This window comes from Agelaius phoeniceus, chromosome 4 (genome assembly GCF_051311805.1).
Source record: "Agelaius phoeniceus isolate bAgePho1 chromosome 4, bAgePho1.hap1, whole genome shotgun sequence".
NCBI classification, from domain to species: Eukaryota; Metazoa; Chordata; class Aves; order Passeriformes; family Icteridae; genus Agelaius; species Agelaius phoeniceus.
In genome coordinates, this window is record NC_135268.1 from 50,016,768 (window position 1) to 50,087,336 (window position 70,569).

The 70,569-nt window shown below is 46.1% G+C and overlaps 3 protein-coding genes and 1 long non-coding RNA gene across 4 annotated transcripts in view; all 4 read left to right on the forward strand.

Annotated features, from left to right (window-relative positions):
• The first annotated feature begins 4,251 nt into the window (after positions 1-4,251).
• On the forward strand, positions 4,252-31,356 carry LOC143693976 (uncharacterized). The gene is made up of 5 exons (XR_013182131.1): positions 4,252-4,370; positions 6,591-6,652; positions 8,798-8,887; positions 29,243-29,499; positions 30,480-31,356. It is a non-coding gene; the product is annotated as an uncharacterized LOC143693976 (long non-coding RNA).
• A 20,815-nt stretch (positions 31,357-52,171) lies between these two features.
• LOC143693863 (uncharacterized) lies at positions 52,172-55,396 on the forward strand. The gene is made up of 6 exons (XM_077176620.1): positions 52,172-52,417; positions 53,437-53,613; positions 53,906-54,166; positions 54,402-54,504; positions 54,764-54,820; positions 55,030-55,396. The coding sequence occupies exons 1-6, from the start codon at positions 52,172-52,174 to the stop codon at positions 55,248-55,250; spliced, it is 1,065 nt and encodes a 354-aa protein (XP_077032735.1). The 3' UTR covers positions 55,251-55,396.
• Positions 55,397-59,556: 4,160 nt separating this feature from the next.
• Positions 59,557-63,059, forward strand: LOC143693864 (uncharacterized). The gene is made up of 6 exons (XM_077176621.1): positions 59,557-59,802; positions 60,822-60,998; positions 61,291-61,551; positions 61,787-61,889; positions 62,149-62,205; positions 62,415-63,059. The coding sequence occupies exons 1-6, from the start codon at positions 59,557-59,559 to the stop codon at positions 62,633-62,635; spliced, it is 1,065 nt and encodes a 354-aa protein (XP_077032736.1). The 3' UTR covers positions 62,636-63,059.
• Positions 63,060-66,609: 3,550 nt separating this feature from the next.
• LOC143693865 (uncharacterized) overlaps positions 66,610-70,569 on the forward strand; it is a 7,302-nt gene continuing 3,342 nt past the window's right edge. The window contains exons 1-7 of the mRNA XM_077176622.1: positions 66,610-66,732; positions 66,938-67,213; positions 68,234-68,410; positions 68,703-68,963; positions 69,199-69,301; positions 69,561-69,617; positions 69,827-70,569. The exon at positions 69,827-70,569 is cut by the window's right edge and continues 3,342 nt beyond it. Coding sequence (XP_077032737.1) covers positions 66,610-66,732; positions 66,938-67,213; positions 68,234-68,410; positions 68,703-68,963; positions 69,199-69,301; positions 69,561-69,617; positions 69,827-70,047 — 1,218 coding nt within the window. The 3' untranslated portion in view covers positions 70,048-70,569. The remainder of the gene's footprint in view (positions 66,733-66,937; positions 67,214-68,233; positions 68,411-68,702; positions 68,964-69,198; positions 69,302-69,560; positions 69,618-69,826) is intronic.

Below are 70,569 nucleotides of genomic sequence, written 5' to 3' on the forward strand. Positions count from 1 at the left end.
TGTGCTTTGTCAAAGGTCTGTTCATATGAATTGGGTTCTTTTCCATGGATATCCAATTGCAAGATTAACACCTTAAAATTGAGCCCTTAAGTTTACCCTTCTGCCCTTTAAGTTCAAGTGCTAGCAGCACAGAGCAATATTCTGATGCAGCTGGTAGCCAGGGAATCTTATCTCATGGAAGAGGGTAGATGGAAGAGCACCATGTTCCTCAGAAAGAGTGGTTAAACAATTCTAAAAATGAACATAAAAGCTCGTCTACCTGGAAGAATGGAGACCCAGACATTTCCAGAGGTTCAAGGCAGAGTGTCTCCATCTTAATGCCACACAGCTGAATTCTGCAAATCCATTCATCAGGCAGAAGTACTGGGGTAGGTGGCTGGAGGTGCAATTTTCTGCTCTTTGTAACAGATGTTCCACCCAAAGTTTCTCAAAGGAAAGCCTGAAAAGATGCTGGCCAGACTCTGTAGAAGGCACTTGTCTGAAACAAGTCGCTGACCCATCACTGCCATTAATTGTTTCAACATTTAATGTTGCAAGTCTATTTATGTTACCCAAGTGCAGTGCTGCATGGTAGAAAAGGTGCATTCTCCTCTTTGGAGAATAACCCAATCTGTACCTTCTGTGCTGTGCTGTTCTGTATGCAAGTCAGGTGGGGAAATGAGCTACTTTTTTTGAAAGTTTTTTGAAAGAGAGAACCATTTCTGGAAGGAGGGATATTTTCTGTCAGTGGCAGAGTGTATTTTCTCTAAGCCATCACAGCAAATTCCTATTTTCTTTCTCCTTTGACAGGCTCTATCTCCTGCACTGCACAGCATTGCTAAAATCATTGCTCCCACCTGGGATTCTCAGTTTATTGGACACCACTGGAGGAGAGAGAGCAACTACTGCTGCTCTTCCCATCATAGGAGAAAGCACTTTATAGCCTTTACCTCCTCTCAGTCTCTCTCTTTACCTCTTATAAGGCTGAATGAATCCAACTGCATAGTCTGCAGATTCAGCATGGAATTTGGGTTATTTGTTTACTGGTTTGTGGGGTTTTTTTCCCTCTGTAAGCTTTCTTCTAGAGACACCAGCTGCAAATCTGGGCTGGAAGCCAACTTTGTCTCTCCTTGAATAAAAATAAGACAGAGCTAGTGGGAAGTGCAGAGAGGACAGCGGAAGATCACACAGCAACCTATATCAACCATGCAATGAACCCCTAAGATGCAGCAATGCTGCCCCAGAGGAGGAGCCTTAACAACATGCAAGCAGACACAGAAACCTGCAGATGCACAGCCCCTTGCCAAGCAGAGGCCAGGTGATGATGGCAATAAACTGATCTCAGCTTTTCCTGAACTTACAGGAGCAGAGCTGCAGGATGGGAGGGCTTACAGCCCCTGCACCAGCTGGGCCCAGGCTCTCCCTGCCTGCCACAATGCCTGCATGAGACAGGCTGAGGAGGATCTGGAGGCAGCAGAAGCAGGCACAGTGTGCTCAGAGATCATGATTTTCCTAGGCTGAGGTGGAGATCATCAGCATATTCACTGTGGGGAGGCCAGGACCACCTCTGTGCCATTTGTGAGAGGCTGCAAAAAGGAGCTTAGACTGGAGTCAAGGCCATGAAAAAAAGCAGTGGCTGCTCAGTGAGGTGATGATGAGGGTGGAATGGGAAGTAGTGATTTCATCTCTTACAAGCTGTGGAGGATAGAAATATTCCTTCCAAAGGAAATAAAGTTGAAGAGTAGGGAAAGGAAGAGAGAGGCGTTTCTGAGTTCTGCCAGCCTTGTCTGGTCCAGAAAATTTTCTCTCTTCTTAATCCATCTTTTCACAGAACTGATAACTGCTTCCCAGCACAGACCTTGCCTTTCTCCTCCCTTCCCAGAGGCTCATAGCACTTTCTTCACCAGCTACCTTTTGACCAGTTGCATTGCAATTGGACACGGATTCATGATGGAAAACAGCTGCTCATCTCTAGCATCACTAACTGAGCTACCCTAGGCAGCATAATAGCTGTGTCATTCACCTCATTAAAAAGAAAAATAAAAATGTAGGCTTTCAGGGAGATGCTGAGCAGCAAAGCAGTTCCAGGATGTGACAGATGTGACTGCCCAGATGTTCTGCTGGATGAGCTGGGCATGGCTCCTGTCTACAAGACCTGGGGTGTGACTGTTTGGTGGGTACTGAGGTTGCAGCATTTGGGTAGGTAGGTGAAGATGGATGGACAGATACCTGAAGGTGAGTTACAGTTTGACAGACATTTAGGATTTGTGGATTGTAAGCAAAGCTGCCAGTCTGCCTCTTTATAAATCCCCCTCTGTGGACTGATGTCCTGGCCTCTATCCATCTCCATCCCCAGGGAGGTGCACACTGCTCAGGGCCAGGGCTGTCCCTGTGCCCTGGCTGCTCTTCTGGGATGGGGGACAAGTCCTGGCTGCCCATTCCTGCACTGCTCTCCCCCAGAGAGCCACCATGGTGCTTAACAGTGGATATGCATACAGCAGCTATTCAACTAGATATGTTCTTAGGAAGAGAAATAAGAATGGAATACTAAAGTAGTAAAAAAATATAAAGGAATATTCACAAAAATGCAGGAGCAAAAATGATGTCTCTATCATTACAGTTGTGGTTGATTAAAAGTAATCTCATTCCTGCAAGTTTTCTATATTTTTCAGGTCAAGGAACAGAAGCTGTGCAAATTTCTGCCTTGGACAGTTCTGCTTACTGCTCATTTCTACTTCCTTGCATTTGAAGCAGCTCATAATAATTTTGTTTGGGACAAATAGGTTATGTTCTTCAGCAAATACAGGACAGCAATGAAGCTCCAACTCTGTGTATTGGAAGGAATCGCCCACAAAATATAGCCCTTCTTCCAGGATACAATAGTCCAGAGGATGATAAAATGTCAGCATGCTTCTGGAAATACCTGTTTGTCAGAGAAAGAAAAAAAACCAAAACCATTTCCCTGCCCCTCTCCCCTTCAATTTATGTAACTGCTGAGATTGATTTTAAAAGCAGTGGAGCTGGTAGAAGAAAAAATACAGGCCTTAAAAAGTCTTATCAACAGGGAGAGCATTAGGCATGTCCCTAGGGTTATTGACAAAAAACCTTATTCTTATTGTAATAACTGAACAGTTTAGCAAACGAAATATAGTGTATGTACATGTAATGAGTTCTAAATCCTAGAAGCAGCATTTGTCATTCACTGCCTGTTTGCTTTTCTACTCACAAAATCTCATATCTTTGCACATTTGGACGCTGTCAGAACAGCTGTCCATTCTATCAGTAGAGACAGGTTTTTAAAACTGGAGACAAAGCATCTACACCCCTATTTGGCCTCTTTAACTGTCATTCCTTGTGAAGAGCCTTACTGCAAATGAGAATCTGGCACCTTTCTCTTCATAAACACTGACATTTATTAGCAGGTTAAGACAGGAGAAGAGGAGTCCTTTTGATGAGTAGCATAGAAGATAATTAATTAGAGTTGTAATTTGGCAGAAAAGTGTTAATTTAAACTTCAGAAGAATTATAAAACTTAATGAATTGACCGGGAATGTGCTGAAATTCCTGGCAACTTCCTAATTGCCCTAAATTAAATGACCTAAAATCACGATCATACATTAAAAAATTGAATTTGTTGACCTGACCTGTGAGCAGGCAGTAAATAACAAATTGGAAGAACTGATAATAGATGTGTGTTCTGAAAGAATATGCCTATCTATAGAAAATACAAATAATTTATTTGATAATTCCTAGCCAATGAAGATCACCATTTTAAACCTGTTTCCATTCATTTCTAGGAAGAACCAGGGACTTCAGCAGGAGAGCTTCAAATAAGATTTTGAATGAAGGAGTTCCCAATATAAGCATATAAATCAGGAAATGCCAAATGGGCAGCTTTCTTTTGGCTGCTCTGCTTTCCTGCCTCACTTAACTCCTTTCTGTTTTGTGCTGTGCATGCAGGCCTGGCATGAAGTGTGTTGGCTGTCACAGGTTCTGGAAGACCTGGAGTGATGAACATGCTCCATATTGAGTGTTTCTGATCTTCAGATTTTAATATGTTTTCTAGATAGTTTTTTAGAGTTCCCTAAACTTACACCACATCTATAAAAGCAGGGACATTCAGTTTAATGGACTCTGAAGCTGGTATAGCTGAACCTGAGAGCACACACAGAAGTCTTATGCAAGGTTCTTATAACCAAAGAAATTTTCCAAATCAAAAATAGCTTATTAAAACAGAACCACAAACAGAAAAAAAAAAAAAAAAAAAGAAGAAAAAAAAAAAAAAGAAGGATGTTTTGCCACTCAGCTTTGAGGAGCCCAACTTCTTATTGCTATAAATGCTGATGGAGACCACTGGGCAGCAGAAGGGAATTTGGGCCAGTCTCCAGTCTGTAAGTACTGTGGCAGGCTTAATCATTCCATATGTTTGCTTATTTTATCATTTCCTCACCCACATATGGCTAAAACATAATGTTCAGGCTTCACAGGAGGCAAAAAGAGCTGCATTCATAGCATCCTTGTGGCTGACATTCATACTGAATATAATGCAAGAGGTTGATTTAAACACTGCCACGCTCCCTCCCCGCTCCCCACAAACACAAGGTGTCCTGTAGTTAGTCATGAACTGTTCTGGGGAGGTTCTCAACCTTTTCTATGTTGAGGATATCTGAAACTTTAGAGGATATGCTGAAACAATTTTCATTAATGTCTGAAACATTGTGTCTGTTTCCTGACACTGATCGAAAGTCAGCTGACTGCTCCCCAAATGCCAGCATTTTTCATTTTCATTGCCATTCTCACTCTGCTGAAATCGTGACATGTGTTCACCACAGCAGTGAGTGCTGCCAAATGGCATAAGATCACTGGCACTACAGGATTAAAACTGTATGAAAATCTAAGGGATTGGAAAAGCTGCTTAGAGGCTCAGGTGGCTTTATTTGGTAAAAGCTAAGGCAAACAGATCCTGCAATAATGCTTGGCAGGGACTTGGGCATCCTAGGGCAGAAATGCTGCAAACACTGAGTCTGTGCTGAAGTTTTGGGCAAGTTGCAGTGTTTGTCAGGATCAGAAAGTCATCTGCCTAATTAAGGATTGATTCTAAACTTTTACTTCCCCTTCATTATTATGTACTGCAAGAGCATACTACAAACATTAGCATCCCGTTATTGGTTCATAATGTTGTGCCATTACTCTGTCCCAGCTGAAATTACCACTGTAATGGCTGTTGGCTTCCAATAACCTACCCCAATGTGACAACCCACAAGGGAGACACAGTTTATGTGAGGTACCACTAAAAATGTCCCGTAATATGCATAAAAGACCAAATTGCACATAAAAGATTGAACAGCATCTGAGTGCAGAGCTTTCCTGCTCTCTGCAACAGATGTTTTCTTTCATGCTGCCCAGAAAGGATATATCTTGGGGATTGTTTTAACACAAATATATATAATTTTCTCAATAAACATTTGTTAGTGCCACTTGTGGTCTCTACTTTCACATTGACTTCTCTTTAGTTTACACTGGGATGTGAATACATGGAAAAATGTAGGATTTGCCCTTTAGAGTGCAAAGATATGCAGGTATCATCCTTTATGGAGCTGTTTCCCACTCTCCTGTCACATGGCTTTGAGCAGTGTGATGTCAGTTACCTCTATGCCATTAAATTCAGTTCCTGTTGCCTGCAGTGTCTTCTCTGTCTGACACCAAAATGTTGGAGATCCTTCCTGTCCAGTGCTCACATCAGTCCTTACAACAGTTATGCTCTGCTAAATAAACACCACACACACTCCATTTCCCAAACATCTCCTCTAAGGGTATCATTATTTACTTGGAACTTTGCCTTTTTTTCTGTTTTAATTATAATTCTCTGTTCCTTTTTTTCTCTATTTGCAGTTGCCATCATGCTTTAACTAAACTTTGATTGAATAATCCTAAAAATATATCCTGAAGGGTCAGCCCTATTTTAAAACCAAAAGATAACATATCGCTCTAACACGGATATGCAATTTAGACTAACACTTCTTTTCACACTGTTTATTTATTCATATATAGAATATAGGCAAGTAGCCAGTCTATCAGGGGAAAACTTCCATTTATTTTGTCTTTTACCCCTCTCCCTCTGTGATCTGCATCTCACAGTCAATAACACTTTCACTCCCACATCATATGTCCTGTCAGCTTTCTTTCCTATGATTTTAAATTAAAAGGCAGACTTCTTTTTTAAATCCATGCATGATTTTTCGTATTTGTTGATGGAAAGCCCTATAGCATTTTTTATTTTACTTTTAAGAAAACTTCATCTCTCTCATTAAAAATTCACTTCTTTGCCATCCATCACTTTAAAAACTTGCCTACTTCATAGTATTAGGTAATATTTTTTCCATTAAGAGCAGTAACCTGCAGGCAGAAGTTCTCTGCTTTTTCTTGCTTATTCCTATATGAGGAAAGATTGAACAGTATGCTACCAAAAAGTTCTGATATGGACTGGGGACCATTCCCAACAATACCCATATGATAAAGCTCTAATCTTTGATAAAAGTCAGACTGTGGACATATGAATGAAGGAGTATAAAGAGGCTACTAATGCAAATTGTGTTCTTAATTTCTTAAAGGAGGACTAAGAGTTTTCCTATGAATGCATCCTGACACACTGAAGTTGGCAAGCACTTTAACAGTGAGTCTTCTTGAGTTTTAATTACCATGGGGACTAGCAGATGGACAGATATCTAATACATTTGTGTGGAAGTTATTGTGTTCCCCTTCTTTAGCAATAATATCTGAATTTGTTGATGCTCTTACTTGCCAGCTTTAACATTATCAGAATTCCATGTCCTAATTTCTTTGGCAGGTTTCTAATAATGTGATATGAAACATGGCTATGAAGTAAAGATTTTTTGTTATTGCATTCAGGAAATGGTGAGAAAAGGAAGATGCCAAGTTTCACAAAGTATTTAAAAGGTTTTAATTTTTTCATACATAGGGCAAATGGGCTCTGACTGGAATAGCAATTTGTGTTTCAATGAACAATCAGCTAGCTTGTGCCATATTAAAATCAAAAGAAAATAAATGGAATATGAATGTGGCTGAAACACAAGCCATTTACTGTAGCAAAATCATTATTGTCTTGTAGGAACTTTGGTCTAAAATGATATTAAATTAGAATTAAATGATATTTCTTATGAGATTGAACGCATTTATGTTAGAAATAACTTTCAAAAGGTCTCTGGAAGGAAGCAAAATGGTTGAGGGAATATATTTCTCTTTTCTTGCTTTTTGATTAACAGTCATTAATAACATAGAATCAATCTGATTAATGAGGCATTGTCTTTGCAAATTTGTTTTCTGTCCTTTAAGGAAAAGACTGAGGAAGAGCTGGGAGAAAGGTTATTAAGACAGCACAAGCTTCAGTAATGAGACTAGGCAAACTCTATGTCACTTCTGATAGAACAAATGAACAAGAGACATAAAAACTCTTTGCAAAGACAATTTACCAAAAAAGGCTGTAGACTACAATTTCAGACTAGGACCTTTAGGAATGAAATCTGACCGAAGGTATCCTGTGACTCAGAGATACCAAGATTAATGATCTGTCCCTTTCAAATTACAAATTTAGCCAAATACTTTCTAAGTTATTTTTTTTTTCTTTTAGCTGGTTGAAATTAGTGGGGATAAGCACAGTAACCTTAGAATATTTTCTATCAGATCTTTGCCTTCTAATAAGACTGTGCCAACTTAGATAGCAAGTACTGGTAAAACAACAATAGCTTTAAATGGGAATGACCTACCTTCTTCTTCTTTGAAAATGACTTGCAACACAAAGCTAACTGAGTTTCTCTCTTTATTACATCTCTTTACTAAGGCTGATAGAAACCAGCATCTTGATTTGAAATGACACTATTTGAGCTCTCATTTTTCTACGGGACTCAGAATTCTCTGAAATCAAAATTAATCAAAATAATCTAATGATGAGATTCCAATGATTAGGAATCAGAGGATCTGCTTGGTGTTGGTAGCTCTAATTATCTGGAAAATTAGCTGGGTCTTCACAGCTAAGACTGCAACCAGGGCCCCCTTAGCTCTACAGATCTCCATTTACTCATGATTTGCAAAGTCATTTACTGAAACTGGGCACTTTCAAAAATGGAGGTCTCTTTGTTTTCAACTCTTTGAAATACTTTATCCTCTGTCCAACCCTCCTTTTCCTTTCCTAGGACCAATATTATTTCATAAGAAGCATCCTATTGTAATTTGCTATTTCTGAGAGATGCACAAGAATACATACATTTCACCTCAGCTGGCTCTACTGAATTTTATCTAAAATTGTTCACCTGCCATGATATAAGAAAAACTTGACTTAAAGTGCCCTACTTCACATGATGAACGTCTGTTCTATTGTCAGCTATTTCCTGCATCAGATACTCAAAAACATTTAGATTCAAAACAGTAATTTTTTTTTGGTGGTAAATACTGGCAAAAGCTATGAAGTGGGGTTTTTTGATATTGGAAAAGAATTAAACTGAAAGAAAAAATATAATGATTTTAAGATGCAGTAAAATAAATTCTACTGACTAAACAATGCAGCTCAAACAAGCAGGAATTCTGTAGGGAAAAAAAATTACAGACCTAGGTGTTGTGTGTTTTGCCTTAAGAGTTTCTTTCCCAACCTTCCATAAACCATTTGCCTGGGATGTCAGGAAGTTGCTTAGATTGCATTACTGAACAATTAAAACTCAAGTATTTCTGCAAGGCTTGAAAACCCCATGTGTTCTTTCTATTCTTTTTTTTTTTTTGAGTTGCTTTGTTGTCTTTTTTTTCCTAGGGAGCCACCTTATATAAGACTACAATAAAATACTTACTCATCTGGAGCCTACAGTGCATCAGGAAAATTCATCTTAAGAAAGTACTGCAGGTAAAAGCCTCTCTTTTCTTAACTTGAAAGAGAGTTAAGAGAGCATTACAAAAAAAAAAAAAAAGGAGGAAAAGAAAATAAACACATGAAATGTGTCATTCTTAATGCTTTGAACTTTTTCTGATGTAAACTTACATGTTTTTGAGCCAAAGCTAGAAACTGCTTATGTTCCTGGTTTTATGAAGTCAACCTATAATGGTTTCAGCATACATATGTGAGAAAAATGACCTGATCATAAGCCAACAGCAAAAAATTTCAGTTTCATGATCTGTCAGTGGAAAAAAAATCTTCACCTATTCAACTTTAAAACCAGAGAAAATAATTCAAAATAGCACATTTTAGGTAATGCTGTTAAGGTAAAGAAAAATAGCATGAAGACAATAAAATTAAAGTCTATAAAACAAGATGCAACTTCTTTGCTTAAAGGCTGATCTTATTCTAGATTATCTTGTCTTTAATACTCTATTGTATTATTTTATTATTATTCTTTAATTGTTCTGTATAGAGCTCTCAGTTTGAACAGCTGGTGAATTGTAGAATATTAATTTTTTTCAAGTACATTTTTTCTAATATGGACATTTTATCTTAACATAAAAGGATTTGTTTGTGAAATACCTTTTGTGAAGCATTTAGTTGCATATTTTGCTGGTTTTAATTCTTTGGTCTATCTAATACAGTACCTAACTCTTACCTAAAGAAGAGGAAAGAAATTGAGAAATGCAACAATAATATTGGAAAAAACTAGAGATGGTGGTTTGTGGAAAAAACTTGTCCTTCTTATGCAATCAATTCACTTGACACTTCTGGGTGTAAAAAGTATAAGGTAAATAAAAAATGACAAACTAAAATAAAATAAAAAATAATAAACCCCAAATATTATAAAAATGCAAGCTTAAATTTCTGTTCCAGAAGCCTGTTAAAAACATATCACAGAACTCACCTATTACATTATTTATGAAAGTTACCATACTGGAAGAAAGTTATTGAAAGTTTAACATGAATCAGTTCAAAGCTAGCAATTTTCAGTTACACCTGACATTTTAAAAACTATATATAAACACCTTTGCTAGTCTTATCTGTATACATACTATTTTGTCTTAGGATTGGTGTCACATCCAGGTATTGAAATATTTTTTTTTAAATCTGCATTTTTAGTAAATATACATTATGCCTAGAGTTTTGAAATTTTGAAAATTTCCTCCTGGGCAAGACTCACCACTACATAGATTTTTGAAAGGTGAAACATATAGTTTTGTGAATCTGGGGACTTTTTTCCTCATTTCTGTTACTAGCTTGAACAAATGTAGCAATCTGGGACTCAAGAGCTGAACAAACAAAAGAACACTCCCTGACCACTCTCGCTACAACAGATTTATTTAAAAAACAGCAGCCTAGCATTTGTGAGCAATGAGATACACGGCTACTGGGAATGCCCTCATTTTTGGAATGGCTCTGACATTATAACAACTGTAATCTGGTGTGAACCAGAACCATTAAAATGTCAAGGAACGAACTGTCTTTGGAGGGCTGTGAGGGTAGATTTATTTTATTGGTTTTCCACACAACAGATCAGAGGAAACAAAAATCCAGCAGCTCTAGGAAGATTCATGGGACAAACAAGACTCAGTGTGTTGCAGAATTCCTAATATTATAAAAAAATTTAAAACCATCCTATAAAGAGTACTTTTTGGTACATCTTGTAAATCCTCAATATCCACAGTACATGGCTTAATATTTTTAGTTAAAATGTGCAGAAATACACACACTCATGTATATGTTGAGCATGATAGGCCCTTTTTTGTATCCAGGATTTCTATGCATGTCTTTGCCTCCTGTCAAATGGGAAGGTTGCAATTCCTCTCCTGAGCCCTGAGGACTTTGGATAACAGGAAGGGAGAGGCATCTAAACACCTTAGGTAGGAGGTAATCTCAGGTTTATGAGATTATAAGGGGTCTCTTGACAGTTTTGTTACAATAGTCAAGAGTCTCTGAGGGCCCAATACAAAATCATTGGCATCTGGAATGAGGAAAGGGAGAAAGAAGATGCCTGTAAAAAAGGGGGGCATGCTGTGACCATAAAAAACCAGAAGACCATGCTGTGTGGAAAGAGCCAAGCTGTGAAGCAAGTCCAGAGAAGGGCTACCAAGATGCTTAGATGGATGGAGTTCCTCTCCTGTCAGGAAAGGTTGAGAGAATTGGGATGGTTCTTCCTGGAGAAGAGAAGCATCCAGGATGACTCTGCTGTAGCCTTGCCTACAAGAAAGACGGACAGGATCTATTTTCAGGGGCATGTAGTGACAGGACAGGGGGAATGGGTTCAAACTGAAAAACAATGGACTCACATTAGGTGTTAGGAAAATATTCTTTGCTGTGAGTGCAGCAAGGCACCAGAACAGGTTGCCCATAGAAGCTGTGGATGCCCCATCCCTGGAAATGTTCAAGGCCAGGTTGGAAGAGGCTCTGAGCTACCCATTCGAGTGCAAGGTGACCCTGCTTACCACAGGTTGGTTGGATATTTAAAGTCCTTCCAGGCCTAACCATTCTATGATTCTATGTGAAGCAGAGATTTGACTACTGGAGCCAGCATGCAGTTGGAGGACATTATCAGCACTAAGTGGATGAAGGCATTTATCCAGGCAAGTTAGCAGGGCAGGAAAGAGGCTTACTGAGTCTGGGGCAAAATTCACATGCACTAGAGGGGCTGGAATTCTTTGACAGCAGAACTGAGATCTGTGCACAGATCTTTCTCTGTCTAAAATCTGAGCAAGATTGATTCAGCATCTCATTTCTAATAAATTCAAAGAATTGGAATCATGAGGAGTATTGCCGTATATTCTGGTGGACCACTTGCACAGCTGGTACAGTATTTTACTCAAAATGTCTGTGTGCAAACCAGTTTATGTAATCTGCCCAGGAGACAGATGAAGGCAGAATTAGGTAGGTGATATAAGGTGTGGATGAAAGTGTGACAAACTAAGATTTTAGATGTGCAACATTGAGTTAGTGAAAAAAGGAAACAAATCTATGCAAGGCATAGAATTTTGTAAATCCACTAGACTACACTGGGGGAAGGGGTACTTCAGTAATAGGGGGTTACTTTTTTTTTGGTCTTTTTTTCAAGTGTTGAGAAGTCTGTTTTACTTCATTACTTGCTTTGAAATTTGTATTTATAGCAAGCCTTTTCCATCCAGTTTTTTGGGGGTTTTTTTGGTTTATTTATTTTTTCTTTTTTCAGTCTATAATTTTAATTTGACATACAATAATATAAAATACAACATAAATTATTGAAAAAGGTGCAAAGGGATAAACTACAACAAGCTAGCCATCCAAAATACACAGAAGGTAAGGGTAGCTTCAGCACTTCTCTAAAAGCACTGGGGTGTATTCACTCTAATGAGTCTTCCAGTATCAGTGACAATTCTGCATCTCAACTAGGGAGTAAAATCACTTAGTGTTCATCTTTCTTCTCAGCAAGTTTCACATAAACAAACAAGAAATTGAATCCATAGTAAATCTTATATAGAATCTGCACCTTTATTAAGCAAGCTGCAAAGGAAAGTAATTTAACTTAAGATAGGTTTAAGAAAAGTAATTAAATTGAAGATGTGGCTTCTAATTAAGATGTATAGTATATTAGTGACTTAATTTCTCAGGTTATTAATTGCTATAAAATAAATATCTATATGATTCAACCTTTCAAACTTCTGGCTTTAATGGCAATTCAAAGCCCTTGACATTTCTATAATGTGCTCAATGCTACAGAGGATCAAGTTCCTAAAAGAAAAGGAGGCATATTTTCCATTTTACTTAAGGTCAAGGTAATGAACATCCAACTTCTCAGAGACATGTCAAATGTACGTATGGATGCATAAAACCATAATGTGATCTTCCACTACAATTAAACCAATGATGCAGAAAAAAACCCTTGTAGATTCCTACTGTCTTGGATTGAGTTTTGTGTCCATTAGTCTATCTAAGTAATTCTGCAGGAATTAGAATGCTCATTTTGATGACTGAGAATTTCTGAATCAGGTCATGCTCCATGTGACTGTTTTACATCTTAGTATTAATCTAATCTTGGTGAGCCCAACCCCTTTTTATATATCAATGTAATTGTGAACAGCTTCAATGATGTTGACAGTTACACCTTTAAAAAGTTTGCATAAAAGATACTGGATTCTGAACTATTTATCTTTATGCTGTATGACTTTCTCTCTGAATTTCTTGTGGCCAAAACTTTCCTCTGAAAATTAATGTACATTTTCAAATTCCTTCCATTGGATCAGGATTGGACCATTGAAAAACTGTGTTAGTACACTCCCCAATGATGTTCATACTCCAGTAAACTCCATTAGTAGAACTAATTTTATTCTAAACACTTCCAACACAGCATTTAGGTAGGAAAGAAGTGCCATCAATCACTTGGCGTTATCCCACAGACAACACTACATGCATCAGCGATGTGCTCAGGAGGCAAGAAGACCCAGATGAATTGTTAGATTGTCAGGTTTTTTTCACTTTATAAACTAAAGTGTTGCAGAGTTATAAAACACTATGTAGCTATCTTCTCTACTGTTAAACTCAGGTATATAAAATGACCTTTGAGGAAAACAGAAAGACTAAACAACAAAGGAAAAAATTACATAATTGTACAGGAAAATGTATTAAACCAGCCTTACAAGAAAAATAATTTGGTATGATTGACTTATGATTAATAGCCAGGCACTAAACTTTATGTCTTCTGTCTATGAACTGAAGTTAGTAAAAAATTTTGCTTGTATAAAATAGAAAGAAATCTATTTACTTAATTGCATAATTTGGGTCTTTAGTAGCAGAAATGGAGTGACTCAAGGTTCTAAAAGAAACATGCTAAAGAGAATGTAATTAATAATGCCTCTTAATATATTGACTTTCTTGAGAAGGGCGAGGAGCCTTGGCTGCCTAATTTTCTGAATTCATAAGACATATCTAACAATCAAGAACCATCTTTAAAATATCTGAAAATCATTGGAAAACAATTATTTTCTGAATTATTCTCAGCAACCAGAATGGCCATTGGCCATTCAATCACCATCTGTCAAGTAGTACAGATTATGTGAATTTCTGAAGAAATAGCTGAAAATGGAAATCATGCAAAATAGTGTATAATAAACATAACAAAATTTATTGAATGAAAACAACACTTAAGAAATTTTAAAAGTTCACTTTGGCATGTTAATAATTTTCTGCCTAAATTCTAAAATAATTAAAATCATATCTCTTTTATTTTCACATTATTTATCTTGACATAGTGTGTTGACTGTGCTGTTTATTAATGTAATGCCATGAAATGTAATATTATTAGATATTAAAGCTGGAAGAGATGGGCACATCTTTTTTTGTAACCATTGCCATAGAATTTTATCAAGCAGTTCTTGCATACAGCTCAAGAAGCTACATATTATTATCTACAGAAAGACTTAATACTGATTTAAGAACTCAAAGTAATGATAAAGCCATGTTATTCTTTGCAACAATTTTATTAGTAAGGGTAGGAAAAAGCATTTTTCTTTTTTTTTTTCATGAAAGAGAAAAAATTCTTATTAATATGTATGCAGCTTAGGGCTAGTTAAGCCATTCTTATAAGCTGAGATATTTAAAGACTAGAGATGATCATTATTGTTGAACTTGTTGAACAGAATGTAGTAATTTTCATTTTCTTTTATAACATCAAGTCTAAATAGGTCTGCATTCTATATTACTTTGCATTACTCTGGAAATTATTCTCATTTGTACCCAATGAACTCTATAAGGTAACATGGACAGAATTTCATTCTGTTCAGTTTGCATTCATATCATAAAAGATAATCAACCCACCAGAATCAGTTCACCTACATTTTTCCTTCAGAGAATTAGGTTTTGATGAGGCAGGTGTAAGTAAAAGAAAATTAAGGTCTTTCACTTCAGTCTTTTAAAATACTTTTTCCAACTAGTTTTTGTTATATTCAGCCACAGTCGATGTGAATTTTCTTCAGCAGCTCTGAAGAAACCAACAGAATTGTCTTTATAACTCCCCTAAAATTATTCTTTTCATGCAATAAAAATAGCATCCCACTTCCTTTCTTCTCTTCAGGCCTTGTTTATTTACAACTTAAATGTCAGTAATTGCAATAACTTAACCTTTGCAGGGTTATAATGGACTTGAAATTAAACAGAGAGATTTTAATTGGCCTCTGAGTGTAGCAGTGCTGGGCCCTGCTCAGCTGAGCTGCTGCGGAGCGTGTGTAGGAGAAAGGCATTCACTCCATCTGGGTGTTTGCAACAACTTCTGGGGGCTGTGCCTCTGCAATAAATACATTATTGATCAAACACTTGGTATAAATAGGAGCAGCCAGTTCTGCTACCAGCACCAGCCCTCAGATCTCTGAAAGCTAAGATGCAATTAATGTATTCGTATAGAAAACATAAACTGAGAGTAGGAAACTGCTGAGAAACAACAGTGTAAGGAAAAAATAAAAATCACCAAGATAAAACCCATTAAGAATTACAGTATTTATTAGATTAGACAGCTTTCGTGACCTTTGTGCTTCTCCCCAACATGCCCTTCTTCTGTCAACATTCTAAACCTCGTTACAATTTTGCCAAAACAAGTCAGTTCTCAGTTTGATCAGAGAAAGAAAATCATATGATTCCACTAAATCTTCTGACAGTTCTGCTGTCAGGGCTGTCAGGCTGGGTTATGTACTTCACACTAAATGAAGCAGAATACAGTAGTATAGAATGGCCTGCAAGGGTCTCTTCACAACAAGTATTTATTTATTTTTGCTTTAAGTATACATTTGTGTTGTCAGATGATGCAAAGTTATTGCTGTTTCTTATTATTTATAGCTGGTATTATTGCTATCATGCCTCGGAGTAGCCATGGACTATGATCCAATTGTTCTTTCTGCCACACATGTTTAGAGAGCCATCAGAGGTGGGACAGTGTGGTATTTTCTGGGGTCCCCTGTGGCAGGAAGGAATGAATCTGACTCCATGTTCTTAGAAGGCTGATAATATAATATAATATAATATAATATAATATAATATAATATAATATCATATCATATCATATCATATCATATTACATTATATTATAGAATGCTATACTAAAACTACACTAAAGAATAGAGAAAGGGTACAGACAAAAGGCTACAAAGATAATAATGAAAAACTCGTTACTCCTTCCAGAGTCCCGACACAGCCTGACTGTGAGCGGTCATTAAGTTAAAACAATTCACATGAAACCCATCAAACAACCACCTATTGGATAAACAATGTTGAAACCACATTACAAAGCAGCAAAACACAGGAGAAGCAAATGAGATAATATTGTTTTCCTTTTTCTCTGAGGCTTCTCAGCTTCCCATGAGAAGAATCCTTCGCATGGGGGTTTTCAGAAAATATGATGGTGACAGGACAGCAGCAAGCTTTACTTGCCCTCTCACACTCACTGTCATGGGTGCCAGGAGCAGTGAAACCCCCACAGCATGCTCTATGGCTGCCTCAGTCCATTCCCTGTGGGATCTTAGGATCTTACTCCTTTTTGGTCTTTTGCTGCTCCCACTGCAGTCTGTGGTACAATAGTGATGGAGGTGGGGGCCAGGACAGGCAGCTTGATGATTGCACAGCAACATGGCAGAGAAGATACAGGACAAAGGGAAAGTGAGATAGGCAGGCAGGAGAAAGCAGTGAGTCCCAGTGTGACATGCACAGTGGTCATAGGACACCAGCTGCCTATCTAGTTATGCTTTAATTTGAGCTTTCGTGGGAAAATGAGTAGATTTTGCAAAGGAATTAAGCTTATAGTGTTCTGAAGATGGAGAAAACCAAATTTTACTCACTAAATGAAGATACCAAATTGGGTCAGTAAAAGGGAAAATCTTTTGAGAAGACCAGAAGAAAATCCAGAGAGGTGAGAAGCTACAAATGATTTATCCAAAGAAATGGTCCAGGAATATGGGTTTTTCAAAAACTGCAGTAATTTTACATGTGAAAGAGGAGAGCAATGACACAAGTTACCATTGGAACCCAGCCTATTTCTAAAAATTTTTTTCTGCTGAATATTTTAGGTGGATAATGTGTCTGTTTTATGGAAAATTAAGTCACAGCCTTTGTTTTATGGTTATGAAGGACTACAAAGAGGATAGACTAATTTTTATCCATGAAAGAACTAAACTTATTTGCCTCTATCATTCTGTACATTTGCAAAGACACTAACCTTTGGACAGGCCATAATTCCCTCAGAGCCTTGCTGCAGAAGAGTAATACTCACAGGAATATCAAATATAGGCAAGTAAAAAGGAAGTATTAGACTTCCAATATTTTTATCTTCATATTGGGAAAATTCTTTCTGTCATAGGAAGTATTTATATTCAGTATGTAAATACCTACATAACCCTATCATAGTTACTGGTAGTTTTTCCTTCCAAGTAGTCATTACAGTATCAAAAATAAAGCTTTATTTTTGAGCTGATCTTCCTTGAAGAGGGCTAAGGAGCTTTTAATATTCTATAAATATATTCAAAATAACAGAAGACTGAACTAAATAGAAACAGAAGATCTAGCTCTAAAATGTCTATTTGAAACAAAGTGAGCATTTTGTCCATGTATCCATGGATATCCACTTTGAAAAACAAAATTAAGGAAATCTGTCTAATACAGGAAAAAACAAAAACAAGCAGGAAAAGGAAGAAGATCTTTAGATAAAGTAATATGATATGTTTTGTTACTATATTATAGTACATATTAGTAAATTGTCCAAATCTGTTTAACAGCTTGAGAAACCTTCTACTTCAGTGGAGAAACTTCAGGACCAGTTGAAAAAAGGTGCAAGATGGAGAAAATGGAAAACCTCCTGTGTTCTGCACATTGTAATCACACGTGGAACGTAAAGGAGATATGGAGACCTGGATGTAAGGACATCTGTCTTGTGAGAATAAACTGTTAACATAAAATAAAAGAAGCCCCACAAAAATTATATTACATATTAAAATAATACAGAATATATTAATACATAGAAACAACTAAGATAATAATAACTGATAAACACCCAGGCTTACTAATGATCCAGAGAAAACAGAGATGATAGCTAAAGATGGATCCCTCAAGTCAGTGACTGACAGGGTCTTGGAGGAACCACACAAGAACAGCTTGGAAAATTTTTGGCCAGACTTTGTAAGTGATAAGAAAGGGCAAAACTATTGTGGGTCTTATGGCAGTAAGACACTAAAATCCCTCAAAGGAAGTATTTACTGTTGTTTTAAATTTATTTTTGGACAAGCTTCAAAGTATACTACATTGAGATAAGTCCTGACTTCAAAGAAACTTAATTTGGTTTGTTTCTTTGGTAAGGCACAGGGTCTGTATTGCACAGCACTTATAACAAGTAAAACACAATGGGCAGAAACTAGAAACAATTTCATTGATCCAACAGTGGTTATCTTTGCTGAGAACACTATTGTTTCATTATAAATCATAATATGTAAGGCTCTTTGTAATTAAAGAACATTTTTATTTTCCTAGATTGGTGACTTGATGGAAAAGTTGTACTCTCCCTTAAGGAAATGATCTGTTTTAGGGAATGCCTTTAAATATATCAAAATGGAGGGATCATTACCTTGTCTGTGGCTCATTTGCAATATAATCTCATTTTGGCTCCAACCATCACTGAATGGTAATGGATATTGATCAGTTGTTTTAGCAGTGGAATAACAACTTCAATTTAATGACTGTATAATAACATTATAATGGCTGAGACTGTGAGCTGAAAATGTTCGTTATATCACAAGCCATACAAGGCAGCATTAGACTTTTTAATGGATTTTTGTATGATTTAATTGTGCACCAGGTTTTACTTTTATACATGGAACAACAACAGTACACAGAGGATTACAATTTTTTTTAATGTAAAATCTGTACAACTTATGCAAATAGAGCTGATCACATTTCCATTTTTATTTATAGATACCTGCCTATTTTTAAATAAACTTAAAGCATTGAATTTCCTTTCAACAGTACAAGGCATTATAAATGCAATCTCAGCAGAAGCAAATGTGAGTGTCTGTGTCCTTTCAAGTGACACGCCTGCTTCCAGCCAAAGCACAGCTAACCACTGGATTAGAAAAATTAAAGAGAACTATCAGACATGTTAAAAATCAGTCTCCAAATTTACCAGATCAGACAAGCTGACATAAATGGAAGTCTTTTTTTAGTGCACTAATGTACCAAGCTTCATTAATCACAATTTTCAGCTGTGCTACAAAGCACCATCACATGCTTCTTTTTTTTTCCCCCTTATTTTTTTGCATCCTTTAGTTTCATCCTTTTCTAGTTGCACTTCTTGGAACCATATCCCATATTTTTTTCACCTCTGGAAAATGCCAGCATTTTTGAAGAGGTTTAACACTTAGTTATTACCTTGACAAGTTTCCACTGTTTAAAATTAATGCTTTGTTGAAATAAGAACTTTTTTTTACACAACTTCACACATTTGATAGAAATTTCCATTCAATATTGGAACAGAAAATATTAAATCATTTTCTAATCAACAAAAACAGTGACAAATAAACAACTGTGGATTTATACCCAATATTATCATTTCCATCATTTATGTAATTGAAGACAAAAATTTTGCTTCATTTAGAAAGTACAAAAGTAAATCTTATCTTCAAACAATTCCAAATACTACCATGTAGTATTATTTGGAAAAAAAATTGCTGAAAGGAAGCTGTGGAAACTATCTAAGTGAGTTTAATTTAATCTTTAAAACATTACCCTGAAAAAATATGAAAAGCTAAAAAATTTTTATAGTTGAATAAGCAAATATAGTTTATTCTTAGAGTTATTCAAATGTTTAAGGAAATCTGCAATTTTTTAGATAATGAAAAATATTTGAAACTCATGATAAGGTGAAGTGAGCTTCCTTAGTCTAACCTGAGAACCTGCTTTATTTTTCTGTTAGATGATTTAATCCCAAATCAGTCTTAGTGGAGTAACACAACTGTTGTGGCCTACAAAACTGCAGGGTGATGTTTCTGTTCCATAGTTCTAAACCTCTGAAATAGTTTTCATCATTTTCAGAAGGTACTGGGCATGAGTGTGTCTCCCAGCACCCTGGCAGTTTTTATGAGGCACATAGCTCCATCTTCATACAGCTAATTGTAGACTTAGAACCACAGTTTTAAACTTTTGTGACCATTTAAAAAATGTTTATGGTTTTAAATTTATCGTAACTCTAAAGCATCATTTTCTAGGAAAATATCTACATCTAAATTTTCACTTTTCTCAAAACTTTACCCCTTAATATGTACTGCTTGTCAAATACTCATGGAACAGCTCAGAAGAGAAAGCAGGAGCACATTTTAGAAGAATTTTGAGGATGAAAAGACCAAACTTATCTTATTTTTTTCATCAGCATGTACACATAATACTTTCTAGCCAGTGCTGTAAAACATGCTATCAAAACCCATCACCACTCTGTTTGAAAGTGGAGAGTAGATATACTATCAGTCACATCAGACATTAGTATGCTGTATATCCCATCTCCTGCAAAATTGCTTTGACATACACAATTATCTGTCTAGATGCATGGAATGTTAACAGAACCTTCCATTATCAGAAATAAGGCTGCCTTCCATTTGCTTTCCTACAAGTGCCATGTATATGGATTAAATCTTTCTTGGATGCTTTGAGTTTCCAGGGGATTGCAGGTCTGACAGAGCATTTATCTTTAGTATTCTTCCATGCTATTATTATTCTTCATTTGATTTAACTCCTAACTCTGTGTGTTGTTCACAGTCTCTTTAAGCCCAAATAGCAAGAAATTACCCAGTTTATTTTGGAGCATGAGACTAATTTAACAGGTAGTATCTACTTTTTATGTATTCCAAAATAGCTTCTTTTGAACAGGTAAAGCACTTACATTCCTAACACACAGGCATCAGAAGTACACACGAAACTTTTCATTTCAATACCTTAAGCAGAAAAATAGAGTCTATTTGCAAACCACATCTATAGCTTGAAACATTAGATTTAAGTTGTACATCTTACAGAATAGAAACTGAGTTTTTACAATTCTGCCTATCATGTTTAAGACATGATTTTATTTGACATCCCAGCAAAAGACAATTAACTGCCTATATTTAGTAACTTGATGATATTTGTCCCACCTCAGTAGATTCCAGCCAGGGTTTGCTTGCAACCCTTCTGATTTCAGACATCTGTGTAGTAGTAACAGCTCATTTTAGCAGGTGGCACAGCCTTCCTTAAATATATTCAGGATCCCTGGCATAATTTATTCATAAATTAACTCTATGAACCTCGTTTTCACGTCCTGATCAGTTCATACTTTAATTTCACACATTGATGAGCACTGCAAGAGTAAGTGTGAAACATTTCTAAAAATAGGCAGGGAGGATATAACAGGACAGGAAAGCATCTTGTAAACTGCAAATAAAGAACTCACTGCAGCTGGGAATCTGGTGTCTGTCTGGTAAAAGCAACATATTAGATGCAACCAATAGCACTTCAGGACTTCATCTGTAACTTCTGGTATTGTGATAATGAATCAATGAAGATGTCTTTGAACAGATGAAGTGTGCTTTCTGACCTCTATTGTCATTATTTAATATTATATGTGCTTATTGTTTGAGGTCTTTGATTTCATCTCTACTATGGTTGTATTCCTAAGTAAACTTATATAAAACTGTGTAGTAATTGCTTGTCTTATTATATTTAGGAGCCAATGAACAGCACTACAACTAGCCAAGAGAATTTAATATATCTATTTTTGTCAAAATATAATCAGTTAGTTATAAGTGAGTGCTGTAAGTTAAAAACAGGGCCACAGCCTTTGCGTCCCTGGGCAGCTGAGCAGATCACTTTTTCTGTGGACAGCTGCAACATCTAAACTCAGAGTAATCAGTCAGTGCTGAGCCATGTGGGCAGTCAAGGCCTAACCCTCATGGAATAGCTGCAATTTGTCTTACAAACAAACAAAAGAAACCCAAATACCCAAAGACCAAACCACAATGTAATAGCTAGGAGAAAAAAATTCAGGTAGGAAATAAATTTGTGGTCCAAGTATGTTGCTTGTTTTTAGGCAGAATAGTTAAATGAATCTAGCCTTTGCAGGTATGGCCTTCATCATGATGCTTTTATTTTATATTATATTATATAGTAAATAACTTTTAGATGTAGATGAAAGCAATAATGAAAACAAGGGGAGGCACTTGTCACTAGGTCAGTGATAACCTTGTATTTACTATTCTAAACTTCTTTTTCTTAGTGTAAAGAATTTTCTATTTGGTTTTCTCATGGAAGCAATGAGAGAAAATATATTCAGAATTGTGCCCTTTTTTTTAATTTTTACTTTAAACTGTATTCTCTGTTCATTCCTATTCTTGGATTTAATTTCTGGAAAATAATTATTCACCATTGTGTCAGGTTCTCATTATGCTCATTTTGTTCAAGAACATTTTGTCCTTGTTTTTTTAAGAATCAAAATTCTCAGAGAAATCAATAAAATTTTATGCATAAAAGTGGAGTAAAAAGCAGCTCCAAATATCTGCTTAAATAGTTCTCCACTTTACACTGCAGAGGGAAGCTCAATTTATTAATATTTATCTACTGTGCCTGTTTAAATTACTGGTTTAAACATTCTTATTCATGGATTCCAAAATGTATTTTAAAATAGCTCAGCTTTCTTTTCAGTGATGGAGCTCAGCTCCTGGTGCTTGGGTATCTTTATCCCCCCCCTTCCACTTTCATGCTTATAACTCCTCAGCAGTCCTCTAGCTCTGGCCTGCTGCTATAAAGCCATCATCACTTTTCTTCTGCTTTCTCAGGTGAACAAGGAGACCAAAAAGTTGAGTGGTGCCTGTAATTGCAACACTTAGTCAATTCCTCTGGTTGCAGTAAAAAAAAGCAAAGCAGTGAGGCCTCCCTTGATACAAAAGAAAATGATGCATTGTGCTGCCTTGCTACTGTCTTAATCCCAAGTGAAGCCACAGTATATGAACATTTTGTTCAGGAACCAGGGGGACTCTAATAGGCACTTGTTTAGGAAAACAGGTGATCATCTTGAAAAAGAACTGAAAACTAAAGTGCTAAAACTACTCACTTTGTTCCCATGATGTACATGTATCTGTTGAAAACAAGTTCTTATATCTAAGTACTAAACAAGTAGGATGTATTTTGATTTAGCAATGTTTATTTTTCTCTAATGCAAAATTTTAGTCAGTGGTCTAATTATTGTTCTTCTCAGTCTTTTAGAATTTTTTTAGACACTGTGTAATTTGCTTGTCTTACAAAAAGACAAGTGTTATAGCAAAATAAGAAAAAAAATACAGTTGTTTTGTATATATGAGCATGAGAGGGGCTCCCACAGTAGCTGTTCCATATAGGCTGTCTTTTATAGCCTCAATTATATAGTCACTGGAAAATCAGTTGCTGTGTATCTAAATTCATTTGCACACATAATGTTTTTCACCCCTGAGGAGTAATATGGCATATAACTACATCTGAAAACTAAACTAGTGAAATTTATGTCATGCCGGTGTTTATTTTGTTGTAAAATTGACTTTCTACAAGAAACCCAATATCCAGTAAAGGGCTCTGATCAGGCAGGCTTATAATATCATTAACTGCTGCATTTGTTAATGGCTGCAAATATTTTCTTTCCTACCACTTAAGGGTGTCAAAAATCTTCTTCATGGAGCTACAAATGAATGCATACATAGGGTGGTAAAGTAATTCAGCCCTTGCTCTTCATCTTTAAACTGAAAGAAAAATGCCAGCAAGGACAAAAATGATAGAGAGATCACAGAGAGCCTTCAGCCTGGTGGACATCATTCTCTGGAATAATTTTCTGAAGGAACAGATAGGAGCTAGATTTTTGAACCATTAAGAACATAATGTGATGAAGTAGTGAAGAACAAAGCAGTCTTGACTTCCCATGGACAGAGATTCTGAGTCTTTGGTCTAAGATCTAGAAAGCATTCCTCAGACACTGCTGACCTTCCCAATGTTGATCAGGTGTTACTCAAGTGCTGGTAACTTCCCATACAGAAACAACCCTGTGTTAAACTGAGAGTTAAACTACTGAGGAACTGTGACCATTCCTCCTTGGCTGACTGCAATTCTGTGTCATGGTAAGAGAGGAGATGGTTTTTAGCTTCTTCAGGTGTGCTGCTCTTTGTTATCTGTTTTCCTATCTGGCCCTAGTTCAACACTGTTCTTCAGCTGCAGCACAAGGGAGGTGAAAGAAATCTGTTTCCAGCAACTCCCACTGAGAGAGAAGGTGAAAATGTTTTGTTACAATACAAATGGCTCTTGGGACCAAAGGTGTGGAAATCAACCAGAGGAGTTTCAGACTGTGATTCAAATAGCAGCATTTAAGTATTGGTATAACAGGATCATCAGCTTGTTTTGATATCTTTGTACTTTAAGCCATAGTATTGCTCAAGAACAGTGGAAAAAAGCCACATGGCATTTTGAAAGAAAAAGCTTATATGGGATGTGTGAGTGAAACAAAGGTCAGGATTTATTTGCTGTGCAGTTGCTAAAGGATTCCATTGGCAATTTACTTGCCAGGAGGCCACCCTGACTAACAATAACTGGTGCTGGCAACTTGTGCTGCAGGTTTAGAAGGTTTTGCACCACTGTAAAGCCATTGAAGCCCAAAATCTTCCTTTGCACATTTTTCTTTAATATGGGAATAAATTCTGAGGTAAATTAGAAGGAAAATCTATCTCCATCTTCTAAGATAATACCTGCAAAATCAATGCTAAAAGCAATGCTTGAAGGATGGAAATTTCAGTGTAGAGGCCAATTTTTTTTCCTACTTCTTAATTATTTGACCCCAATTTACTTATTGTTCCTGAATGTTTAGCATGGGATGTAAATTTTTACTGTTTATGGTATGTCTTTCCAATTTTTATCATGACCTATTGCTAATTTATCCACAGACCAGATGAGAGATGAGTAAGACCGAGTTGAAAAAAATATGTATAAGACTCATGTCAAGAGAATGAATTTCAAATTTGTGAAAGTGCAAACTCTGTCAGATACCCAAGTAGTCACAAACAGCTTGCCATCAAAAGCAAAGGAGTCTCTAATATGAAGTGCTGAACTCCAATATGGGTTAATATTTTAATTAATGTTATCGTAGAAATAAATTAATCTTATGGGGACCAAAATCTGTCCATTCCAAAAGATACCAAAATTGCTGTAACAGAAAATTAATGAAATTATAAAAATTTGAATAGGAGTTAATTTGATGTTCCTTGAATTAAGTGCTCAGGACAAATCTTATCTCAGCTCTAGAAAATACCAAGTATATTTCTTCAATTACTTTGTTTTTGCTGGATTTGGAAGGGACTTAAGCCCTTCTCATAGCCTATTTTTTTCTGTAGAACCAGTTGGAATTAGTACTGGGTGCAGAGACCCGAAAAGGGATGAAATGGAGTTGTCCTGCTTAACTTCTGTACCTATTTTCTGTGGATTTTTACAATACTTTTACTTACTTCAAGGAACTGTCAGATTGCACAACCATTTAATGCAAACTGGAGCAGAGGGGAATCTGGATGAATGTCACGGGGCAGGTAGGGAAAATACAAAATGAGCATAACCACTAATTACAAAGCTGATTTGGGGGAGGAAAGTGGTTTTCTGGGAATTTAGGTTTTGGGTGTTTTGTTTTTATTTTCTTTGTGGCTTAGTTTGGTTTGATTTGGTTTTCTTGTTAGTTTTGTTTGTTTTTAGATATCAAATAGTTTGCCTCAGACATCAGACACCTATCTATCAGATAAGGTGTAGAAAAGACAAGAGCAAATGAGGCAAAATATTAGTAAAAAAAATGTGGCATAATGATGAAAGAGAAATGTATGAACAGGAGGAAGACAGAGACAGTTTTATTTCTTGGCAGTTAGATGTGAAAATCTTAGGTATAGATCTAACAAAAATGAAAATGGTTTCAAAGCCCACACTAGAAGGAGTTACATTAGGAAAAGGCTAGTCTTTTCTTGTCAAAGTGCAGAAGTCTCTGCACAACACTATTTATTCCCTTTTTATAAAGGGAAACAGCCTCAGTGGATTTCTGTCTCCTCAGAACATGAACTTGAGCAGTGCTTTATCTACACTTGGACAGCTAGCTAAAAATAAGAAACCAAAATGCAAATGTTTGCATTTGTAAGTGTTAATATGACAAGTTAGAGAAATCACTGTCTCATCACGATGCGTGCAGTCAAATGGAGAGGAAAAAATATACTGGGCTTTCACCAACAGAGTGAGACTTTGTGGGAGCAAGTAGCAAAAGTGTAAAGAGACGATGAAAAATTTAGAAGTTGAGAGGGTGATTTTTAATTCCTTCCTTGATAAAACAGAAATGAAGAAATGGAAAAGGTGGTGAGATAATTGCAGGTTCCTGCAACTTGGTGAAAAGCTTAGTAGGTCCAAGAATTATTACAAGGTTACTCACACTGGTTCTATTTACTTTGTAACATTGATAGCTATTATCTTACCATTAGACTGATACTATCAGATACTTGCTCTGCAGTCAAATGACAAAATCTACCATGAAATGTGATAAAGAGAAGAAATATGGCAATATAAAGTGATTTTCAACTTTATTCATTATCAAAATAATAATTACACCATAACATAGGGCATTTCTTACTCAATAATGGTTTTTAGAATGCTGTAGGTGCAAATCACAGAACAAAATAAAGTTATTTCTTCTAAGGAGATTCAATTTTAGACTTCAGATATTTACTCGTATTGGAATATTATCCCAATATTTCTGTGTGGGATGTGCCTGGCCCTGTCTGACCCTTGCTGCTGGACCAAAGGCAGCAGCTGTGGTGTTTCACCCCAGAGACACCTTTGGCCGGCTGGATGCTGCAGCTGGGCACTCGGAACAAATCCAGGCATGGTTGAAACTCAGTTTACCTCTGGTGGAAAGGCTCCAGGCTAGGTGAAGAGGAAAACGAGGCAGATTCTGCAGAGGGTTTAATCCAGAGTTTTATTCCAGAGTCACACATGTCTGAATCTTGTAACAGCTCCACAGAATCCAGACCGCATGGTCTCCGTGTCTTTTAAGCTCGGGGGCAGGGGGAGGGAAGGGACAGGTGAGGCACCAACCAGGTGGGAGCGGGGGAAGGCTCAGGGGACAATGACACTCGGACGAGCCAATGACCCCAGGGCTGAGGGGCATCTTTTGAACTTTTGCCAATCACACGAGGCCCCTGCTGGAATGATAAGATTGACTGACAGCACTTAGCAAGGAGGCAAGGGGGAGGGGAAGGTAGAAGGTATTGCCACACCTGGGAAACTACTGGGATAGCTGGAACAGGAAATGGCATCACACTGCAACATAGTCTGATGTTATTTTTGGACACCTTCCATCAAGCTTGGACAAGTTCCTACTTCAAGGAAGAGTCTGGGATAATTCCACTGCAGTAAAGCACTGAGGAGACAGGATTGTCTCCTCAGACCCCCTCCATTGCTATGAAGATAGGGGAAGAGGCATATCTAAAGGAAAACTGTGAAGTCTGATGAGCTAAAATGTAGTCTAGAGGTATTTATTTTTTCCATTGACTATGAAAGGTGTTCATAATCCTAACATAAGCACCTCTGTTAATTGCATGAAACTAGATAAATAGCACTTAAGTCTGAATTAAAAAGCCAAATAGATTAAAAATAAAATCACCAGTACTCTGCCTGAAAAGATCAGGCTCTGATTTGAAGGTCTCCTGTGTATGCCACATGTTTGTAAAATTATTTACATGCCCACTCAGCCTCAGTATATAAATATCATTATCACTTTCATTGCCTTCATGTCTTTTGCATTTTATCCTACAAACACTGAAATCATTAGTTACAAATTGTATCTGATACTTGAAAATGAGGTAAATGTAATCAGTGTAGATTAATAGTAATGCTACACTTACTAGCAATGTGTCTTCAATAAATTTGAATTTGGACCATTATTTTGGATTATATAATAAGCATATAAAAGATAAAGAGGATAGATATTAAGATCATAAGACAGCTTCAACAAGTGAAGTACATCAGAGTTACTGAAAATGAAATTATAACTTCCAGACTAGTTTCTAGTGAGCCAAAATCTTTGCTCAAAAAATTCAAATGACCATGAAAAACCTAAAAAGAAAATCTATTCATGCAATGGATGCTCAGATCCTTGTTTAAATAAATATTTAATGAAAAGCTAAGAAGTAAACAAGAAAAAAAGGAAAAATGTTTATCCTTTCCAAAATTGATAGAAAAATATATCCACTGAGGATACACACCTCAGCTTCACAGAGCAATGAATGAATTCACAAATATATTTGCATATGTCTCACGTTCATGATTTCCTTTCCCTTGTTTTGGACACTATTTTTGGAAAAGCAGAGGAGGGTCCCTTATTTTCATTCCTCTCATTGAAAAGGCTTCAAATATGAGAATACAATCTGAAAGAAAGTGAATCTAAATTAGTAGAAGATTGGCAGGATGAAAGACCTGACAGAATGCCTACCATCCCTTGAAAAAAATATGTGATGACAAACTGATGGTCTAAATTTATGTATCTTTGTTCTCATCCTAAATGGGTAACAATGATGTATTGAGGTTGGTAAAAAATGACAACATTGACAAAGCATTGATTTCATGTTTCCTATTTTTTTGAACAATAATGAAATTATTATGGCCACTCAATTACTTTTTCTTTCCATTTCATATGATGAATACAGGTTTTTGTACTATCAAATCTTCCTCATAATGAAAAACCTCATTGAAGACTATCTAATTTTTACTATTCAGCCTTCATTCTTTTTGCTTGATTCAGGAAATCACAGGTTATTTGCTGCACCTGTACAGAGAATGTCTATTCTAATGACACTGATGTTCTGAAAGTAATTCTTATTTTTACTAGTTAAAAAAAATAATTTTCAAGTACTGTCTTACTTTGTACAGCTTTACCCATATTTTTAGCATGATATAGCCTGTCTTCATGCAATGCAGAGACTTTTGTCTTCACTGTCCTCTCTCCCTGTTGGCTGAGATGCTGTAAATTGTTTCTGGACAAGTTTCAGTGCTGCCTGTAGCACACTTTTAATGTATGTTCTCAGAAGACTACTGGGAAACAGTTTAGCTTTTTGCAGCCTTCTCTAACATACACCTTGTTCCTAGAATGTGTTTAATGTATGTCTTTCCACTTCTTTACTCACCTTACGTAAGGGGATCTATTCATAGCTGATTAGGAAGTGAGCAAGCTATCACTGCCAGCTCTGCTCCCAAAGCAGTAAAAGAATTCTTTGCAGTTTCTTCCTCCCACAGCAGGATACAGAGTTACATCAGGGGAACTTTGGTCTGGATTTCTTGGAGAATTCAGATGTCTTCACAGTGGTGATGCCTTGTCAGACTGACTCAGTAAAGCTAGAAGAGGCTTCTTCAGTTCTTGGGACTACAGCTTCATCTAGAAGAAGAAAGCAGCATAGCACCATGTTTGAAACCAGAGATTATATAATCAAGCTAATTCAGAACTTCCAGTTTTAAAGCTCAAGCCATGTAGCAGCACCCTTCTGGGTTAGAAGGTATGGAAATCTCATTCCAGGCATAAAGGGGAACTGAAAATTCAGAGACAGTAAAATTTATCTCATTATGTTATCTTCTGACAAAGTCAGGTGTGCTTTGTGGAAAATTGCAAAATCAATTGGGAAACTCTTGCTGCTGGCCTTCTTGCTGCCAACAAATATATGTTTTGAATTATTCATGGCATTTTGAACAATGGTTTCAAAACCACCACCAATTAGACCCAGAATTCACATGGGCAAGACAAGAGCTTTAACTTCAGATTTAGTTTTGCCAGGCAGAATTCTCTGTATAGCATAGGGAGGACCCGGTCATTGACAGACACTTTTTCATAATTGAATATTAAACCCTAAAAGTGATTACTGGTTTCCAGTAAGGTAAACATCCTGGTTTTCCTTTCACTGTTAGAAATCCTGCCTCTGGTGGTACCACTGTGAGGATGCTCCACTCCTACTAACCCTCTTTAGAGCTCAGCCTACACAGTGGCTTTCCCAGACACAATTTAACTTCCTGCTTTTTGCTGAAGAAGAAAGGGTTATAAAACATTTATAGGGTTGGCTTACAGTAATAACAGAGGTGCCAGTAGAGCACCATGCCACAGGACAGCAGTTTGAAGGATTTATCCTTACACATAGCCATGGTAGAAATTAATATACAAGATGCAGGTAATCTAGATACAGGACAAACCTATGTCTCATTTTGCAGGAGCTGAAATTATTAATCAGGTAGAAAAGGTAACTGCATATTTTTACAATTCAATTGGTTACCCTGTCCAAGGAAACTTAGAAAAATCTGTTTTCTGTCTAAACACCAAAAAATGTGTGTTATACCACTTTGATTTTTTTATCTGCTGTATTTTTAGCAGTGGATCTGGTACAACATCTTTTTGAATAATTAGGTCTATCTGAGTTAAAATTGGTTTTGTTAGAAATAGGGAATTTTAAACCTCTCTATGTATATTTTTTCATCTTAATGACAACAGTGTGAGTTAAGGTGAAGGGAGGCTGCATCTGGAGTAATGTGTCCAGCTGGGGGCTCCTCAGTACAAAAGAGACATGGAGCTCCTGGAGTGAGTCCAGAAGAAGGCTGCAAGGATGGTTAAGGGACTGGAGCACCTCTATTACAAGGAAAGGCTGAGTGAGCTGGGCCTGTTCAGCATTGAGGTGAGACAGCTGAGGTGGGACCTCATCAATGTCTATAAATACTGGGAGGGAGGGTGTTAAGAGGATGGAGCCAGGCGCTGCTAAGTGATGCCAAGCAATAGGACCAGAAACAACAGGCAGGAACTGATGCACAGGAAATTCCACCCAAACATGAGAAAGAACATTATCGTGTGGGTGACCACACACTGGAATGGATTGCTCAGAGAGGGTATAGTATTCCTCACTGGAGATATTCAAGAACCATCTGGACATAAGCCTGTGTCCTGTGCTCTGGGATGACCCTGCTTGAGTAAGGAATGTTGGACCAGATGACCCACTGTGGTCCTTTCCCATCTGACTCATTCTGTGATTCTGTAAAATAAATCATTGATGATTGCAAAATTGTTTTCCAAAGAAGAAATGTAATTTCAGAAAACAATGAAATTTATGCATATTTCTGAATGCATTTTCACACCAATAGAAAGGAAAAGCTTTCAATAGAATTGAATGGTTCCTTTCTATTCATGTAGAAGAGATTCTATAATAACCAATTCATTCTGAAGCAAGTTTGAAAGCGGGCATTTGAATAACTCACACTTCTGTTGGCTAGAAGGAACACTTTTTAAGACACAATTCTGAGCTACATAGGCAAAATCCTGGTGTCATTGGACTCAGCAGAAACTTACCATTTACTCCTATTAAATAGAAACTTGGCTCCGTGCTAGATAAAAAACTCAGATAGACTTTGTTGCTTTCCTGGGATATGTCCTTGCCTCCTGGAAGAAGTCCAAGAGGTTCTTTCAGGTTCATGAAACTCATAAGAAGTTGTTGCTGCTGCCTATATTAAGGGAAGTTGGGAAAAAAGAAATCAAGCTTGTAGTAAGAGGTTCCCTATAAAATAAGTTGGTGTCCTGGTGCTTTGCTTAGATTTTGATACCAAAACAATATTGATTCAAGGGCACCAGGAATGGGGTAAATTGTGCGGAACTCTTGAGTGCAGATTTAAGGCAAATTTACAGGAGAATAGTCTCTCCAGTGTTTCAAATTGTGGAAGGATCAAATACTATATGTTGGTGAAAAACAAGATGAGATAAGGAAATTTAGATGATATAGTTAAGGTGGAACCTTACAGAAGAAATTAAAACTAGGTGACATCTCTTGAATGGACATCTACACTGGAGTTCAATGCAATTGTAAAGGATGTAAGCACTGCTCAGATGAGCAAAGCAAAGTACAAAAGTATTAAATTTTGCATCATCTGGCAGGCCAACAAAAAGGACAGACAATTCCTGAATTCCACAAGTTAGTGCTTCAGAGGCAGAGAACTCTGTTTTTACTATGTCCAGTCATTTTACACACTTGAGCTTGATATGGTACTTCTGTTATTGTCAGTGGGTGACAATCAAAATGCAAAAATGTAAATCAAACCCTTAAAGCTGCTCACCCTTGAGAATGACAAGACTAAGTACTGATGTGGGTGGGGAAGAGAACAAAAAGGTACACATCCATGAAAAGTATTACTTTCTCTCCCAAATTACAAAGAAAGCCAATCTGAAGCATTGCTCACATATCCTGAGGCTGTGCCTTGTAAGACACCACACAGTCCTGCTGTCTTTCCTTTGAAACCTCTGAGTGAGACATGCAGTGAAAATAAAAATACCAATGGCTTGCCACTTTGTTGCTCTAAGTAGGACAACCAGCTTCCTTTTCTCTTTCCTTGCATCTAATTATGGATTTTCTTGACTTTTCCCAAGGTCTGGCTAGTGTCAGTGAGGTATCTCTAAATTAAGCCATATGAGGATGAAACTATGTTGGAATGGCATTTTTAAGCTCTCAAGGAAGAGCAGTAACTCTTTCATTTATGACAGTTTAAAGGCTGAATATATCTGGGGAATCTCACCGAATCCTCCAAAGTTAATGAAGTATGGAAGCACTAGCCACAATGAAAAGTGTCAGGATTTGGCCTATCTTAAAAATGTATTTATGCAAATTTTACTGTCTCATTTAGAGTGGACAAAATTTTGCTTGCACAATTGGGGTGCCTTACGAGTTCAAAACCATCAAAACAAGTGTAGTTCAATGCATGATCAGCAACTGGAATAGGCTGCCTAGGAAGAGGTGGACTGACCATCCTTGGAGAGATTTAAAAGATGTGTCAATGTGGAACTTAGGGGTATGATTTAGTGGTGGGCTTGGCAGTGTTGGGTTATGAGTTAAGAGTTGGGTTATGAGTTGGTCTTGATGATCTTAAAGTTCTTTTCTAACCTAAATTATTCTATGATTAAATTATTATTATAATTTCATTCTCTGTTTATCCTTGGTTCAGCAGTACAAATTGGATTGAATACAAATGGGGAAATTACCTGCAAAATCTCCCTGTTACTTTTCCCTAAAATAACTGAAGAACAAGGCCCATGAATCCATTTATCCTTGCTATCACAGGATGGTAGTCTGGGGTTTTCATTTGAGTCAGTCGTACATTAATGCCAAAGTGCTCTTGAGCATGAAGGAGAATAGTAGCTATGGTGGTACTGGCAGATACAGATTCATGTTTAACAAAGCAACAAACTCCTCTTTGTGCCACTGGGGTCAAGCATCTTCCATGTGACTGGTCACACAGGTAATGGCTTCTAACTCCTGCACTTCCAACCACAGACTGTTTAATGTAGCCTTAAGTGACAAAATCTATATTTAGGATGGAGTCTATCTTCCTTACTTTAGACACCAAGTTAGCCACCAGTGACCTAAATAGATTCCCTCAGTCAATGGAGATAGGTCTTACATAGCTATCTTTATTACCTGAACCATTTATCACCTGAACCAATTCCTGATGGAAGTTCATCTTCTCCTGCTGTGTTCCAACAGATCTAGATGATTAGCATAGATCCTCACCATTCAGACAGTCAAAATAAGACTAATGAATCCCACTCTCAAGGGAAACAAAAAGAGGAAGTCACTGCAGAATGTAAACCTGTTTGTGTGAGTAGTCAGTCATAACCCTCCTTTCCCCCATGAGAAGGCCACATACACATGGAAAATTCACACAAGAGGCAACTGAGGAGGTCTCACAAATCATCAAAGACCCCCAAAGTGCCTCCCTCAGACTCATTCCTGAGGCCTTGCAGCAGAGCACTGCTCATGGTGCAACAGATCCACAGTCTGCTGCAAGAATGGCAAACTTGCCCCCCGCCAGGGGAGGTACCTGGCCATTCCCAACCAGCCCAAATATAATATTAATCCATTGAACTCTGTGTTTTGCAGGACCCTCACCACCAAAAAGATCAGAAGAAAAGGATCAACAGGATGCTATTGGGATCCATGGAGTGATTATATCTTCTATTTAATCTGTCTCTCTGTCTCCCCCACTCCTCTTTTCCTTTCTCTCTCTTTGTCTCTCTACCTCACATTTAATGTTAAATAAAATACATACTATTGACTTCAGCCTATGATCTCGTTTGGACTTTAATTCATGCAGAGGCATCTCTCTAATAATTTTAGTAACTGGATCATAACAGTTTGGTGAGGGCAATTATATCCATTCATGGAGAGAAGACATTCTGCAGAAATAATATTGCTTTGACAAACACATCACTTTGCCTTAGCTTTTGCTCACGTTCATATGCATTAGCAAGTCTTCAAGACGGAAAAGGACAAGCAAAGAACTTAAGAAGAGACTAAATACTATGTCAGGGTACCCTGGTAGATGGTGAGTTTTCTCCTTCCTGATGAGCTTTGTCACCCAGAGCAGAAAGATGGAGAAAGCATGAACCATAACATTGTGGATGTGTTTGTGTACATGTAATTAGAAGGCCATTGTTCAGTATGTCAGTATGCAGATCAACTTGGTTTTGCTGTTTTATTCCATACTTGAAAAAAATATTTTTTTTTTTCCTGTGGGACTGTAATAAGTGCTATAAATAATAATTCTAATAATTTATTATTTCTTTAATCTTTGTTCATGGTATCTGAAGAAGGAAATAACTGTTTCTAAAGTTCAAAGCTTCCTGACTACTTTTGAAGTCATGACAGCACTGCTCCCAGGGAGGACTGTGATCTAGGCAGCTGTCCGCCAGGAATAAAAGTAAATTAATGGGAAAAAAAATCATAGAGATATAAAACGGTGCTTTCATCAATAAGGTTTTTCAGTTTTGCTTTCTGATATGTCATCTGGTGTGGGAGGGAAAGCAAAGTTGCCTGCACTTTGAAGTGGTAGCATGTTCTGAAGCAGTCATTAGTGCAGTTCATACCTCTTCTTATGTACTTGATTCATCAAGGTGCTCTGTGCAGCCAGGATACCTTGCAAGACCCAGACCTGCACAAGCAGCCTGGAGGGCAAAAATCTGACAAAGAAAACTATTAACTGGAGAGCTTTTGGTGTGGAAAATATAAAATATTTTTCAGTTAGGATGTTATAATTTTCTATCTTTTTAGAGAGATCTTACAGCTAGCCTAGCTTTTAGAAAAGTGTCTTACATTCAATTATTTACAACTAAGAAAAGTAGCTTTCTCTTTAGCTCCTTTTAATTTCAAGTTGAAAAGTTAGATCATAGGTTTCACTATTTTTCTTCATATTTAAATTATTAAGACAAAAAAATCTTTTTGCATTATATTACAAATACATGAGTACATTCCTATAATTTTTATCAGTCTGCACACACTTTCATAATGTGTTAATGCCTGTCTCATACAGTTATTTCTAATCTTAACAGGGAACTTTAATGTCTTCTTCCATGGCATAAGCATACTCTTAGTCAATTGATGCATAATTAACACAATGGCTCTTGTATGATAAAAATCAGTTATTTCCCCTATTGTGAGCATATGCAGCTTCCATCACATTTCCCTTCTTTGAAGGGTCAAAGAAAGTGGAGGTCACTACAGAACTGTTAATTCTTGAGATAGATTGTACCTAATTACTTAATTATATTGGTTGACTGCGAAAGACTGAAATGGTTAATGGCTTAAATATTGTTAAGATCATCTGAGGGCTTGTGCCCACTGTAGTGAACTGCAAAGAAGCAGCTGTTCATCTGCAACCACCAAAGCCCACGCCTTGCTGAATATGCCTACTAACTAGAATTTGAACAGTGCTGAGAACTTGAGATAAGATAAAGGTGGTTCTTTTTTCAGTTCTCCCCCTGGGGAGAGGAATGTATCCACAAGTGATACTGGAAGAGAGGGTGGAAGGCTGGTGGCTCAAACATCGAGGGGGTGAGCTGCCGATGTGCAAAGTGCCTGCCCAGGTGGAGAGGGTGAGCACAGCTGTCCAGGCTGCAGCTGGCTGCTGAACGAGATAAGGAAAGTGGCAAACTTTGTGCAGCAGGTACTGTCTCTGTCCTCAATCAAGTGAACTCAGATGACATAACTCCCCTGCCAGGGATGTAACAGGCAGCTGTAACATCTTAGCAGGCGTCAAAGACTCCTGAAGTGTCATCAGGTGCCTCATGAGCCACAGCATTCAGTGTGAAATGTGGGTTTTCTCCACCGTGGTGATGGGATTTAGGCTAAGAACATGACAGATTATTCAGTCTGCAATTGCCACTTTGACCAACAGACATCAAAATTTCAAGCCTTGCCAAGGACTCTAATTGGTGGTGACTATATACTTTCTATCTTATTCCTCCTCTTTTTCCTATTTCTTTTTATCTCTACCTCACATTTACTGTTAATAAAAATGTGTACCATTGACTTTGTTATATGATCTCATTTACACCTAAATTTGGGCAGAGGCATGTCTCAAATGTTTTTAATAACCAGATCGTGACATTGACCCATGTGATAGGTATTCTATTGCATTATTTTAGCTGATAACGGATGGTGTAATTTAGGCAAAATAGAAAACTGCTTGGAAATAAGCTCAATATCTCTATATTTTGTACCCTCTATAAGGGCTTTTTATCTGAGGCCTACTAAAGACCTGAGAAATTCAAGTGTTTTGAGTTTTCCTTGCATGTTTTCTATCACAGATTAAGCTTTGAACCAAATTCCATTTAGGATTGACTCTCACAGGTCAGAGCAATGCCTGCTTAGACACCCTATAGCATTCCCAAAGGAGACAATCAGAACAAGAGATGCAAGAAGGTGAACTTTCACAGATGCTCTCCCTGCTTCCAGTAATTTTTGGGTGAGTTGATTCCTTACAGAGTCTTATCTCGGTATTAATAATCACAGACAGACTCTTCTTCCATGTCTTTTTTCAGTGATTTTTGTCAACTCTGTCATCTACTAGAAATCTACAGAGTAATTACAGCTCAGTTACAAATTGTAGAATAAATCCCTTACTTTCCCAAGTACATTTTTTTACATGGTATTGGAGGATACCATGAATATCTGATCAGAATCACTCTTCATTATTTGCTTTTGTATGTTATTAAAATTCTATTCAAATTACTTGATGACTAACAGAGTTGTCTTAGCTCTTTCCTCACATTTGCTTATTTTCCACGGCATTCACTGCTCCATACATATACTTCTCATACCTAAGCCGGTTCATAACTTTGATTATCCTAGATGTCCTTTGCTGAAAATTCTCAAATTCTACTAATTTGGTACCTTGCACAGAAAGCAATTATTAAACTGATACTTCTCACTTTATTGCAGCAGTAAAACATAGAAAACTGGACAGTAACACAAATTTGTTATATTTCAGTGTATTGAGTTTGCAGGTCAAAGTTTTGGTAGTGGAAGGGGCTACAGGTGTGCCTTCTGTGAGAAGCTACCAGAAGCTTCCCCCATGTCCAACAGAATCAATGCCAGCCAGCTCCAAGAGGGACCACTCCTAGCCAAGGCTGAGTCCATCAGCAATGCACTGCTGTGGTAACATTTATAAGGGGAAAAAGTTGCTGCACAACTGAAGCCACATGGAAGAGTGAGAATATGTGAGGAAAACAGCTTTGCAGATACCAAGGTCAGTGGAAAAGAAGGGGAGAAAGTGCTCCAGGTGCCAGAGCAGAGATTCCCCTGCAGTTCATCGTGAGGAGGCAGCCATGCCCCTGCAGATTATGGAGGTCGCTGGTGGAGCAGAGATCCACCTCCAGCCCTTGGAGGACCCCACACCAGATCAGGCAGATGCCTGAAGGAGGCTGTGACCCTGTGGGGAGCCCTCTCTGGAGCACGCTTCTGCCAGAACCTGTGGCTCGTGGAGAGAGTAGAGACTGTAGAAGAGATTTGCTGGCAGGATTTGTGACCCTGGGGAGAACCCCTGGTCACAAGAACCTTGTGACCCTGGGGAGAACCCCTGCGCCTGAAGGATTGCACCCTGTGGGAGGACCCACACTAAAGGAGCTCATGAAGAACAGCAGCTCATGGGAAGGATTCACGTTGGAGAAGTTTGTGGAGGACTGTCTACCGTGGGAAGTGTGTGGGGCAGAAGAAGGGGTAGAGAAAAGGTGTGATTCTGTGACTGCAGCCCCCATTCCTCTCCTCCTGTATCACTGCAGCGAAGGAGGTAAAGAAAATCTGAAGCTGAGCCCAGGAGAAAGGGAAGGGAACGGGGGAAGGTGTTTTTTAAGATTTGATTTTATACCTCATTACCCTACTCTGACTTGACTGGCAATAAATTAAAGTAATTTTCCCCAAGTCAAATCTGTTTTGCCCATGACAGTAATTGGTGAATGATCTCTCCCTGCCCATATCTCAACCCACCAGCCTTCTGTTAGAGTTTTTCTCTCCTCTGTGCAACCAAGGAGGGCAGTGCTAGAATGGCTTAGGTGGGCGCCTGGCATCCAGCCAGGGTCATCCCACTGCATACAGTTAGCTTCACTTTTGCTTCTACATGTCACCCTCCATTACGTGAAGGAGAAAGTAATATGCTTCTTTAATTTTTGCAAATTATCCTTACCAGGTATTCAAACTCCTGAATACTGAATAGGTCAGATTACAGTAGTTCACTAAGTGTAATTTATTATATGTCTTGTGAATGCAAAGAAAGCACACATAGATGAAAAATGTAAACGGAATGAAAAAAAATTATCAAATTAAGCCAAGGATGGTGTCCTTCAAGAGTAATAGTTGAATTTTAATTTCCTATTTAATTTATGTTCCATTTAGATGACAAAACTTCAGCTGCTGTTGAAATATTTTACAAATATTGATTCATTTGTACCTTAGTTAAATAAGTATTATGAAAAAGTAGGGAGTGTGGTGTGATCTTCCAGTTAGAGCATATACTCCTACTTAAATTAAATAGTTTACTCTCAGTGACAAAGGTGGCATAGTTAGGAGGAACTAGAATCCAGAACTTCCTGGAAAAATGCAAATTTTTCTTCCTATGATACAAATGTATAATATTTTTAGGACTTTTTGGTGTGCAACAATCCTCAGCTTGTTTCTAATTAAAAATCTAAATTTCTGGACCGCTTCTAAATTCAAGACTTCATTGTGGCCCGGCTGAAGCTACTGTTCAAACTACTCTAAAAGTCAAGGTCAAAATGATGGTTTCTGTCATCATGTGAAGCTGCACTTTGCTCATGCAATAACCTAGTACAGAAACCAGTTAGGCTGCAGATGCAATTTCTGATTTGAATCTATTGTTTTCTATGAGTCAATTCCTGGCTACCTGAGATAACACCTCTTTCTCAAGGACACATTATGTTTGAGTGTAATTGAGCAGCTGGAGCCGTGGGCTTTCCCATATAGACAAATATGAGCTGCTGAAGGTGTCATCTGTAAGAGATACTTCTATTTTTGTCTCACTCCACCTGTGGAACCTCTAGTCCAGCCCAGGATGGCTGTCAGTCCGTGATACACCTGAAGCAATGCCCCACATGCAGCCCCTGGAGTGCCAATGGAACCCTTGAAATAAGGGTATATAAGGTTGGATGGGTAGGGTTTGCTAAGCCTGGTGAAATGCCTTATTTTGATTGAATGCTTTGTCTTAAATTTTGCCAAATTTCTGGCCTTCTAAAGTTTGTCAGTAAAGTTTGTTTTTACACCTCCTGTTGTTGTGTGTCTCCCGTGCACCAAATCCAGGGAAGGGTAGCACCAAAAACACTTTTAAGTAAACTTGCTAAGCAAAGATGGGGGATGAACAATGGATAAGGTGTTTTTTAGAGGGGAAAAAGAGTGAAATGTATTTGAGCAGGAATGGAATGCATCACGTGATGCTTTTTAAAATGGCTTTAGAATTCCAAATGCAGTTTGCAATGAAATGATGTCTCTAAATGTAATCACAGAACCAACACCAATGGACTATTTCATACCCATGTGTATGCAGTGAAAAATGGAATTTCAATTATTACACTTGACATCTTATTAAACTTCTCTGTTTCAATATTTTTTTCTCAACTTTCCTGTCCTAATACTCACAAGAGAAACTTCTTTTTCCCTCTATTTATTTATTTCTGACAGGATGGAATTCAATTACATTTTTTATATTGAACCACCCCATCGTTATAAACTACCTTCTTCTTTCTGGGCTCAAAACATGTATTTAGGTGAAGATATTCCTATCCTTCAGAGATATTTTTGTGATACTTTATATTTGACTGGCAGTGTAGCACAACTGTGATTGAGCAAAATAAATAAACAATAACAATAAATTTCAGCAAAACTAAGTCCTGGTAGTAGCAAAAATGCATTGCAGGTTGATAATTGACAAATTGATTCATTTAGTCATTCTGGATTCTGGACACTTTCATAAGTATTTTGAACCAAATCTTATTTAAGGTATGCTATAGAAAAAACTCCTCTTGCTTATACATGTCAGTGCATTAAGTCCTCCAGTAGAGTACTTTTGAATACATACTTAGGAAGACTGAGACAAGCTTTAAAACTTGTCTATGTTTGAAATGTTGCTGTGGTGTTTCACCAAATAAGGCTCTGAATCTTCCAAGCCCTGGAAATAGGGTCAAAGTAATAGCCCCAAGGAAAGCAAAACATCTTCTAAGCAATCATGTTCTGCTTTAACCATCAATCTCAGAACCCTTCATGTGAAACTACTGGTAAACACTAACCATTCACCATGTGGTACCATCACAAGAGAAGATTTGAACCACTTTGCAAATGTCTTTCTGAATCCTCTTACTTTGTGGCAGAGTGTGCAGATGGCAGCAGGATTCATGGAAGTGAGAGAGAGGCTTCTTGTATAACGCCCCACAAGACAGAAAAAACTAGATTCTCACCTGTTGAAGGACCTAAGATTTGTCAGCATAACTGATATGACACTCAAGGTAAGCCCCTGTCACTGGGACTTGGGATGAATCTCAGGTAGTGTCTTTGCAGGGTGCCTTCTAACTGCTTTCCCTCATAGGACAGAGTGGGGAGAACCTAAAGTAAGCTCTGTTTGTAGACCAAAATACACCCTATGCTTTGTACTGACATTGTTACACCATGAAGGCAGGAGTCTGAATGGTGGAAGTGATCCTTTAAATGGACAGCAACATCAGCAGACTTCAAGCTATTCTTTCAAGGAAGAAAACAGTGAACTCAGTCAAGTCATTCTAACTGCAGTTTAGTAGTCTATATTAGGAGAACCTGGAAGGGGACCAGGACATGAAAGTTTTCTACATTTTCTACAGTATTCTACAGAGGAATTTTGTCACCCACCTTAAGGTGACAAACAAAGCAATGAAGTGCTCAGAGTTTGTCTGTGACTTTACTATTGAAATTGAATTTTTTTAAAAGCCAGCATTACAAAATTCATAATATTAGCTTTTTTTTCTGAATAAATCCCCCACATGACTGAATTCCTGAACAGCCTATACCAGGAAAGAAAGCTTACATATTTGATTGTTATGACAGTAGCCAGACCTGAAAAAGAAAAAAATATATTATATCATCAGTCTACTAAAGTAATAATCAAAGACTTATTCTGTTTAAAGCAAAAGCTACCCTACCTAGATTTTGAATAATGTTCTGTGGTCTCCAGAATGCAGAAAAGCACAGCAGAGAGCATTGGCCAAATAATGTGAATAGCTAATTTTAAAATTCCTTTTCCTTTAAGTCATGATATATGTGTCTTGCATCTCAATTTCTTTCAGGAATAAGACCCTTTCAGATGCTTGCTTAGACTAATATTATGTTATCAGAAAGAGAGAAAAGTATACAGAAAATTACAAGATGTTATAGCATGCTATAATAAGATAAAGTTAAGCTCTTATGTGCTACACTTTGAAGAAGCAGTACAAGAGTATTTGCCCTACACATTCAATAGTATTAGATACCAGACAGGACTATTAATGTTCCCATTTTGACCTCATAAATATATTCAGGAAGCAAATTATCTGGTATTAACACACCCACTTTCTGTCCCCCTCTTCCCAAACAGATTTGGCTTAGTGTGAATGTAGGATGGGGTAATTTGACTTTTGCAATCACAGCAGACAGCTGTGAATGATACATGACATGAAAATGAATTATCTTTGCTCTTGCTCATTGAGAGCACAGAGTGCTCTGCAGTTAGTATGCTCTGTTGTAGTCTGTACCTGACAGGTATGGAGTACAGGAAGATTAAATAAGCTTTTACACCAAGTTTTATTAATTATTCTTACACATACTGAAAAATAGCTTTTTATAAGTACCGTGTTCCTTAATTTCCTTTCTATCTTTCCCCTCTCTCCATTCTTCATCACTGTGAGATAATTCTACCATGCTCCCAGTCATTCAGGCTTAATAGCAGAGTGCTAAACTTGACCCCCCTTTTCCCTTTCCACCCACTGCTAGAATGTTGTTAAATGTCAGCAGTTATTCCTCAGTAAGATGAAGAAGCCATGTAATTTATTTTCTATCTCAGCTGTTGCAATTCTGATAATTTATCAAAACTCTCTTATCTTCTCTCCTCTCACCTGATTCAGCTTTGTTTTTTTCCTCTTAGGTTTTACACTGTGAGCTTTCTGTCCCACTTATCAGACCTTTTTCTCAGCTTAGCCTCATTATTCCCCTTCATATATTGAGGTCCCATTTCACTAATTTTGGAGACTCTCTGTGGCTTCTTTGTGAGGTACAACCCCCCTGTTACAACCTGTCACTTCTATATGTTCTATCCCAAGCTGCCAACTGTTGCTTGGGGTTCAGTAACTTCTGCTCCCTGGCCCCTTCATATTTGCTATCTTTTTCTCATTGGAGTGATCTAAAATTTTAGGAACCTATCTGTGGACACCCAGATTCCAAATGAATGTTTACAGGTATCCAATTCAGAAAATTCTCATTTTCTTTCCTCTTTTCTGAGACCTTAAATCTCGGCTCAATTACACCAGAAATAGTTTAAGTATTTTCTAATGTGTTTTACTCATTCCAAGCTTACTCTGTCTCTCAGGTACAGGTTTGAACAATTTGTGTGACTTGTCTTTTGTTATGAACTCCAATTACAAATAAGGGCAAGCAAGAGTGGTTTTGTGGACTTGTGTGTTACCATCTGAGTCAGTGAGCCATGCTTGGCAACTGTAGTTTGAATAATTGTTTGAATTACAGAATAATGAGAGCACAGAAACTTTTTTTTCCTGAATGCTTTTTGATGAGTTTTGAAAAAAAAAATCAACATCTTGTGTAATGTAGTAAACATGACAAGTGGCTACCTGTAAACATTCATTTGGAATCTGGGTGTCCACAGATAGGTTCCTAAAATCTGATGCAGACAGTCACATGAGAAATCTACTCTGAAGTGTTCAACAGTCACATCTCATGGTGACTGCCTGACCTGTCTGGTTTCTCTTTGAATGCACCCCCATGAATTCATGTGACCTACCAGCCACCAGAAAGACCAACTGGCCTGACAAGCCCATGCCAACATTTCTGTCTGCCCCCGAGCAGTCCCTGGAAAATACCTGATTTCCAAACAAACTGCTCTGATATGCTACCCTAAAAGCAGCTCTTGCATTAGCAAGTGCATGTGAGAGCCTGCATTTTCGTTTTGTGTATTGCTGTTATGTGTGTGCTGTATTTGTGACTCAGCCTCATAGGAAGTGTTGTGGTCCTCTGCGTGGTGTGACTGGTTCTGTACAGTCAACAATGGGTGAGGGAGGGTAAAGGTTTTGTCTCCTCTTCGTTTATTCTGTTTTGGTTACTGGGCCACAAAGAGTTGCTTCTAGCTTATTTTGCCACCTGCCAAGCTCTCTTTCCTTCATGTGGATCTGCAAAGGGGAAGATCCTTCTACATCTGTCCAGCCACACACCCTGGTGCAAGGACTGCAGCATAGGCATGGGACATGCCATGGGTGGTGCACGAGTAAGGTATCAGTCAGATGGAAGTAATTTCATGCTTTCTCAGAAGGAAAACAAATGACAGATCTAGCTGTGCCTGACACTGCCTGAGCACCAGAGACTCTCTCTCCCTCCAGGGAACCTCAGGTTAATGAGATGGAAAATGCAGGCGGCAGATTCCACGCCATCAGAAACCACCAAACTTGCACAAACTGCCTTCGTATCTCTGAACTGTGCCTTATTTCTAAAGCTAAAGCACTCTTAATACCAGATTCTTAGCTCAGTCCTGATCTGATTTTTAATATCTTCACTCTGCCCTTCATACTAATCAGATTTTTAAAAGAAAAAGCAGAGGAGGTTGCCTCAGATACTGAAGTCTCTACAGTAATTTTCAGGCAGAAAATCAAATTGCCTGTGGGCTGTAGATTTTCATAGTGTGTATGCATAGAGGTCACCTTTAACATTAAGGGCATGAATCTCGTTTTCCCTCCATCATTTGAGCTCTGGTGTAACATCATTAATAACTTCAGCAGGTTCACACTGACTGATCTGTGGGGTTACTAAGACCATTAATTTGGCCCAGACCCTGTATTTAAAGTGTAACTAATGGCAACAAAAACTCTTAACTGTGCTTTAGAGAGAAAATATAATAATGAAAAGCTACTGACAGCTTCTAGGAGTCATACCAGAATGCTTACTTAATTTTATACAAAATTGGCTTATTGCTAGATCCCACCATTATGTCTTTCTGAGATGAAAATTAACCCATTACCCCTATTTTGCAGACAGAAGTGAGGTTCTAAGAGATAAAAGGACTGTTAAAAGTCATTCAAAGGGCAAAATTGCATGGTTTTTTCAGTCCTCTTATAGTCCATTACACTTAAAATATGTCAAGCTGGATCTCCAGTGAGAAGGTGGAACTGCAGTAGTATAGGACATTGAGAGAGGGAACAGAATGAAGTCTGGCTTTTGATATTATTTTGGATTTTGATAATGGAAAGGCAACTATTTGGCTACTTACAGGGCTCCTAAAATCCCAAAATATTAGTCCTTTTGTGTGAAGGAGCTATTACAGAGAGAAAAACATGAAACAGTCAGCACCTCAAAATTTCCAGGATAAATATGAAGAGTACTAACTGTAATGACTGCTAGTCATAGACTCAAAGCATGGCCTGTTTTAGCTGCTGTGTTTCCACCAAGAAGCAGCTGACTTGGCCACTGAGGCTTTGTGTTCTACTGAACAGCTATGAGCTGCACTGTCACACCCCATTTACACTCATATACCCTTGGTTTGGTGGGAGAACCTTGAGTCAAATCTGCTGCTGCTGGTAGAGGCTCTCTCTGAACACCTTTCCTTGTAAATAAGAAGAGCTATACGAAATGCAATGAGTCATTCCAAACTCATGACCCTTTTTCATGATACTTCTAGGGTCTAAACAAAACAACTGTGATATGCAGTGCATTAGTTTAATGTGCTCTATAACAAAGCTTTTAAGTACATCTCCAATACTAAAGTTGGAGACTCCATCTCCTGCTTAATTCAACTGTATTTGTGCTAATGTCACCCTAATACTGACTGTGGTAAAGAATCTGTGCCTGCACTTTCCCTCCATCTCGAAACTTCCCAGGAAAAAACAGTGAAATTCTGCTTCAGGAGGGTAGAGTCTGAATTACATTTATTTCTGATTCCTCTTTCCATGGCTACTTGCCTCCAGAGATTAAAGAAACCATTTCTTCGCAGCCTTCCAGGGTATCACATCTTTCACACATTACTCATCTCCATTTAGCTGTGTTCTTTATGCCCTAGAGCCAACATTTGTATGGCTAGATCTTGCACTTTATTTTTCTACTTGCTTTTCTTGAGATTTGTGCGTTTGTTGGCTTCTGAGAAGATTTCCTGCACTGGTGCTTGCTTTTCTTGACTCTTTTCAAAACTGTGCAATAACTTGCAAGGATCTATAGACTGAGGTTAAAACCACAGGGCTTAATTACCTGGGTGTAGCAGTAGGGTACCTGGAGAGAGCAAAGTCTGCAAATCTGTGACACTTTGGTTGATGGCTTTCTATCGCAAGGCATCGTTCTTCAGCCAAGGCAATCTAAGTGATCTAACTGATATTTATAGTTATTGTGATACAGCAATGTATCCATGTGGAGTATATCCACCTGTGGAATGCACTCATTTGGGTGTGTATAAAGATATGATCATGTTTCTTTTGTGGTAGCCTCTGTGACTGGCACAACCTCTTACTAACTGTTATCTATCTTCCTCTTCAGCATCTTGGAACTTCTGATTTTGAGCAATGAATTTCATGCTTTGCATCCATTAAATCACATTGCACAATGTGCTTATAAAATGGCCCAGAATTTTACTTTTATAAACATGAAATTTTATCCAATTACTACTGAATTTTCCAACCATAGTGTTTCTAGTATGGACAGGCAAAACCTTCAACATGGACTTGCTTTTTTGACAGTTCATCTTTAGAACAAACTCTGCACATTATGTCTTGGTTCATTTTTACTGCTGGATATACTTTCTTGGGAGAAACCTCTTATTGCACTGAAATTCAGGAAAAATGATGCAAAAAGTGTGTAAGAACAATTAAGAGCATAGCTGGGATCAGTTAAGTATTACTTGTTGTCAGCCTTCAGCTTCAGTATAGACAGATTTTTCAGATGCTATTTTCACACACACTGTTTAAGCAAATAGCATATGCTAGTTTGTAAATCTGAATTTATAACTAACTGAATTATCTGGACACAGCCAAGTTACAGTCATATACCTTCTACTTCTAAGACTTACAATGATTCAGATCATCACTTCTAAGAGTCGTAATTTTCTGCAAAATCAAAGTATGTTCTTTATGGTCTTTTGATTGTTTAGACTGTATTTGAGTTTCCTGAACATGTGCTATACATTTACATATTTTTCAATAGTAATGTTTTCCCTGCATTTAAGATTATTTTTTAAAAAAAGTGAAACAAAGGAACGCCACAAAAACCAAACTATGAGAAAACACTGAGACAAAAACTAGGCAGAGCTTTTATTTTCTCATACAGATTTTAGCCTTTATGTTTCACATTCTGCCTTTTTTCCCCCTAAGTAATGTCAGAATGGGATTAGAGCTAACTAGAATTTAATTTACTGTTTCAAGTGAATGTGCATAGCTACTAATCCTGTCAGAGCACATTTCGGTTGACATACTTTTAAGGACAGACCTTTAAGATTTCTGCAAAGCATACATCAGCATTCATTCTACAAAGAACATTAGTTTAAATAGAGGTAGGCAAAAATTTCCATTTCAATTTCCTATGATTTAAGCATCTAGTTTTGCTTAAAAACAGAAATTCTAATTTCTTAGAAAATAAAATTACTAAGAGAATGTTTGGCCAGTGAGTTGAAACAATCAAGTTGAAACAATCTTTTGAACTTTAAGTCTAAAATTAATTTTGAAAGGTTTCATTTTGCAGAATTTTTGGGAAACGTTTCAAAATGGCAACATGAAACTTTATATCACCAGAAAAATGTTTTTGCAGTAAGAAAATGATATATTATTGAGTGCTCCACTATTATTACAGTCATAATGTTCTGCTAAGAGCTTCCTGATCCATTTCTTGAAAGGTGAATCTCATCAAGCCCTCCTCACCCACAAGGACAGATCTTCTAAAAGTAGTTGGGGTTAAGCTGGTGCTCCAACCAGCAACTAAGTCCCACCCAGATGCTTGCTCACTCCCTACCACATATATATGGGAGAGAGATTTGGAAAGGTAAAACTGAGAAAACTCGTGGGTTGATATAAAGATGATTTATAGGTAAAGCAAAAGCTGTGCAATGCAAGCAAAGCCAACCAAGGAATCCATCACCTATTCCCATGGGCAGGCAGGTGTTCAGCCATCCCCAAAAAAGCTGGACTCCAGCATGCCTAATAATTACTTGGGAGGACAATAATTTCAAACACCCCCACATTCCACTGTCTCCCCCAAGCTCTATATACTTGTTTATTATCATATACCATAGGGGATGAAACACCTCTTTCATTTTCTTATTATCTTCTTTACATCTCTTTTACTTCACTGCCTGTGTGAATCTGCCAAGAATGTTGATTTAGACCTATGATGAGATGGAAAGACCATCTTGGCTCTGTCCCCTCTGGGACTGCCAAGGTACCGTCATTCTCTGATTATCTCATCTTTGCTAACTGTGCAGCTTAACTTCTCAACTTTCTCTTCCTATGTGGTAGAAGAATTTACTGCAGGATATTATTTCCTTCTGGTTGAACCTGAAGAAAAACAGTGCTATTAAATGTACACTATTAAAATACATTTTTCTTCTGCCAATATTTTTAGCAGTCTGAACACATCCAGGGATACAAGAGAAAAAGTTTCTTAGCTTCAGTACTGTATTTGAGTAGATTTAAATATAGGAAGAAAACAGAAAAACAAAAAAAACTTTGTCCATTTTGCGTACCTAAAATATTTGTTTATCTTGCTGTTTCAATCTTATGCTGGCAAAAATGGTCCACAGGAACTATATAAACTGTGCAAAAGCAGATCTGAAACAGTTCCAGCAGGAAATCTCTAGTAATTAAATTTCAAAAGGTAATCTGCTAAATTCACAATTTTTAGCACCCTAAACAAGACAATGTTGAAAATCAAAAAAAAAGGGGTGAACTCACCACACAGTAATATCATTAGTAAACTACAAGTAGAATCATAAAAACATTACATGAATATTTTGTTTCACCTCAGATTCCTTTCTTCTCTCTGCAGGAAGAAAAGATTCTTATTTTCTAGCCAGTTCCTTTTGCTCGGCTGTTGCACTCATAGGACCCCTTCCCATCCCTCTGGGGCACGGCTGCAAAACAGCCGCTGTGTCTTCCTGCGCCTGTGTCTGGGCTGTGCTGAGCCCAGAGCCAGCCAGCTTGGGCTCTGCTGTGCCAAGAGCGTTCTGGGCAGGCAGGCAAAAGTGCTGCGTGCACAGTGGGGAAGGGGCTCACAAGAGCCTCCTACGGGAACAGGGCTCCGCTCCCTGGCTGGGAACAGCCTGGTTTTGCTGCCGTGAGCGCAGGCAGGAGTTCAGGCACTTGAACAGGCAGCGGACACCTCTTGTTTCTAGGGGGCCCAGGGGCTGCGCGCCACAAGGGGCACGAGGAAAGAGACTCGGGAGAAGGACGATGAGCTCGAGCTGCAGTGCCTGTGCTACAAGGTGCAGAAGTAATTCAGCCTTGCCAGGGTTTCTTAGGTGTGTGTTGGTGTTCCCCGGGAAATGGACACATCTGGGGAAATGGACACATTTGGGGAAATGCATGCATTTGGGGAAATGCCTTTGGAAGAGAGGGCTTGCTTCTCAAGCAAAGTGCTTCCCCAGGAGCCCCCAGTGAGGTAGGTGCAGCTGTCTCCCTTTGGCTCCCTGCCCCCCTTTCGTCCTTGAGGCCCCTTGCACTTGGCTGAGGGGCGTGGGAAGGGAGAAGGCTGTGAGGAGCAGCTTTGGCATCTGCCTGGAGCTGCATAGTCCAAGCCAAGCACCAGCAGCAGGGTGTGTCCCGCCCCTTTCAGCACAGGACAGAGAGGGATCATCTCTGTCCAGCCGAGAGCCCCAAATGCCTCTCAGAGAGCTGTGAATTCAAAGGCCTTTATGCACACATTGATGCCATCTTCCCTATCTGCTGTGTTTGAACTCTTGGCAAGAGGCATTTGCCTCTTGCTTGCTGGAAGCTGCTCTGCTCCAGGGCCGGCACCGAGCTGGGCTGTGCGGGCACCGTGGAGAGTCCTTCCCTGAGCACTTGGCAGGTCGTGGTATGTCCAGGGCTGTGTTAGACACTCGTGGGCAATGGATTTCTTCCAAGCGGGGGCACCTAGGGTGGGGAGGGGGTGGCCCTGGGGCACGTGGAAGCATGTCCCTTTGTGACACGGTGGAGCAGGGTGACCGTGGAACCGAAAGGGACAGCGTGTCTGAGCAGCCCTTTGTGACACACGCTGACATAGGGGCTGGCACGGTGCAGCCACGCCACAGTGCTCGGTGCACGCGACGGGACAGGAGGTGACAGAGCGGTGCTGTGAGGTGTCCCCACACAGCCAGCTCGTTGGTTGCTGACCCAGAGCATTTCCGAGGCGTTCCTCCTGTGGCTGGCCTCACGGCCAGACCTCGGGATTCGGTGACTCGGAGCTTTTCCGAGTCATCTCCCATCCCTGCGGCCGGTGCCCTCGTGGCCAGGCCGTGGGACTTGGTGACCTCCATCGTTCACCAGGAGTCTCCTGTCATTGTGACAGGAGACCTCAAGTGCAGGACTTGCTGTCCTGTAGCCTTCCTGAGGCTCCTCTGTTGCAGGTGCCCGCAAGGCACAACTGCAGCATTCGCTGACTCTGGCCTTGGCCGAGGCATTTGAAAGTGCCCTCAAGGTCAGACAGCGGGATGGCGGGCAGACTGCTCAGCCGGTTCAAGGGGCTTCGGGGCAAGAACAGCAAAGGCCCTGCAGCTGCCCCAGCGCAGCAGCATGCACAGCCGGAGCAGTTGCAGCCGCTGCAGGACGGTGAGTGGTGGAGCTGGGCCACAGGGCCGGTGCCTGCAGCCGGCCTGGGCCCCATCCCATCCCATCCCATCCCATCCCATCCCATCCCATCCCATCCCATCCCATCCCATCCCATCCCATCCCATCCCTGTTGACACACCCATGCACGGGATGGGACAGGGGCTGGGGCTGCCTCCCCGTTGGGCATGCTCCGTGCCCTGGGCGCCCGGGGGGCTGTACCTGCCTGGGGAGCACAGGGCTGGGCTGTGTTCTCCGGCCTCTCCCGCAGCCCCTCAGCTCTGCCTGCGCTCGCTCTTTGGCAGATGCAGTCAGGGACCGGACTCAAGAGCAGGAGCCCACCCGTGGTCGCTTCCGGAGAGCAGCGCAGGTACCTGCGACCATCCCCACCTGGGCCGGGCCTGCTGGCACTGCTCGGCCGGGCCCCGCGTTGGAGCAGACCATGGAACGTCCCTCTCTTCTTCCCGCCCTTCCCTTCTGTTGCAGACACTGCGGAGGTTCCTGCGCCTTCGGCGGCGCACAAAGACCAGCGGCCCCGCGCCCGAGGGCACGGCCGAGCTGGGCCCCACGCCCGAGGGTACAGCCGAGCCCGGACCCGTGCCCGAAGGCCCGGCCGAGCCCGGACCCGTGCCCGAAGGCCCGGCCGAGCCCGGCCCCGCGCCCGAAGGCCCGGCCGAGCCCGGCCCCGCGCCCGAGGGCATGGCCGAGCCTGACCCCAGGCCCAGCGAGCTGCGGGCAGAGGCTGCTTCCAGCACTGCATCCTCTGACCTGGCCGCCAGCTCTGACTGGGAAACCGACGAGGGCTGGGAGGAGGCTGACATGGCCCCGACGGAGGGCATGGCCACCACCAACACCATCACCCAGGGCATCCCAGAGACTGAGGCCATGCCCACGCTCACTGTGAGTCCTGGACCCACTCTGGAGTTTTTCCAGAAGGGTTTTTATTCTCTGCAGCAGCCTGGGGCTAGGGCTGAAGGCCTCTCAGGATCACGTGGCCCCTCAAGCCATGTCTGCTGGGCCCCCTCAGCCCCATCACAGTGGGCTGGGAAGGCGAGCACTTCTGGGGGGAAGCTGGGCAAGTTGCTCCTTTGGACAGCACTCCAAGTCTTCCCCATGCCGCTTCCTCCAGGTGCAAGCCGTGGTGAGTGCCATCCTGCAGAGACTCACATCCCGTGAGTCTGTGGACGCCGGGCTGCAAATGGCCATTGTCAGCCTCACCGAAGAACACCCTGCCCACGTTGTGATGAGCCTCCTGCGCTGTGCCCCAACGTGTGACGGGTACGGGGCACAAGTGCCTCGAGAGCTCGGTGCTCACCGGCCCGTACGGCCCCTCGCCCTGTACAGCCTGTCCGGCGGGGTCTGCCAGACGGGCGGAGAGCACCGGCACCCTCGGGCCCCTCTGTTTCCTGAGCCTGCTGCCATGCTCCCTCCCGGCCCCACGCAGCTGCACGGGCACGGTACTGACACACAGCTCTGCTCCCACAGAGCCGCCGCGCTGCTATGGAGAGCCATGGGCACCTCAGAGGTAGCCGTGGAGGAGGTGTTTCCAGCTCTGCTCTCTGCAATAGAGGAGCAGCCACCGTACGGCGGCTTCCTCTGCAGCGGGGACAACGAGGCCGTCCTTGCCCTGGCTGTGAGTTTCTGGAGATGGCCTACGCTGGCCCTCCAGGTCACCTTCTCAGAAGCTCTCCATGATCTCCCCACCCTGTAGCTCCCTGCCTGGGCTGAAAGCTGGGCTAGGGCCAGCAGGCTGGGTGCTCCCCTGCCTCTCACCCCCGGCCCTGCCTCACGGACACCTCGGCACTGAGCGCTGCCTCGGGGCGCTTTGTCTCTTGCAGGCAACTCTGGTGCTGTGGAGGATTGCAAGCATGCCCGAGTGGCACTACGCAATCCTCCTTCATTCTCCACGCCTGTTGGTGGCTCTGCTCTTGCAAATTGTCACCACCACGGAGCAGAGGCCAGAGGACGTGGAGACCCAGCGCTTCTGGAGAGCGTGCCGGGAGGAACACGGCCTTCCCAGCGAGCCCAACAGGTGCCAGTCGCCCTGTCCTTCCCACACCCTTGCGGCCAGGGCCAGTGCTCCCAGAGTGACCTGGCCTTGGCTCGGCACACAGGTTTGCAGTGCAGACCATGAAGGCTCTGCTCTTGCGACTGGGCTTTGGCAAGAACCTGCTGGCTCTGGAGCACAAGCAGCTCTGGGACACCCTGCTCTGTGCCGACACCCAGCACTATGCAGCGGGCCTGCTGGCCAGGTGAGATCCCCTACTCCCAGCCGCCACCGCCACCGTTTGTGCCCCGTGCCCGGAGTGCCCCACACAGTCCCGGGGGCTTGTAAGCGAGAGGGCCTCGTCACCGAGGGAGGGCTGAGCAGACTGCAAAGGGCCGGGAGAGGAGGATGCCCAGCAGCAGCTGCCTCCCAAGGGGCCCATGTCCCCTTGCGGAGTGCTGGGGAAAGATGGGACCTCTGTGAGTCACTCCTGGGAGAGGTCTGCCCGCCCGGCTCAGGGCCTTGGTGCCTTTTTCCCCTGCCAGGGAGATGCGCTGTGGCTTGAGCCCCTTGTGTCCCCACATGGCCTCACACCTGCTCAGCCTGCTCGTCGGAAAGCAGCTCCGCTGGCATCTGCCTGCCCTGGCGTTCTTTGTGGAGGTGAGCCTGATGGCCAGCGCTGCCTGGCTGAGCTGCCTCTCAGCTCTCTGGCCTCTGGTAGCTGCAGCCGCCTGGGAGGCTGCCCGCGCCCGCTGCTGCTGCTGCCTGGAGCCGGCCCGCTCCCCTGCCACTGCCCTGTGCCTTTCAGCTCCTGGAGTGTCTGGACCTGAGCAAACACGGTCCCAGTGCCCTGTTGGTGCTATCCCGGCACCTGCCGAGCCAGCACAGGGACAGGCTGCGCCTGGAGCTCAGAGGCCTCGTGGTGCTCAGCAAGGAGCCCTCGCTGGTGAGAAGGGGGCAGTGGCTGAAGCCGCGCTGGCAGCGTGGGGCTGGGGAAGGGAGACCTTTGGGCTTGGCTGGGCTTTGGCAGCAGAGGCAGCTGCTGCCAGCTCTCCCGACTCCCGCTTCAGCTGCCCGAGTGCCCCAAGCAGCTGTTGGTGCTGCGGCCAGTCACGGCTTCACAGCACAGCCTGGTCTTGCACACAGGCCGGAGGAATACGAGGCCTCTATCAACACCTGGTGGAACTGCTGGCCCATCCAGATGCAGAGATGGTCGGGATGAGCCTCTCTGTGCTCACGCATGTGCTCCAGGACAAAGACCTTGAGATACCCAGCACCGCCGCCCTGAAGCTGGCTGAGTCCCTGCTGCCACACTTTGAGAAGGTAAGGCTCTGCACCCCCAGCCAAGGGCACTGGACGCTGCCTGTCTGGAAACTTTGTGCCCTGTTCATTTTAGGGCCTTTGCCCCAGTGGGTCTGGAGTAGTTGGTGCTTAGGACTTTTCCTTTCCTCCAGGACAACAGCCATGTGCAGCTGCTCTCCATTCAGCTCTTCGGCAAGGTGCTGGAGCTGGGAGTGGAAGAGAGGGAAAATCCCCTCACGACAGTTGTGAGCCAGAGCCTGCTCCCTCTGTTCTTGCGCTGGCACCACGAGGACGTGCACGTGGCCGAGGTGAGGTTTGGTGTGATGCTGCCGCATCCCTGGCCGGGGGCTCGGCCGCCTCCTGCCCCGGCGCCTCGCGGGCTCCAGCCTCCCCTGGCCTTGGCACAGGGAGCCGGCTCCCGTGTGACTCACCTGGGCTCTGGTGCCACCTGCGGCTCTCTGCTGCTCTGCAGGCGTCTCGCGAAGCCCTGCGTTGTGCCGCCCGCTTCCTGAGGAGGAGGGATCTCCAGGAGCCGCTGAGGAAGAAGCGGCGGATGAAGTTCGCCGAGAGCCTGGTAAGGACAGCCCGGGAGCCCCAGCCGCAGGCTGGACTGGAGAAGCCCCCCCTGCCCCCGGTGCTCAGTGCGGGGGGCTGGCAGCTGCGCCCCTGCCCGGCGCCGCCAGCCTGCATCCCCCACGCTGCTCGCTGCCCTGGGCCGTGCGCGCCGGCTCGGCCGGTGCCGGGCGCAGGGAGCGCCCGGCCGAGGGGCAGAGCCCGCTCCGAGCCATCCCTGCCGCCTCTCCCCGCAGCTGCTGCAGGACGAGAGCCGAGCGGCCGAGCACCTGCGCTGGGCCCTGCCGCACCTGCGGAGCCCACAGAGGCCCCTACGAGAGGCGGCCGTCAGGTTCCTCGGTGAGCCAGCAGCCCGGCGCCCCTCCCCGCCTCCCGGCCCGGCCGCTGCCCCGGCAGCGGGAGCCGCGCCCGGGCCGCTGCAGCCCCGCCCGCCCTGGGCGCTGCCGCCGCCCTCCCGCAGCCGTGCCCTCGGCCGGCAGCGTGCGGCAGGGGCCCGGCACGAGCTCTGCCCGGCAGGAGGGCGTGCGGCCGCAGGGCTGGCAGCGCCCGTGTCGGGCAGCTGTGCCGCCTGGCGCCGCCACATGCTCTGTCTTAACAGGGGTGGCCGGAGTGCTCATGATGGGGCAGAAGGAGGAGCTCCAGGTCCTCAGTCAGGGTGAGTCAGGGCAGCCGCGTGGGGGGCACAGCCCGGACAGCTCTCTGGGACACGTGGCGGATCCGTGGCCAGCACCTTCTGCCCGAAGCCCTTGTCTCCCGCTCCCTCCTGGCCATGGCGAGAGCCGGCCGGCATGGCCCTGGCAGGAGGCTTTCCTTGGATTCCCTCAATTTGGCTTCTGACCGTGGCTCTGTTCCTCTCTCTTCCAGCTCTTCAAGCCCTCAGGGAAGACGAGAGCCCATCCTCCATGAACACATGGATTCAGATGAGATTTGAAAGAAGATCTGAAGAACTTCGTTTGTCTCCTGGACCAGATGTACCTGTACCGGCCTCCTTTGATGACTTCCAGTTCCCATCGAAGATGGGACCACCTGCAGAGCAGAAGGGACCAGCTGCAGCTCCAGGCACGGCTCTGGCTGCTCACAGCTGAGCCTGTGCGAAGCTCCAGCAGCTCCTGCCATCTCTCTCCCTGTTGGCAGCTCCTTCCCTGCAGCCCTCAGGCCCTGCCCATGCCCTTTTTTACCTCCCAGCTCACCCCTTCGCTTTGCTTTCCCTTAATAAACTGTTTGTGTTTTTCACTTTACCCGCATCTCCGTGGAGTTGAAGCGGCACAAAACCTGAGCCCGGAGACACGCAGGGCCCTGCTGCCGTTCTCCTCCCTGCTGTGTTCTGTGCACGGGCAGAGGAACAAGGGCAGCTCAGGCTGCAAAGGTCCCTGTCCCGCTGCTCCAGCTGCACAGCAGCATGGAGTTCAAGGGCGTGCTGAGCACGCTGAAGGGGAAAAGGACCCTGGGTTTTAGAAGAGCCAACTTGAGTGTGCTCCAAACCCAGCCGTGAAGGATTCCAGTGCAGGCATCCACCGAGGGCAAAGGAGCTTGTAATGGCAGAAGTTTCCACCAAGAGCTTCCTGAAAGCACAGCGATGCTCCATCCCTACACAGGGACAGGAAGAGGGCAGGACAAGAGACCACCGTGGCCTAGCAGTGAGCTTTGGGTGTGCCGTAAAGCAAAAGAAGCAGCAGTGGCAGCAGAGTGGCTGGGACTCGGGAGCGCAACCGTCCCAGCGGCCGCAGCGCTGTCAGGCAGCGCCTGCACGCTGGGCGTGCTCCCGGTGGCTCTGGTCTCCCCAGAAGTGGGGAATCAGGCAGCCCCTGCCTCAGATCTAGTCAGAAACCCAAGCAAGTGAGACCAGAGGCAGGGGCCCCTTCCCGTCCCTCTGGGGCACAGCTGCAAAACAGCCGCTGTGTCTTCCTGCGCCTGTGTCTGGGCTGTGCTGAGCCCAGAGCCAGCCAGCTTGGGCTCTGCTGTGCCAAGAGCGTTCTGGGCAGGCAGGCAAAAGTGCTGCGTGCACAGTGGGGAAGGGGCTCACGAGAGCCTCCTACGGGAACAGGGCTCCGCTCCCTGGCTGGGAACAGCCTGGTTTTGCTGCCGTGAGCGCAGGCAGGAGTTCAGGCACTTGAACGGGCAGCGGACACCTCTTGTTTCTAGGGGGCCCAGGGGCTGCGCGCCACAAGGGGCACGAGGAAAGAGACTCGGGAGAAGGACGATGAGCTCGAGCTGCAGTGCCTGTGCTACAAGGTGCAGAAGTAATTCAGCCTTGCCAGGGTTTCTTAGGTGTGTGTTGGTGTTCCCCGGGAAATGGACACATCTGGGGAAATGGACACATTTGGGGAAATGCATGCATTTGGGGAAATGCCTTTGGAAGAGAGGGCTTGCTTCTCAAGCAAAGTGCTTCCCCAGGAGCCCCCAGTGAGGTAGGTGCAGCTGTCTCCCTTTGGCTCCCTGCCCCCCTTTCGTCCTTGAGGCCCCTTGCACTTGGCTGAGGGGCGTGGGAAGGGAGAAGGCTGTGAGGAGCAGCTTTGGCATCTGCCTGGAGCTGCATAGTCCAAGCCAAGCACCAGCAGCAGGGTGTGTCCCGCCCCTTTCAGCACAGGACAGAGAGGGATCATCTCTGTCCAGCCGAGAGCCCCAAATGCCTCTCAGAGAGCTGTGAATTCAAAGGCTTTTATGCACACATTGATGCCATCTTCCCTATCTGCTGTGTTTGAACTCTTGGCAAGAGGCATTTGCCTCTTGCTTGCTGGAAGCTGCTCTGCTCCAGGGCCGGCACCGAGCTGGGCTGTGCGGGCACCGTGGAGAGTCCTTCCCTGAGCACTTGGCAGGTCGTGGTGTGTCCAGGGCTGTGTTAGACACTCGTGGGCAATGGATTTCTTCCAAGCGGGGGCACCTAGGGTGGGGAGGGGGTGGCCCTGGGGCACGTGGAAGCATGTCCCTTTGTGACACGGTGGAGCAGGGTGACCGTGGAACCGAAAGGGACAGCGTGTCTGAGCAGCCCTTTGTGACACACGCTGACATAGGGGCTGGCACGGTGCAGCCACGCCACAGTGCTCGGTGCACGCGACGGGACAGGAGGTGACAGAGCAGTGCTGTGAGGTGTCCCCACACAGCCAGCTCGTTGGTTGCTGACCCAGAGCATTTCCGAGGCGTTCCTCCTGTGGCTGGCCTCACGGCCAGACCTCGGGATTCGGTGACTCGGAGCTTTTCCGAGTCATCTCCCATCCCTGCGGCCGGTGCCCTCGTGGCCAGGCCGTGGGACTTGGTGACCTCCATCGTTCACCAGGAGTCTCCTGTCATTGTGACAGGAGACCTCGAGTGCAGGACTTGCTGTCCTGTAGCCTTCCTGAGGCTCCTCTGTTGCAGGTGCCCGCAAGGCACAACTGCAGCATTCGCTGACTCTGGCCTTGGCCGAGGCATTTGAAAGTGCCCTCAAGGTCAGACAGCGGGATGGCGGGCAGACTGCTCAGCCGGTTCAAGGGGCTTCGGGGCAAGAACAGCAAAGGCCCTGCAGCTGCCCCAGCGCAGCAGCATGCACAGCCGGAGCAGTTGCAGCCGCTGCAGGACGGTGAGTGGTGGAGCTGGGCCACAGGGCCGGTGCCTGCAGCCGGCCTGGGCCCCATCCCATCCCATCCCATCCCATCCCATCCCATCCCATCCCATCCCATCCCATCCCATCCCATCCCATCCCATCCCTGTTGACACACCCATGCACGGGATGGGACAGGGGCTGGGGCTGCCTCCCCGTTGGGCATGCTCCGTGCCCTGGGCGCCCGGGGGGCTGTACCTGCCTGGGGAGCACAGGGCTTGGCTGTGTTCTCCGGCCTCTCCCGCAGCCCCTCAGCTCTGCCTGCGCTCGCTCTTTGGCAGATGCAGTCAGGGACCGGACTCAAGAGCAGGAGCCCACCCGTGGTCGCTTCCGGAGAGCAGCGCAGGTACCTGCGACCATCCCCACCTGGGCCGGGCCTGCTGGCACTGCTCGGCCGGGCCCCGCGTTGGAGCAGACCATGGAACGTCCCTCTCTTCTTCCCGCCCTTCCCTTCTGTTGCAGACACTGCGGAGGTTCCTGCGCCTTCGGCGGCGCACAAAGACCAGCGGCCCCGCGCCCGAGGGCACGGCCGAGCTGGGCCCCACGCCCGAGGGTACAGCCGAGCCCGGACCCGTGCCCGAAGGCCCGGCCGAGCCCGGACCCGTGCCCGAAGGCCCGGCCGAGCCCGGCCCCGCGCCCGAGGGCATGGCCGAGCCTGACCCCAGGCCCAGCGAGCTGCGGGCAGAGGCTGCTTCCAGCACTGCATCCTCTGACCTGGCCGCCAGCTCTGACTGGGAAACCGACGAGGGCTGGGAGGAGGCTGACATGGCCCCGACGGAGGGCATGGCCACCACCAACACCATCACCCAGGGCATCCCAGAGACTGAGGCCATGCCCACGCTCACTGTGAGTCCTGGACCCACTCTGGAGTTTTTCCAGAAGGGTTTTTATTCTCTGCAGCAGCCTGGGGCTAGGGCTGAAGGCCTCTCAGGATCACGTGGCCCCTCAAGCCATGTCTGCTGGGCCCCCTCAGCCCCATCACAGTGGGCTGGGAAGGCGAGCACTTCTGGGGGGAAGCTGGGCAAGTTGCTCCTTTGGACAGCACTCCAAGTCTTCCCCATGCCGCTTCCTCCAGGTGCAAGCCGTGGTGAGTGCCATCCTGCAGAGACTCACATCCCGTGAGTCTGTGGACGCCGGGCTGCAAATGGCCATTGTCAGCCTCACCGAAGAACACCCTGCCCACGTTGTGATGAGCCTCCTGCGCTGTGCCCCAACGTGTGACGGGTACGGGGCACAAGTGCCTCGAGAGCTCGGTGCTCACCGGCCCGTACGGCCCCTCGCCCTGTACAGCCTGTCCGGCGGGGTCTGCCAGACGGGCGGAGAGCACCGGCACCCTCGGGCCCCTCTGTTTCCTGAGCCTGCTGCCATGCTCCCTCCCGGCCCCACGCAGCTGCACGGGCACGGTACTGACACACAGCTCTGCTCCCACAGAGCCGCCGCGCTGCTATGGAGAGCCATGGGCACCTCAGAGGTAGCCGTGGAGGAGGTGTTTCCAGCTCTGCTCTCTGCAATAGAGGAGCAGCCACCGTACGGCGGCTTCCTCTGCAGCGGGGACAACGAGGCCGTCCTTGCCCTGGCTGTGAGTTTCTGGAGATGGCCTACGCTGGCCCTCCAGGTCACCTTCTCAGAAGCTCTCCATGATCTCCCCACCCTGTAGCTCCCTGCCTGGGCTGAAAGCTGGGCTAGGGCCAGCAGGCTGGGTGCTCCCCTGCCTCTCACCCCCGGCCCTGCCTCACGGACACCTCGGCACTGAGCGCTGCCTCGGGGCGCTTTGTCTCTTGCAGGCAACTCTGGTGCTGTGGAGGATTGCAAGCATGCCCGAGTGGCACTACGCAATCCTCCTTCATTCTCCACGCCTGTTGGTGGCTCTGCTCTTGCAAATTGTCACCACCACGGAGCAGAGGCCAGAGGACGTGGAGACCCAGCGCTTCTGGAGAGCGTGCCGGGAGGAACACGGCCTTCCCAGCGAGCCCAACAGGTGCCAGTCGCCCTGTCCTTCCCACACCCTTGCGGCCAGGGCCAGTGCTCCCAGAGTGACCTGGCCTTGGCTCGGCACACAGGTTTGCAGTGCAGACCATGAAGGCTCTGCTCTTGCGACTGGGCTTTGGCAAGAACCTGCTGGCTCTGGAGCACAAGCAGCTCTGGGACACCCTGCTCTGTGCTGACACCCAGCACTATGCAGCGGGCCTGCTGGCCAGGTGAGATCCCCTACTCCCAGCCGCCACCGCCACCGTTTGTGCCCCGTGCCCGGAGTGCCCCACACAGTCCCGGGGGCTTGTAAGCAAGAGGGCCTCGTCACCGAGGGAGGGCTGAGCAGACTGCAAAGGGCCGGGAGAGGAGGATGCCCAGCAGCAGCTGCCTCCCAAGGGGCCCATGTCCCCTTGCGGAGTGCTGGGGAAAGATGGGACCTCTGTGAGTCACTCCTGGGAGAGGTCTGCCCGCCCGGCTCAGGGCCTTGGTGCCTTTTTCCCCTGCCAGGGAGATGCGCTGTGGCTTGAGCCCCTTGTGTCCCCACATGGCCTCACACCTGCTCAGCCTGCTCGTCGGAAAGCAGCTCCGCTGGCATCTGCCTGCCCTGGCGTTCTTTGTGGAGGTGAGCCTGATGGCCAGCGCTGCCTGGCTGAGCTGCCTCTCAGCTCTCTGGCCTCTGGTAGCTGCAGCCGCCTGGGAGGCTGCCCGCGCCCGCTGCTGCTGCTGCCTGGAGCCGGCCCGCTCCCCTGCCACTGCCCTGTGCCTTTCAGCTCCTGGAGTGTCTGGACCTGAGCAAACACGGTCCCAGTGCCCTGTTGGTGCTATCCCGGCACCTGCCGAGCCAGCACAGGGACAGGCTGCGCCTGGAGCTCAGAGGCCTCGTGGTGCTCAGCAAGGAGCCCTCGCTGGTGAGAAGGGGGCAGTGGCTGAAGCCGCGCTGGCAGCGTGGGGCTGGGGAAGGGAGACCTTTGGGCTTGGCTGGGCTTTGGCAGCAGAGGCAGCTGCTGCCAGCTCTCCCGACTCCCGCTTCAGCTGCCCGAGTGCCCCAAGCAGCTGTTGGTGCTGCGGCCAGTCACGGCTTCACAGCACAGCCTGGTCTTGCACACAGGCCGGAGGAATACGAGGCCTCTATCAACACCTGGTGGAACTGCTGGCCCATCCAGATGCAGAGATGGTCGGGATGAGCCTCTCTGTGCTCACGCATGTGCTCCAGGACAAAGACCTTGAGATACCCAGCACCGCCGCCCTGAAGCTGGCTGAGTCCCTGCTGCCACACTTTGAGAAGGTAAGGCTCTGCACCCCCAGCCAAGGGCACTGGACGCTGCCTGTCTGGAAACTTTGTGCCCTGTTCATTTTAGGGCCTTTGCCCCAGTGGGTCTGGAGTAGTTGGTGCTTAGGACTTTTCCTTTCCTCCAGGACAACAGCCATGTGCAGCTGCTCTCCATTCAGCTCTTCGGCAAGGTGCTGGAGCTGGGAGTGGAAGAGAGGGAAAATCCCCTCACGACAGTTGTGAGCCAGAGCCTGCTCCCTCTGTTCTTGCGCTGGCACCACGAGGACGTGCACGTGGCCGAGGTGAGGTTTGGTGTGATGCTGCCGCATCCCTGGCCGGGGGCTCGGCCGCCTCCTGCCCCGGCGCCTCGCGGGCTCCAGCCTCCCCTGGCCTTGGCACAGGGAGCCGGCTCCCGTGTGACTCACCTGGGCTCTGGTGCCACCTGCGGCTCTCTGCTGCTCTGCAGGCGTCTCGCGAAGCCCTGCGTTGTGCCGCCCGCTTCCTGAGGAGGAGGGATCTCCAGGAGCCGCTGAGGAAGAAGCGGCGGATGAAGTTCGCCGAGAGCCTGGTAAGGACAGCCCGGGAGCCCCAGCCGCAGGCTGGACTGGAGAAGCCCCCCCTGCCCCCGGTGCTCAGTGCGGGGGGCTGGCAGCTGCGCCCCTGCCCGGCGCCGCCAGCCTGCATCCCCCACGCTGCTCGCTGCCCTGGGCCGTGCGCGCCGGCTCGGCCGGTGCCGGGCGCAGGGAGCGCCCGGCCGAGGGGCAGAGCCCGCTCCGAGCCATCCCTGCCGCCTCTCCCCGCAGCTGCTGCAGGACGAGAGCCGAGCGGCCGAGCACCTGCGCTGGGCCCTGCCGCACCTGCGGAGCCCACAGAGGCCCCTACGAGAGGCGGCCGTCAGGTTCCTCGGTGAGCCAGCAGCCCGGCGCCCCTCCCCGCCTCCCGGCCCGGCCGCTGCCCCGGCAGCGGGAGCCGCGCCCGGGCCGCTGCAGCCCCGCCCGCCCTGGGCGCTGCCGCCGCCCTCCCGCAGCCGTGCCCTCGGCCGGCAGCGTGCGGCAGGGGCCCGGCACGAGCTCTGCCCGGCAGGAGGGCGTGCGGCCGCAGGGCTGGCAGCGCCCGTGTCGGGCAGCTGTGCCGCCTGGCGCCGCCACATGCTCTGTCTTAACAGGGGTGGCCGGAGTGCTCATGATGGGGCAGAAGGAGGAGCTCCAGGTCCTCAGTCAGGGTGAGTCAGGGCAGCCGCGTGGGGGGCACAGCCCGGACAGCTCTCTGGGACACGTGGCGGATCCGTGGCCAGCACCTTCTGCCCGAAGCCCTTGTCTCCCGCTCCCTCCTGGCCATGGCGAGAGCCGGCCGGCATGGCCCTGGCAGGAGGCTTTCCTTGGATTCCCTCAATTTGGCTTCTGACCGTGGCTCTGTTCCTCTCTCTTCCAGCTCTTCAAGCCCTCAGGGAAGACGAGAGCCCATCCTCCATGAACACATGGATTCAGATGAGATTTGAAAGAAGATCTGAAGAACTTCGTTTGTCTCCTGGACCAGATGTACCTGTACCGGCCTCCTTTGATGACTTCCAGTTCCCATCGAAGATGGGACCACCTGCAGAGCAGAAGGGACCAGCTGCAGCTCCAGGCACGGCTCTGGCTGCTCACAGCTGAGCCTGTGCGAAGCTCCAGCAGCTCCTGCCATCTCTCTCCCTGTTGGCAGCTCCTTCCCTGCAGCCCTCAGGCCCTGCCCATGCCCTTTTTTACCTCCCAGCTCACCCCTTCGCTTTGCTTTCCCTTAATAAACTGTTTGTGTTTTTCACTTTACCCGCATCTCCGTGGAGTTGAAGCGGCGCAAAACCTGAGCCCGGAGACACGCAGGGCCCTGCTGCCGTTCTCCTCCCTGCTGTGTTCTGTGCACGGGCAGAGGAACAAGGGCAGCTCAGGCTGCAAAGGTCCCTGTCCCGCTGCTCCAGCTGCACAGCAGCATGGAGTTCAAGGGCGTGCTGAGCACGCTGAAGGGGAAAAGGACCCTGGGTTTTAGAAGAGCCAACTTGAGTGTGCTCCAAACCCAGCCGTGAAGGATTCCAGTGCAGGCATCCACTGAGGGCAAAGGAGCTTGTAATGGCAGAAGTTTCCACCAAGAGCTTCCTGAAAGCACAGCGATGCTCCATCCCTACACAGGGACAGGAAGAGGGCAGGACAAGAGACCACCGTGGCCTAGCAGTGAGCTTTGGGTGTGCCGTAAAGCAAAAGAAGCAGCAGTGGCAGCAGAGTGGCTGGGACTCGGGAGCGCAACCGTCCCAGCGGCCGCAGCGCTGTCAGGCAGCGCCTGCACGCTGGGCGTGCTCCCGGTGGCTCTGGTCTCCCCAGAAGTGGGGAATCAGGCAGCCCCTGCCTCAGATCTAGTCAGAAACCCAAGCAAGTGAGACCAGAGGCAGGGGCCCCTTCCCGTCCCTCTGGGGCACAGCTGCAAAACAGCCGCTGTGTCTTCCTGCGCCTGTGTCTGGGCTGTGCTGAGCCCAGAGCCAGCCAGCTTGGGCTCTGCTGTGCCAAGAGCGTTCTGGGCAGGCAGGCAAAAGTGCTGCGTGCACAGTGGGGAAGGGGCTCACGAGAGCCTCCTACGGGAACAGGGCTCCGCTCCCTGGCTGGGAACAGCCTGGTTTTGCTGCCGTGAGCGCAGGCAGGAGTTCAGGCACTTGAACGGGCAGCGGACACCTCTTGTTTCTAGGGGGCCCAGGGGCTGCGCGCCACAAGGGGCACGAGGAAAGAGACTCGGGAGAAGGACGATGAGCTCGAGCTGCAGTGCCTGTGCTACAAGGTGCAGAAGTAATTCAGCCTTGCCAGGGTTTCTTAGGTGTGTGTTGGTGTTCCCCGGGAAATGGACACATCTGGGGAAATGGACACATTTGGGGAAATGCATGCATTTGGGGAAATGCCTTTGGAAGAGAGGGCTTGCTTCTCAAGCAAAGTGCTTCCCCAGGAGCCCCCAGTGAGGTAGGTGCAGCTGTCTCCCTTTGGCTCCCTGCCCCCCTTTCGTCCTTGAGGCCCCTTGCACTTGGCTGAGGGGCGTGGGAAGGGAGAAGGCTGTGAGGAGCAGCTTTGGCATCTGCCTGGAGCTGCATAGTCCAAGCCAAGCACCAGCAGCAGGGTGTGTCCCGCCCCTTTCAGCACAGGACAGAGAGGGATCATCTCTGTCCAGCCGAGAGCCCCAAATGCCTCTCAGAGAGCTGTGAATTCAAAGGCTTTTATGCACACATTGATGCCATCTTCCCTATCTGCTGTGTTTGAACTCTTGGCAAGAGGCATTTGCCTCTTGCTTGCTGGAAGCTGCTCTGCTCCAGGGCCGGCACCGAGCTGGGCTGTGCGGGCACCGTGGAGAGTCCTTCCCTGAGCACTTGGCAGGTCGTGGTGTGTCCAGGGCTGTGTTAGACACTCGTGGGCAATGGATTTCTTCCAAGCGGGGGCACCTAGGGTGGGGAGGGGGTGGCCCTGGGGCACGTGGAAGCATGTCCCTTTGTGACACGGTGGAGCAGGGTGACCGTGGAACCGAAAGGGACAGCGTGTCTGAGCAGCCCTTTGTGACACACGCTGACATAGGGGCTGGCACGGTGCAGCCACGCCACAGTGCTCGGTGCACGCGACGGGACAGGAGGTGACAGAGCAGTGCTGTGAGGTGTCCCCACACAGCCAGCTCGTTGGTTGCTGACCCAGAGCATTTCCGAGGCGTTCCTCCTGTGGCTGGCCTCACGGCCAGACCTCGGGATTCGGTGACTCGGAGCTTTTCCGAGTCATCTCCCATCCCTGCGGCCGGTGCCCTCGTGGCCAGGCCGTGGGACTTGGTGACCTCCATCGTTCACCAGGAGTCTCCTGTCATTGTGACAGGAGACCTCGAGTGCAGGACTTGCTGTCCTGTAGCCTTCCTGAGGCTCCTCTGTTGCAGGTGCCCGCAAGGCACAACTGCAGCATTCGCTGACTCTGGCCTTGGCCGAGGCATTTGAAAGTGCCCTCAAGGTCAGACAGCGGGATGGCGGGCAGACTGCTCAGCCGGTTCAAGGGGCTTCGGGGCAAGAACAGCAAAGGCCCTGCAGCTGCCCCAGCGCAGCAGCATGCACAGCCGGAGCAGTTGCAGCCGCTGCAGGACGGTGAGTGGTGGAGCTGGGCCACAGGGCCGGTGCCTGCAGCCGGCCTGGGCCCCATCCCATCCCATCCCATCCCATCCCATCCCATCCCATCCCATCCCATCCCATCCCATCCCATCCCATCCCTGTTGACACACCCATGCCCGGGATGGGACAGGGGCTGGGGCTGCCTCCCCGTTGGGCATGCTCCGTGCCCTGGGCGCCCGGGGGGCTGTACCTGCCTGGGGAGCGCAGGGCTGGGCTGTGTTCTCCGGCCTCTCCCGCAGCCCCTCAGCTCTGCCTGCGCTCGCTCTTTGGCAGATGCAGCCAGGGACCGGACTCAAGAGCAGGAGCCCACCCGTGGTCGCTTCCGGAGAGCAGCGCAGGTACCTGCGACCATCCCCACCTGGGCCGGGCCTGCTGGCACTGCTCGGCCGGGCCCCGCGTTGGAGCAGACCATGGAACGTCCCTCTCTTCTTCCCGCCCTTCCCTTCTGTTGCAGACACTGCGGAGGTTCCTGCGCCTTCGGCGGCGCACAAAGACCAGCGGCCCCACGCCCGAGGGCACAGCCGAGCTGGGCCCCACGCCCGAGGGTACAGCCGAGCCCGGACCCGTGCCCGAAGGCCCGGCCGAGCCCGGACCCGTGCCCGAAGGCCCGGCCGAGCCCAGCCCCGCGCCCGAAGGCCCGGCCGAGCCCGGCCCCGCGCCCGAGGGCATGGCCGAGCCTGACCCCAGGCCCAGCGAGCTGCGGGCAGAGGCTGCTTCCAGCACTGCATCCTCTGACCTGGCCGCCAGCTCTGACTGGGAAACCGACGAGGGCTGGGAGGAGGCTGACATGGCCCCGACGGAGGGCATGGCCACCACCAACACCATCACCCAGGGCATCCCAGAGACTGAGGCCATGCCCACGCTCACTGTGAGTCCTGGACCCACTCTGGAGTTTTTCCAGAAGGGTTTTTATTCTCTGCAGCAGCCTGGGGCTAGGGCTGAAGGCCTCTCAGGATCACGTGGCCCCTCAAGCCATGTCTGCTGGGCCCCCTCAGCCCCATCACAGTGGGCTGGGAAGGCGAGCACTTCTGGGGGGAAGCTGGGCAAGTTGCTCCTTTGGACAGCACTCCAAGTCTTCCCCATGCCGCTTCCTCCAGGTGCAAGCCGTGGTGAGTGCCATCCTGCAGAGACTCACATCCCGTGAGTCTGTGGACGCCGGGCTGCAAATGGCCATTGTCAGCCTCACCGAAGAACACCCTGCCCACGTTGTGATGAGCCTCCTGCGCTGTGCCCCAACGTGTGACGGGTACGGGGCACAAGTGCCTCGAGAGCTCGGTGCTCACCGGCCCGTACGGCCCCTCGCCCTGTACAGCCTGTCCGGCGGGGTCTGCCAGACGGGCGGAGAGCACCGGCACCCTCGGGCCCCTCTGTTTCCTGAGCCTGCTGCCATGCTCCCTCCCGGCCCCACGCAGCTGCACGGGGCACGGTACTGACGCACAGCTCTGCTCCCACAGAGCCGCCGCGCTGCTATGGAGAGCCATGGGCACCTCAGAGGTAGCCGTGGAGGAGGTGTTTCCAGCTCTGCTCTCTGCAATAGAGGAGCAGCCACCGTACGGCGGCTTCCTCTGCAGCGGGGACAACGAGGCCGTCCTTGCCCTGGCTGTGAGTTTCTGGAGATGGCCTACGCTGGCCCTCCAGGTCACCTTCTCAGAAGCTCTCCATGATCTCCCCACCCTGTAGCTCCCTGCCTGGGCTGAAAGCTGGGCTAGGGCCAGCAGGCTGGGTGCTCCCCTGCCTCTCACCCCCGGCCCTGCCTCACGGACACCTCGGCACTGAGCGCTGCCTCGGGGCGCTTTGTCTCTTGCAGGCAACTCTGGTGCTGTGGAGGATTGCAAGCATGCCCGAGTGGCACTACGCAATCCTCCTTCATTCTCCACGCCTGTTGGTGGCTCTGCTCTTGCAAATTGTCACCACCACGGAGCAGAGGCCAGAGGACGTGGAGACCCAGCGCTTCTGGAGAGCGTGCCGGGAGGAACACGGCCTTCCCAGCGAGCCCAACAGGTGCCAGTCGCCCTGTCCTTCCCACACCCTTGCGGCCAGGGCCAGTGCTCCCAGAGTGACCTGGCCTTGGCTCGGCACACAGGTTTGCAGTGCAGACCATGAAGGCTCTGCTCTTGCGACTGGGCTTTGGCAAGAACCTGCTGGCTCTGGAGCACAAGCAGCTCTGGGACACCCTGCTCTGTGCAGACACCCAGCACTATGCAGCGGGCCTGCTGGCCAGGTGAGATCCCCTACTCCCAGCCGCCACCGCCACCGTTTGTGCCCCGTGCCCGGAGTGCCCCACACAGTCCCGGGGGCTTGTAAGCGAGAGGGCCTCGTCACCGAGGGAGGGCCGAGCAGACTGCAAAGGGCCGGGAGAGGAGGATGCCCAGCAGCAGCTGCCTCCCAAGGGGCCCATGTCCCCTTGCGGAGTGCTGGGGAAAGATGGGACCTCTGTGAGTCACTCCTGGGAGAGGTCTGCCCGCCCGGCTCAGGGCCTTGGTGCCTTTTTCCCCTGCCAGGGAGATGCGCTGTGGCTTGAGCCCCTTGTGTCCCCACATGGCCTCACACCTGCTCAGCCTGCTCGTCGGAAAGCAGCTCCGCTGGCATCTGCCTGCCCTGGCGTTCTTTGTGGAGGTGAGCCTGATGGCCAGCGCTGCCTGGCTGAGCTGCCTCTCAGCTCTCTGGCCTCTGGTAGCTGCAGGCCGCCTGGGAGGCTGCCCGCGCCCGCTGCTGCTGCTGCCTGGAGCCGGCCCGCTCCCCTGCCACTGCCCTGTGCCTTTCAGCTCCTGGAGTGTCTGGACCTGAGCAAACACGGTCCCAGTGCCCTGTTGGTGCTATCCCGGCACCTGCCGAGCCAGCACAGGGACAGGCTGCGCCTGGAGCTCAGAGGCCTCGTGGTGCTCAGCAAGGAGCCCTCGCTGGTGAGAAGGGGGCAGTGGCTGAAGCCGCGCTGGCAGCGTGGGGCTGGGGAAGGGAGACCTTTGGGCTTGGCTGGGCTTTGGCAGCAGAGGCAGCTGCTGCCAGCTCTCCCGACTCCCGCTTCAGCTGCCCGAGTGCCCCAAGCAGCTGTTGGTGCTGCGGCCAGTCACGGCTTCACAGCACAGCCTGGTCTTGCACACAGGCCGGAGGAATACGAGGCCTCTATCAACACCTGGTGGAACTGCTGGCCCATCCAGATGCAGAGATGGTCGGGATGAGCCTCTCTGTGCTCACGCATGTGCTCCAGGACAAAGACCTTGAGATACCCAGCACCGCCGCCCTGAAGCTGGCTGAGTCCCTGCTGCCACACTTTGAGAAGGTAAGGCTCTGCACCCCCAGCCAAGGGCACTGGACGCTGCCTGTCTGGAAACTTTGTGCCCTGTTCATTTTAGGGCCTTTGCCCCAGTGGGTCTGGAGTAGTTGGTGCTTAGGACTTTTCCTTTCCTCCAGGACAACAGCCATGTGCAGCTGCTCTCCATTCAGCTCTTCGGCAAGGTGCTGGAGCTGGGAGTGGAAGAGAGGGAAAATCCCCTCACGACAGTTGTGAGCCAGAGCCTGCTCCCTCTGTTCTTGCGCTGGCACCACGAGGACGTGCACGTGGCCGAGGTGAGGTTTGGTGTGATGCTGCCGCATCCCTGGCCGGGGGCTCGGCCGCCTCCTGCCCCGGCGCCTCGCGGGCTCCAGCCTCCCCTGGCCTTGGCACAGGGAGCCGGCTCCCGTGTGACTCACCTGGGCTCTGGTGCCACCTGCGGCTCTCTGCTGCTCTGCAGGCGTCTCGCGAAGCCCTGCGTTGTGCCGCCCGCTTCCTGAGGAGGAGGGATCTCCAGGAGCCGCTGAGGAAGAAGCGGCGGATGAAGTTCGCCGAGAGCCTGGTAAGGACAGCCCGGGAGCCCCAGCCGCAGGCTGGACTGGAGAAGCCCCCCCTGCCCCCGGTGCTCAGTGCGGGGGGCTGGCAGCTGCGCCCCTGCCCGGCGCCGCCAGCCTGCATCCCCCACGCTGCTCGCTGCCCTGGGCCGTGCGCGCCGGCTCGGCCGGTGCCGGGCGCAGGGAGCGCCCGGCCGAGGGGCAGAGCCCGCTCCGAGCCATCCCTGCCGCCTCTCCCCGCAGCTGCTGCAGGACGAGAGCCGAGCGGCCGAGCACCTGCGCTGGGCCCTGCCGCACCTGCGGAGCCCACAGAGGCCCCTACGAGAGGCGGCCGTCAGGTTCCTCGGTGAGCCAGCAGCCCGGCGCCCCTCCCCGCCTCCCGGCCCGGCCGCTGCCCCGGCAGCGGGAGCCGCGCCCGGGCCGCTGCAGCCCCGCCCGCCCTGGGCGCTGCCGCCGCCCTCCCGCAGCCGTGCCCTCGGCCGGCAGCGTGCGGCAGGGGCCCGGCACGAGCTCTGCCCGGCAGGAGGGCGTGCGGCCGCAGGGCTGGCAGCGCCCGTGTCGGGCAGCTGTGCCGCCTGGCGCCGCCACATGCTCTGTCTTAACAGGGGTGGCCGGAGTGCTCATGATGGGGCAGAAGGAGGAGCTCCAGGTCCTCAGTCAGGGTGAGTCAGGGCAGCCGCGTGGGGGGCACAGCCCGGACAGCTCTCTGGGACACGTGGCGGATCCGTGGCCAGCACCTTCTGCCCGAAGCCCTTGTCTCCCGCTCCCTCCTGGCCATGGCGAGAGCCGGCCGGCATGGCCCTGGCAGGAGGCTTTCCTTGGATTCCCTCAATTTGGCTTCTGACCGTGGCTCTGTTCCTCTCTCTTCCAGCTCTTCAAGCCCTCAGGGAAGACGAGAGCCCATCCTCCATGAACACATGGATTCAGATGAGATTTGAAAGAAGATCTGAAGAACTTCGTTTGTCTCCTGGACCAGATGTACCTGTACCGGCCTCCTTTGATGACTTCCAGTTCCCATCGAAGATGGGACCACCTGCAGAGCAGAAGGGACCAGCTGCAGCTCCAGGCACGGCTCTGGCTGCTCACAGCTGAGCCTGTGCGAAGCTCCAGCAGCTCCTGCCATCTCTCTCCCTGTTGGCAGCTCCTTCCCTGCAGCCCTCAGGCCCTGCCCATGCCCTTTTTTACCTCCCAGCTCACCCCTTCGCTTTGCTTTCCCTTAATAAACTGTTTGTGTTTTTCACTTTACCCGCATCTCCGTGGAGTTGAAGCGGCGCAAAACCTGAGCCCGGAGACACGCAGGGCCCTGCTGCCGTTCTCCTCCCTGCTGTGTTCTGTGCACGGGCAGAGGAACAAGGGCAGCTCAGGCTGCAAAGGTCCCTGTCCCGCTGCTCCAGCTGCACAGCAGCATGGAGTTCAAGGGCGTGCTGAGCACGCTGAAGGGGAAAAGGACCCTGGGTTTTAGAAGAGCCAACTTGAGTGTGCTCCAAACCCAGCCGTGAAGGATTCCAGTGCAGGCATCCACCGAGGGCAAAGGAGCTTGTAATGGCAGAAGTTTCCACCAAGAGCTTCCTGAAAGCACAGCGATGCTCCATCCCTACACAGGGACAGGAAGAG

Coding starts and splice junctions, on each gene's coding strand:
- LOC143693863 (XM_077176620.1), top strand. CDS start 52,172: ATGCCCGAGTGGCACTACGCAATCCTCCTTCATTCTCCACGCCTGTTG. Junction 53,614..53,905: donor TGCTGCCACACTTTGAGAAG/GTAAGGCTCTGC, acceptor GGCCGAGGTGAG/GTTTGGTGTGATGCTGCCGC. Junction 54,821..55,029: donor GCTCCAGGTCCTCAGTCAGG/GTGAGTCAGGGC, acceptor TCTCTCTTCCAG/CTCTTCAAGCCCTCAGGGAA.
- LOC143693864 (XM_077176621.1), top strand. CDS start 59,557: ATGCCCGAGTGGCACTACGCAATCCTCCTTCATTCTCCACGCCTGTTG. Junction 59,803..60,821: donor GGCCTTGGCTCGGCACACAG/GTTTGCAGTGCA, acceptor TCTTGCACACAG/GCCGGAGGAATACGAGGCCT. Junction 61,890..62,148: donor GGCGGCCGTCAGGTTCCTCG/GTGAGCCAGCAG, acceptor CTGTCTTAACAG/GGGTGGCCGGAGTGCTCATG.